Genomic DNA, 59,525 nt, shown 5'->3' with positions numbered 1-59,525 from the left:
ACACCACTGACTGTTCAGACAGACGCCGGCGCGCATCTGCACCAGAGCCACTTGCACAGTTTCGGATTTCCGCCCGGTTTGGCCGGGCAGCAATTTTTCAATCATCTGGGAAGCGCCCATCCTTTCCTCTTGCATCCCAGTCAATTCAATTTGGGAGGTGCGTTTTCCAATATGGCCGCCGGGATGGGGCCACTATTGGCAGCCGTGTCCTCCGGAGGAGTGACCAGCATGGACACGACCAGCATGGCGTCACCGTCGCAAAGTCTGGCTGGAGCGCCGGGAGTGCCTTTTCATCTGCAGCAACACGTCCTGGCATCTCAGGTAAATATAGTCTTGTCGTGACTACTCTTTCAGCTTTTTTTATTAGACGCTTTTGTGCTTGTAGTGTTTATACGCAGATAGCTAGCTTGTGTGATTTTTGTCGTTAACTTTGATAGGTCAAGGTGTGGCGGTACTTGTTCAACAGTGTTTTCCACCTAGATCATAAATCATGAGTAAATGCTTACGCTACTATGGTCTATAAAAACAGATAGCACTTTGACTGTTTCATTAAACCTGTATGTTTAGCTAATTTATGACTGGGTTAATTTTTTTTATAATACTTTATTTAAAAAAAAAAAAAAAAAAATTCTTGGTCATTACATATTTTCAAGCCCATGTGAAAAAAATTTCAAAATTTTGAGGGAAATGTGTTGTGTTAGATTAACGTTTTTGGAAGAGGGAGTGTTTGTTTTTGCTTGGGGGAAAAATCATAATTGTGGGATAATTTTGAAGGTCGATTTGGACCGTGATATTTTTTTCTCAATAAATTTGAGTATTTTGTCGTATGCCAAAGGAATGTCAACTTTTTTTAATCCTATTTTTGGTGTATGTGTGTATTTGTGTGTGTGTGTGTGTGTGTGTGTGTGTGTGTGTGTGTGTGTGTGTGTGTGTGTGTGTGTGTGTGTGTGGTTTTTTTTTTGGGGGGGGGCCTTCAAAGTTAAATCAGTTCAGTAACCTACTTCAGTAAAAATATATCAGTGTATCCTTTTGGGGCTGCTTCCTCGTGTAGAAATGAAGTGGACTTTTCTTGATTGTTTTTTTTTTTATAGAACTTTCTTTCTTTCTTCATTCTCTATACAGGGATTGGCGATGTCTCCCTTTGGAGGACTTTTCCCATATCCCTATACTTACATGGCAGCAGCAGCTGCAGCTTCTTCCGCAGCCACCTCCTCAGTCCATCGCCACCCGTTCCTTAACGCCGTACGCCCGCGGCTCCGGTACAGCCCTTATTCATTACCGAGTGTCCCGGACAGCACTTTGCTCACAACCGCCATTCCTCCCATCGACCTGAAGGGGGACGTCATGGCTTCCAGTCCCGTATCTGCAACTTTGGACTCCACGTCGGAGGTGACCAGCCGTTCCTCGACCATATCATCCGGCTCCGTGTCTCTTTCGCCAAAAACGGGCTCAGATAAAGATTCAAACAACGACTTGCAGAGCATCCAGCGCCTCGTGAGCGGACTCGATTCAAAGCAGGACAGAGCGCGAAGCGTCTCTCCATAATATTAATAATTATAATTATAATTATTATTAGTAGTAATAATAATAATAATACATGATCTGCATTGGGAATCATTAAAGGACATTGACGATACGGATCATGTACGACAACGACGCCCTTCTAGCGAAAGCGGGTTTACATAGGCTGCGGACCTATAGATAAAAATAACAATGAAAAAAGTTCGATTTAAAAATGCACTTTGGTAAAAGAAAATAAAAAAAATAACTTAGTTGTGTCCTCGTCTTGTTAAATTAAAACAATCTTTTTTTTCTCCTGATGTTTTGAATAGAGTACCGTAGAAGTATTGGAAATGAACAGCTTGGCAAGGAATATGTCACAAGTCGAATAAGCTGCTGCTGTCCTCTCGACGTTTTATGTCAAGTTGCTGGGGGTTGTCAATAGATTCATTTTAATATGCACTCTTAATAGATTCTTAGTTTATTGGATATCTCTTTATCTAATAAAAAAAGACTGCTGTGGTTTTTTTTTTAAATTAGTTATTATATAGTCTATTATTTGAAGCCTGTCGTTACTGCCAGATGAAAGCAGGCGCTCTGCATGTTTTTTTTGTTTTGTTTTGTTGTTGTTTTTTTTGGTTACCAAATACACACACCAACATCCAACATGAAAAATCACGAAGCAGTGCGTGCAATATTACGTAACGGGTTTACTTTCATCTCATGTGTAGACTGATGTACCCTAAATCATTCAGCAAACAGATGGGGGGGGGGGGGGGGGGGGGGGCGAGGGGACGACGACTGTAACCAAAAGTTCTGAATTTGCAATTAACCAATCAAACTCAACAGCCACATGTATATAAATAAATGGGTTATACCCTAAATGAATCAAACCATCTGATATTGTAGCTTACCCCGCGGTACACAAAAACAATCCAGCGTTAATATGAATTCGGGAAATGGGGACGCTTACTGACGGATGCGGTTCTAATGACTATGTAAATAGTGACATATACTGTAGCTACAAAGTATTTATGTAATTATTTCATATGAATATTGCGTGTAAATATGATGGAGTTGGTTTCTTCATAGGGGATCTGTTATTAATTTATTGTTGAAATACTGTGTAAAAAAATCGTTTGTGAAATATTTTCTTTGCTTATGACATTCACATTGACGTCCCTCTGACTATGGACTGTAATGAGCCCCTCAAAAGATCTGCACTGCTAGGTTCGTAGCAGACCCATGTGCCATTGTTCGATACTGTTCTCTGTGTTCAAGTGTTTCTGTTCAAATGCATTAAAGGCGACAGCGCATTGCGCCAGTGTCTTCATACCGATTATACATTTCTTTATTTTCTTTCTAACACAACTGGAACATGAAAAGTTTCAAAATTAAGTTTGTTGCCAGAAGTGTAGCGTGTGTGTGTGTGTGTGTTTTATTTTGAACAGTTGAACATCAGCAGTGTTTTCTTGAAAGTGTCAATAAAGAACTCAGAACAATCTAGATTTTAATTTGGTTGAAGAAAGCTCGAAAGAAGGAGACAAAACATTTGAGAAGCGTGTTATATACATGGTCATATATATATATATATATATATATATATATATATATATATATATATATATATATATATATATATATATATATATATATATATATATATATAAACTAATATCAAGTTATGAGCGCAGTACAGGAGGCTAATATAAATCCATTTAAGCTTTAAAATGCATCGGTTTTTGCTTGTGTAGTCTACAAACTATAAATACATCAATGGGTTTTAACAAATGCAATTAAATAAAGGTAGGAAGCTGTGCTTTTCCTTGTCTCTGGCTTGGTACCATCAAGGGTGCATGGTCTGTTCACTTGCTATGTATCTTTATCCTTGGAAAGTTCATGTGGTGTACTTTTAATATATTTAATCGTCTTTAAGGTCCTGTGTACCTTAAACAATTAAAAAAAAGTTTACAGGTTAAATATACAACCTATGAGTTGATGGTGATAAGTAAAGTACCTTTATTTCTGAGAGTGTATTATATCATGATGTGCAGGGTGATTAAAACGGTGTAGCACGAAAATATACTTCATATTATGCAAAAAGTGTAAACTGTAAAAAAAAAAAAAAAGTTCTGGGAGTGGTAAAAGTGAAAGCATCAGCACGGCTCAACCTGTCCTTGGCGGAATTCCTTCCTTGACGTTAAGCTGTAGGAGCCACTGGCTTTATGCAGGCCACCGTGGCACCAGCAACCTCAATGTTTATTTCCAATCTAGAAGAATGTAAAATAACGTGTTTGCCCATTCGCTTGCGACCGGAGTCACGGGTTTATCGAAGCACATATCTTTATTTGTATGTAGTATGGTTAATAAGTAACGTCGGTGGCGCTGGAAAATAGAGGTAAACATGAGGCGAACTATCTCAATTGCTCCTTCTATTGCTCACCTGGCGCCTTCGATATCTTAACCGATTTTATTACTCGACAGGCGACAGTGCGTCTGCCGGATAACGTTGGAAGGATGTTTTCCTGCTGAGGTCAGCTGCTTATCGCCACCCAGTGGCTACCAGGCAAAGTACATGTCAAAGAGCAAAACGATTACTCTGATTCGCGTGATATATAAATATAAGAATCGTTGGTTAACAGATAGCCTAGAAGCCTTTGATTGGAGGTGATGCTAAAACAACACTTGAAGATCCCATAAAGTGGATCATGAATCCACCTCATCCTGTTAGGATTGATATTTAAATCTTCTAAAGCAGTAGTCACCAATCCTCTTCTTTGAGATTTACCTTCCTGCAGGTTTCATCTCCACCCAAAATCTAACACCTGTTTTAGTCAATCAAGAAGTTCTTAAGGCAATGATTAGATGGTCGGGTGGGCACAATTATGGTTGGAGCTACCTGAAGTCTTCAGGAAGGTGGATCTCCAGGAACAGGGTTGGTGACCACTGTTCTAAGGGATGGCCTTGGTTCATTAGACACTTGCGTTTTCCATTGTACAAAACAGCAGCTTATACAGTAGAGCTGTTTGACATACCATGGAATCAAATTTCAGTTGGTTTGTTATACTGAAGTTACATTTGTTGCTCTGTTGTATTCATGAAAATAAATGCGCCTCGACCTCTGTGAGAGGTTACAATTTATAGATTAATAGTCGATTAATCGTTTGTCAGGGTTCAGTGGAAAAACTATTTCACTGTGTGTAATTTGCATAAGTTTTTCTTGAACATATACACAACCCAGCGAGACATGAAAAGTAAAAAGCAAAATACGGGTTTTTTTATTATTATTATTATTCTACTGGTTCTGACTCTGACTGATTTTATTATAGGCAATGTCACGACATCATTATTAAACTGCCAGTAAGGCCAAGTATGATAATCCGATTTGTAATAGTGTTTGAATGGTAATATCACCACCCAACATTTATAACGTCGCAATTATTTTATGGGACTGTTAACTACATTAAGTCATCGGTCATATCTTTGTAACCTGTGCTGGGGTCAAAGATTCTTAAAAAAAAAAAAAAAAAAAAAAAAAATGGTACGTGAAATCTATTGGAAGTAAGTATCCGGTGATCATTTACACACCAATCTGTTCACCTTTAATCCAACTTCTAAACGAATATAGACTTATATGGTGAAAATCCACAGAGTTGATGTAACGCCTACATGTTTAACAGTGGGACAGTTAAATAAAATTGCGGGGATTAATGCAATCGACATTCATGTGGATAGGATTCTATCCGTCTGAAATTGAATAACCTTACGGCAATATTAGAGAATCCGAACTGACACTGGAATACAATCATCTGACAAAGAGTCAAGTGACTACGAGTGTACTACTTTCACGTAGGCTACAGATTCATGTGTGCAAACGAGGTAGAGCTTTTTCATTTGGTTTGCGCGCCATCTAGTGGCTGTGGAATAGCTGGCTGAACTTTTCTTTTGTTTCTAAATAACAAAAAATGTATTTCTCAATAATCTCGATGTTACAGAAAACACCAATGCACCGCTAGAATTTATGTGTGTATACACATGCAGATTTTATGGCCTACTAAATACACTACTATATAGGTTATAAGTTACTCATTTCATTTTCTGGTGTTAGTTTCCAGTGGTTTGTTTTAGGCTCTTGACGATATAAGTTTTATCTGGAAATGTCTAGTAAAAGATCAGTCATTAATGTAATCTGGAGAACGTTACAGTACTACCCAATTGCCTCTAGCAAAATAACCAATGCTCCAACAGGCAGTCTATTTGATCAGTACTAACACCATTTTGTGTTCACACGACAGTGTTCTGTTTCCGTTAGTAAACTCTTGGGGAAAAACTAGCATGATCAAAAACAATTCTACATTTTTGTCGGTCGCTACACTAGACAATGCATTTCGGCATTTTGAGTCAGTTAGTATTTGTGTCTAACAGCAGACGAGTGTCTGAAGCGTTGGGTGAAAACTTAAAAATCACGATTGTGCGCAGTAACAGCAAAATGTTAGTACGTTTATATTTATGGGTAATCAGAATAAACACAAATATGCAGTTTACTGACTGTCCTACTGTTCTTAAGTGAACTCTGTTGGAAATACAGCTGCTCCAAAGTCTACTGTCCCTATTCATCATGTTTCTCGGACGCTGAAATACGTTTGTGCAGGGGCAAATTTTTTGACTGAGAGAAGAGGTACATCTGTCGTTTCTCTACATATTAAAAAAAAAAAAAGACTCTCTCTCTCTCTCTCTCTCTCTCTCTCGTTCTCTCTCTCTCTCTCTCTCTCTCTCTCTATATATATATATATATATATATATATATATATATATATATATAAAAAATATATATATATATATATATATATATATATATATATATATATATATATATGTACATATACATATATAACATATTATATGTGTGTGTGTGTGTGTGTGTGTGTGTGTGTGTGTGTGTGTATATATATATATATATATATATAGCTATGGAGCCAGGGTATGATTATAATACAATAACGGTGCACGACATACCTTTTAATGAACGTCAGCGTAGTTTTATTCCTCGGGCAGCTAATAACAGCAAACAATTCGTTCACAAAGTCAGATAACACTAATTCTAAAATATGTATTAAAAGTTGAAGACATGTTCATGTTCCGCGACAGGCTGTTTGTCTGTTTCGCTAAACATTTTGCCAGCAAGCCTTACTTTATTTGAAGGATGTAATTTGAAGAATGTCCCTGTAATTGATTCAGAATACAGAATATATGCATATGTCACTTAAAATATTGAAACGTTGGCGATACTGACTCAACATACGTTTACTAAGCAGTAGTGAGTACCAAAGCACGGTTAACCCTTTATCACTCATAGGAGATCCCCTTTAGGAGAAATGACCCCCGAGAAATGGTCACCGCCTCATCAGTACTTTTAAAGATTCACCATACTCTTAAAGAATAGACTTCTGAAAATGGTTTAACTTGCTTCTAGTCTGGACCAATGCCTATGTAACCCTCAAAAGAATCATAATATATTGTATAAAAATATATATTTTTAAATATATATTATATTATATTATATATGTTTTTTTTACTAATATAAGTTCATGGTCAGACTATTGTTTAAGGTGATAAACATCTTGGTCCACCCAGAAGACCACTCCACAATAAAAATAAATAAATAAATAAATAAATAAAAAGCTTCTTAATATGGCCTAACCTGTTTCCAACCAGATCCAAAGTCTTAAGCACACTTAACCCATTAAAATTCCAAGTCCAGTCTCACATACCTTACTCTCGTAAATAAATTACTTTCCTATTACTTTCACTGCAGTTACTGAATAATGTGCTTTAAAATGATTTGCTGGGACTTACTGAATCATAAAGAGCCATTAGTAAAAAATACATTGAATAAAGGGCCATTGTTAAGTACAGGTGGACAAGGGATTAAACACTTGAGGTTTGTAAAATTGAAACATTAGAATGTTCTTTAGTTTTTGATTTTCCTCTTCTGTCAATGTGCAGACATTCATTTATGTAATTATTTGATACACAATGTATTTGATATAATATATATATATATATATATATATATATATATATATATATATATATATATATATATATATATATATATATATATATATATATATAAACATATTGGGCCATCAAAATCTCACCACAATCTGAAAGAATCTGACTTCGTAAAAATCATAATTGTCTCCTGTCTGTTCTGACAAAATGTGATAAAAATTTTAGTAGCCCAAAAATGTTTTGACACCTCAAATACTAGTTTTAACATTGATTCATATAGGAAAATAAGGCATTTTATACAACATTATATGATGATTATATGATGGTTGAATAAAACATTTTTCCCAATTTGTACTAACAACAACAAACAAGGTCAAACAGTTGTGCAAGTTGTAAAAACTGGCTTGTTCAATGTAATGTAAAACATTCCACACGAATTCAAAGAAAAGAAAAGAAAAGAAAAGAAAAGAAAAGAAAAGAAAAGAAAAAAGATTAATAGTGGCCTCTACTGGTGGAATATTCCAGCTGCAATCATTTAAACTGGAAAGGCTAAACTAACTTCAGCCTTGTAGCTAGCTGATGTTGTTAGCCAAGTTTACCCTACCATACGCTTGTTTTTATTTCACATAACAATAGATATCCATGTTAATATATTATGGGTCCAACATTTGCCACACGTTAACATTGAAAATACAAATGATAAAGGGTTGCTGGTCTCTCAGCTGGTGTTTTCCTTCTCTCCTGTCTTTTGAGAATTATCATGTGCTTTGCGTTCTATCAGTTGCAGCAGCAAAACTTACCGTGTTATCATGTTCCAGTAGAAGAATTATACCAAAGTCAGAGTTCTAAAGGTAACCCAACTGTTCTGTTGTGTTATACCCTGCTTTGAAAACTGCTTAGATCGGTTTGAGGGTCTTAGCTGGTCTCTCCGGCTGGTTTAGTTTGTTGGTCAGATTGCCTCACAGCCTGAGCAGGCTAGTCAACAGGGTTTAGTTAGTCTCCCAGTGTAATAAACTGAGCTGTTGAAGCTGGCCTGATAGAATTAGCCTGTCAAGATAGAACCAACCTGTAAATGTCCAAAACCCATCTAATTGGTAGTATGAAATAACTCAATGAAATGTCCCAACTCATACAACCCATGGAGACATAGGATGAATGGAATGGGTTAAAGGCACAAATTCTGATGATAAACTACTTATCTTTATCCTTCCACATGTTAGAACAGCACTATAGCATTATAGTGTTTTAATTGGATCTTTTTTCCCCATGCACTACCAAACTAAAGACACCTTTTTAAAAAAAAAAAAATTACTTAGCTACATTTGACCTCTGCACCATTTAGCTATATTCCCAGATTCATCTTGATTCAATTTGTATAGTACTTTTAACAATAGATATCGTCACAAACAGCTTTACAGAAATCCAGATATAGATTCAGATCCCCAGTGAGCTAGCCAGAGGCAACAGTATAGAAAAGAACACGCCATGATATTACATGAGGAAGAAACCTTGAAAGGAACCAGACTCAAAAGGGAGCCCACCCTCTTCTGGGTGACACTGGATATTAGGATTATGTTCATTATACTATACAGTCATATAAAGAAAAGACAAAATGGTAGCTATAACAAAAACATGAGCTTGCTTTTCTGCATCCTGCATTATATGGCTTAGTTTAGTAATATACACTGTGTGTAAAGGAGCCATCAATGTAAATTACTTCCTGGTTATACTATGTTTAAAACTCCTAATACAAAAGTGTGAGAAAACTGAAGTATTTAATGACTGAGCATGGAGGCAAGCCATTACCTTGAAATATTTATGTGGTTTAATTTCGATTCCCAGGGAAATTAGTACATGAATTATAACTTTAAATTTGGCCCATAACTGGGTCTGCTCCTTAGGACCATGGTTTTCAACCTCTCGGGGTCCATGAAGCATAGCCAGTTGGTCCACTATTTATTTTGTTACGGTGGTGAAAATTACAGTACACCATTATCATAGTTATAGTTAGTAGGGTATTTGGCTGGTCACTTGAATTGAATGAGCTTAGTCCAAACCTCAATATCAAAAAATAAATAATGTTAAATAAAATCTAATGACTTTTCATATGTAAAGTTGAAAGAAAGGCTTTATGGCTACAATAAAGAACCTAGTTTCTGAACAGTTATGTTATGGATCAGTGGTTACCAACCCTGTTCCCAGAGATCTACCTTCCTGAAGACTTTAGCTCAAATCATAATCATGCCCACCTGATTATCTAATAATTGCCCTAAGAATTCTTGATCAACTAAATCAGGTGTTATTTTTTGATTGGAAATGAAACCTGAAGGAAGGTACATCTCAAGGAAAAGGGTTGGTGACCAATATTATGAACTATGTCCATTTAGGGTTGTGTTGGTTTTTTTGAAACAGATACAGAGATCTGCAGAAAGTACGAGAACTTTGCTATAATTATTTTTATATTGGAAATAGTGTCTTTAAACTGTTTTTTATTAAATGTATCATTTATGTTTTGTGTTTCAGTAGTCTGTTCCAGGCCCCAGGAAGTCCAGTCCATTTTGCTGTCGGTCCAATGGAATCCAGTCCTTGTTTTCTAAAGTTCTCTGGGCTTCATTCAAGTGTGCTACATCATCTTGGAAACCTTATTTATGAGTCTACCAAACTGGATAGAATAGCATTTTTCTGCTCACTTCCTGCCTCTGTTTTGTTTTTTGTGTGATTAGCGTACACTTGAAAGAACTGTTGGCTGTGGACCTGGTGTCTTTGCTCTTTTGGACATTGTTATACTAATTTCCTTTAGTACCACTGGGAGTAGCTTGTGCCTGCCAGTTTATGTTCGGGGTTCGGAGTTTTGTTTTTGTTTGGGTTTTTGTTTTTTTTGTTTTTTTTTTAATGTTTTTGGGTTAGATAGGTATGTGCTTTTTTCCTTTTGTTTGTTTTTAATTTTCAGTTGGTTCTGGAAAAGTAAGCCTGGGGTTTTATGTATTATTTTGGCCCGTGGACACATCTTAAGTTATACCGGTTATTGTAGTACAAATTCCTATTGGTCCGATACACATCTTTTTATTTGGATTCATTTTGTCTATGGGATTCTTCCTTCCCTTTTTAGCACATTTTATGAACAACTTCTGTTGTAGGTCATGTGTATAATTTGATCAAATGCCACTTTAGGGCTGTAGTCAAGACCACCATTGTCATGTCCAAGACCAGGACTAGCTGAGATAAAGTCAAGTCTAAGTCTTAAGAGGGTTAAGGACATGTTAAGATCGAGTCCAAATGAAGGCAAAATTGAGATGGGGAAAAACATCAAATCCTTTTCATGGCCAAGCCTTTACTTCAACTAGCTGCCTTCATTTGTGAATTGATTAGGCTATATTTTCTAAAAGAAGGCATTACTTCTTGACATGCTGTGCATGTGGAAAGAAAAAGCAACATGAATATTATTTTTCCGTACTCTTGGCCAAGACCAAAACCATATTTAGTGAGACCAAGTCCAAGTAAAAATGACAAGAAATTTGAGAAAAGTACAAGTCAATACAGAAAACATCTTGAGACTGGGTCTCAATATGGTGGTGGTTCAATGTTCTGTTTGAATATACTATAGATTAGCAGGTTATGCTGTAGTTTGTTTTTTAAATTCCATGTGTCTCTTTTAACCTCTAAGGGCTTATATCCTGCCCTGTTACATACAGTGTAGTGTGTTTCTGGAATTAAACAATAGTAAGGTTCTACCCTATCCAATGTGCAGTACAGTGCTAGAAATAAATAGGTTTTACTTGTGTGTAATAAAATACCTAAAGATAACAATATGTCTGACTAAAGTACATGACAAAAGATTTGAAACTTAACTTAAACTTGTCTGTGACACGCCACTTGGCAAAAGTGAACTGGGACGTGGGCCATCTGAAAATATTGTAATACTCTGAAATACCACCTGATGGAGACATTTGACTATTTTAAACAGGACGGGGTTTGCTAATATTGATTTCCCTTTGGACGTCATGCAGTTCCCAGCAAACACAGAACTTTTCCTTAACATTAGCATTTGGTTCCCCTTTCCTGCAAACTTCTGGGAACATCACTGTAACATTCTCTCATGGTCTCATAACAGGAATTTGGCCAAACAGGTATTATTTTTGTAACTACATACAAACATACATACATGTACTACAAAACCAAAAAACCTCAATCGGCTTTGCCTAAGCTATATTTTAGCAATATCACACAAGCAAGAGTGTAGTTAAACTAAATATCAGCATGATTTGTGAGTGCGATATTGCTTTTATACAATAGTTTCATAAATAAGAAATTAATATCGAGTAACATTTCAGACAATATGGCCAAAAAATTTGTTTATTTTTGCTCCATGAATGGAAGTAGATCTCAAAGAAGCCACATTCACTGATGGCCTGTTGGCTAGCTGGCTAGCTAGCACCCAATGATTTGTACATTCCCATTAAAGGTGCAATCAGTGAAATTGGCCTCCCTTCTTTCTTTTCGTCTTTATCTGACGACCTTTCATATTTCAAGTCAGATGTTATATTCATGAGCAATGTATCATTTGCCATGTCCACTAATTTCACTAACTCTACTGTAGTAACAGTTTCAGTGGGACTGTTGTTAGAATTGAAATTTTGAAATGTGAAATGTCCCAGTGTGGTTAAGCACTGAACATAAGCACTTTGAAATGACACTCCAATCAAATTAGTGGATGGGAACTAAATGTATAATAGACTATAACCTAGCAAAACCATCTTGCCTTACTTTACTGTTTATTGTTTTTCATTACCCCAGTAGATGCACTAGAGAACCTGTATGTCTGAATGAGTCCTTCGTTAATATAAAGATTCTTGGACTCAAACGCTGACTTGTTGAAATACAGGTTCATGAACGAAATTTGACTCCAGGAGAACAGAAGTTGCTTAATTATACACTGTATGGCCAAAAGTATGCAGACACCTGACCGTCACATCTAAATATGGTTCTTCCCCAAACTGTTGCCACAAAGTTAGAAGCATGTTGTCTAGAATGTCTTTGTATACTGTAGCATAAGGTTTTCCTTTACTGGGAGTAACCAAACCTATTTCAGCATAACAGTGCCCCTGTGAACAAAGCATGGCCCCTAAAGGCATGGTTTGCCAAAGTTGGTGTGAAAGAACTTGAATGGCCTACACAGAGCCCTGATGTCAACCCCACTGTACACCTTTGGGATTAATTGGAATGGCACTGCGTGCCAGGCATTTTCACCAGACATAACTAATGCTCTTGTGGCTGAATGAGCACAAATCGCCACAGCCATATTTCAAAATCTAGTGGAAAGCCTTCTCAGAAGAGTGGAAGATGTTATAGCAGCAAATGGGGGACCAACTCTGGAATGGGACATTCAACAAGCACATATGAGTGTAATGGTCAGGTGTCCACGTACAAATTATGCAATTCATGGAAAAACACTTACCTGAAAATGTGACCTAAATATGTCTACGTTTGATAGTTAAATGAAGTAGGTGCGTATACGTATTATGTATAGGTATGGCAATATATTGCTTTTTTTTTGCATGAAGTTTATGGAAAACTGTAGGCTAATATTACTTCCATAAAGTTCATGCAAAAATGACAATGAAAAGTAAAATCATTATTACATTACATATGTGTATATTGGCTTGTTTTTACTGTTCATGCTATTCATGTTTGGTTTGCTATTGTAAAACATGAAACAAATAAATCTGAATTCTCTTGTTTCCCTTGTCATTTAGGCTTTTCTCTCCTTGCTGCTTTCCTTCCAAAATCTTGTCTTCTTTGCACACATGATCAAAACTTTTATCATACATCTTAAACGCTAAAATCAGATATCTATTTTAAAAAGTCAAAGTAGTTATCCTCACCTCTGATTTATGAACTCTGGGAAGACAGGTGGGAGGTTGTTAACACTGCTCTGAAATACTCACATGTCAAGTTGACATGTTAATAAGTGCACGTTTAAAGCCAATAGTCATACCAAAAGAATGGGGTCTTCCATTTTCAAACCTCCACACAGACCAACTTGGGTCAACGCCAGGGGAAAACTAAAGACTATGAGCCACAACAAAGACAAAACTAGATATGCACTGCTTTTTAAAATAGCTTTTAAACATAGAATACTTCACAAACACAATGGAAAGCACAAAGGGTTTCAACAGATCGGATAGACAAGTAGCAAGCAACAATTATAACTAATCCACCATCATGGTAACTGAAAAAGTTTAAAATAGAGCCACAAAATAGGACATGAACACAGAACATTGGATATGAGCAAGGACAGAATCTGGGCCGACAGCACATCGCCCCCAGTTGCTTTTTGACCCAGAAGAGACTACTGAGAGGTGGAGCTTGCTTTAAGATCCAGTCTGGGACCAGGGATAGACACGGGGAAAGAAGCAGAGGATGATTTAAAAGAACAAACAAGACATAAATGGTGGACTGCATAGAGTACAGAGGCTAAGACAGACATAGTAGTTAAATATGTGCTATGATTTTGAACAGGCGCAGAGGTTAAACTGCAAATAAAGGTCACATCCACAGATCCATCAACAACAATAAGGCAGGAGTCCACAGAGAGGCTGAGGCTCATGGATATGACTGGCCCATACTGGCAGAACCACCAGGGCCACCTGGAGGTGCGATTATATATATGCAGACAGAGGATCTGAACAGGAAGCAAAGATCATAGAGCTTTCTGAAAGCATGTCACTGTCAGCAAGCAGAGAATCCACAGGGCCAACAAGACATGCAGCAATCCTCTAGAGGGCACACAGGCAGGGCGTCCCATGGACTTATTGGACTGGGACTATGGGCTCAACAAGTTTGCAGGATGACTCAGGAACCAAAAAGAAGATGGGCAGATCAGGGAACATGTATGTCAATAGAACTGGCCTGTGGCTTATAGAACTCACACACTGGCAATGCAGAGATTTAGCCAGCTGTTCAAGAAAGTCATATTTTATTACACTGCAATGCATTTACAGTGTTCATTTATTAATCCTTATTAAATTACTGGGTGGTTTAAATGACACTATTATTTTGTTTATGTTTTGGGAAATAGCACCCACAATCAGGATTAAAGCAACACACACACACACACACACACACACACACACACACACACACATCTTGTTTTTTTGTTTGTTTGTTTGTTTGTTTGTTTGTTTGTTTTTTTAAGTTTGTAACCTTAAAATCACAAATCCAAATTTTTTTTTACATTTTCAAAAATCCAGCACAAAACAAAGTGTACATACATATAAGATATTTAAGTAAATAAGATATTTTTTATGATCAAATGCAGAAAGAAAAAAAAGAAACTGAATAAACAAAAATATATGTAACATAAAAGTCACATTTTATATGTGACGTAATCAATTACTTACAATGATTTTGCCTCAGAGACCACCACAGAACTGATGGTATTGGACCAAAGAGAGGCCATAAATATTGAGTGACACACATCTACAGTAAGGCAATACAGTTCAGAGCGGTCTGAACCTACAGAGTAGGTGAGGCAGACAACACACAGATCCTCATTGCTCTTGGACCACCCCTGACCAAAACCTCCAGTTTATAATTGATTACAATTGCTTTCTTCATTTCTGTTCACAGTGACACTAAATAGTAAAATCTGAGTAGGTATGAAAAATAAATTAATTATTTTTCTCCTTATAATTATTCTTCTTCTATGGTCATTAGCCTATGGCTGCCCATACAATGCTTCATATGCTTTTTATGAACTTTGGCACAATGATGGAAGACAGTCTCAGCAGTTTCTCACTTACACAGCAATCTTGATGTATACCTCTCAAAAACTCTAGCACCACCATCAGGGCAAAATTGGACATCAGTCAACAACAATAAAGCCACAACACAAAATTTCCTCTAGTATTTGGGTTCAAGTCAAATTGAACAGATACCATCACATCAATATCTGCCATATTGGACTGCTTTCAAAAACAGTTTTTTGCTTCTCCAAATACAAATCAACAAATGTTGTCCAATCATCACCTTATTTGAATCACATCATTATGACAAATACCCCAACAAGGACCAAGGTAGTCCGTGAAGATTGATCTATATTCACATCTAGGGGGCACTACAATCCACAGATTAGTAAATCTGCTCATAACTTTTGAAATACTCACCATCACAGCATAATTCCTTCTGATGATTCCCTGGAAGGTGCTCACAATGTAGCGAAACCCTGATTTGATACACAGAAAGACAGTCATTTTTAGTTTAAACAAAAAAAAAATTCACTCTTCTCTTTTGGATTTTGTCCACCCATTATGAAATTTGGCTCACAGCATCATGACACTAATCCAAACAAAGCTTATTTCTCAATTCTTTGAGATGTCAAATGGTTTGTCCATAATGTGCAAATTAATTTAATGGTGAAGTCACCAAATGGGGTGTGAGGCCATATATTTAGCACAAATTGATGTTAACAATCAAGTTTTGTGCTAATTTGCAACTTGGAATGGTTACTGAAAAAAGGATGTGATGCAGTATTTCAGCAAATTTAGTATATCTCCTTGGGAATAAGTGCTGACAGTTGCAGTGGCTTTTGGTATTTCTTTCTTTGTTGCTAAGTGTGGGATCAGAAAGCACCTGTCCCTTTTGTCACTGCTTGCAGCTATATTTATACCTATAATTTGCTTATCAGAGAGCTGTTGTTTATATGTTGCTCATATGTTCCTCATAGTGCCCATGCAACTTAAGAGTTGCTGAACCTATTACAACTTATGTCCAGTGGAGGGCACTACAACACAACAGGACAGCTGTGGATTGTCTTTCAATGATGTTTTAAATTGTCATAATTTAATTAACCCACTGAATTGTGATCAATATCAGAATGAATGCACTGTTACAACACATCATGATTCTTGCAAAGACTAACTACACCTCTAAATACAAAAGATATCCTAATCCAGAATGTGTCAAAACATATTGTGGCTATTTTAATGGTTATCATTTTTGAGGCCTACATGACCCATGGACTTTTACATGTATGTGTACATGTCTACATGGCATATATGTGTGAAGGTGTTGGGGAGAGAGTGTGTTGGTTTGATGAAGCCATTGGTGGGATGCTTGTGGAAATGAACCTGGGGAGCAGGGGGGGGGGGGGGGGGGGGGGTGCGGTTAGCAAGAGACCAGGAAAGCGGAATGTTGGTCCGTGTGATGTGATTGTTAGCAGAAATGTGTCAGCCCAGGCCCACCAACCCCAGAGCCCTTGGCCCCAGACAGGCTGTGGAGTTGTGAGTGAGGCGTGAGGTATGGGGGACGACGCTGCTGAGCACTGTGCTCTAGTGAAGACCCCAGATACCTTATCAGCCGTGCCTTTAGTGGAACAAGCAAAAAGGGGACATTTGGCCCTACTGGATGACCATGTGTGGCCATTTCAGGTTCCAATAAGAGCCTGGCCTTTGCTTCAATACCAGATGTGTTTCCTCATTAGGGATGTAGATCTACATCTTGATTTGTGTGAAGCTGCATTGTTGAATAACCCACTATGCATATAATAGTAAATGTGTACTGGATATCAATATTGCACCAAAAAACTATATTTATATGTTAAATATCATTTATGTTTAATTGGCATCTCTAGATTGGAAATTCCAGATAATGGCTCAATTACATAAGGAGTGTCCACTGAATTTGAGAAAGGAAGCCCAATGACTAATCTAGAACATGCTCCAATGCAAGAGCTTCTTCAAACATGGTTTTAATATGAATGTACTTTTATTCTCATATGCATGCCTGATCTATTTAGCCATGTTCGTTAGGATAGAAAAAAGCATAAACAATATCCAGATCTGCACTCATCCTCTTAAATATGTAATATACATGAGTACTGAGTGTTGATGTTGACTTAAAAGTCAAATCCCATAGCTCTCTCCATTAGGAACATACATCTCTCATATATGGAAGATCTATTAGGTGCTGTGATATTTCTTCCCTTCACTGATGATGCAAAACAAGCTCAAAATGTATTTTACTCTAGATTCTCAGTAGAGCACACAGACACATGCAAGCATATATATATATATATATATATATATATATATATATATATATATATATATATATATATATATATATACATAATGTATGTATATATAATGTATATATGAGCGAGAATTTCAACATTATGCACAAGAGACATAACAATTTCATGGAAACTGAACCAGCGGTGGGTCTCTTTGGCCTGTTTTTCATTTGTTTGCTCACACTGCTTTCTTCCTCATGGAAGCCAATCTGGGCAAGTTAATGTGTGCACCATCCAACTTACAACCAACTGCCACCTTAACCCTCTCTTATTACCCAAACATGTGCGCCCTCATTATGCCCACCATATGATTAGGCTTCACATACTGGTCTTGTCAGCACCTCGGAAGTAGTAACTTTCATTCCATCATGCTTAGATGAGTATTTGCTAAAGCGACTCACTCTTTAAACTTTTTTTTTATTTCTTTCTCCAGATATGTGTATTTGCCTTAGTCCCTACCACAAGTGACTCAGAGCCAAGTGAAGGGGATTTACTCTCATTTGTATTTCAGTTTAAGCAATCTAATATGCTCAAATATGAGTAATTGGACTGGAATCCTATGGCTGACATATATGACACAAAATGGAGTCGAGTATTTTAAGAAAATGAATTTGCTATTATGAAACTGTCATTCAAATGCTAGAAAGGGTGTGTGTGTGTGTGTGTGTGTGTGTGTGTGTGTGTGTGTGTGTGTGTGTGTGTGTATATATATATATATATATATATATATATATATATATATATAAACAGATGTTGCAACAGATGTGCCTATAGCTAATGGTAAAACAAGTTAATTTTGAATAAAGTATAGTTTTAAATATTATTCTTTTAATGTAAGAGATTTCACAGTTTTTCATGAAGTTCTTAAAACAGTGGAATCGCATTCACACGTATCTTTCGTTCAAGTAAAAAAATATATATAGTTTATAATTTTAAGTTCATCTGTTTTGTTTTAGGTCAAATCGGACACATTAATCATAAAGGAATAATAGAGTATATTTTTCCTTCTCAAAAAAAAAAAATACGAATTCATTCTTACCATTATTCAGATGGTTTTTATTTCAGCAGCTTTTGCGGTGAACTCTTTAATTCCAATATGATGTGCTGGCTAACTAACAGTAATTATGCTAGCTTCCTGATTTAGGCTATGGATAACAATTATTATGAACCTTATTAGTTTCCAAGATCTTTAATCAGTTTCTACTAATTACTAAAACATATATCAATATTCCTGAGACCGACTGATTTTTCCATCCATGGTGTATTCCCGCATTGCGCACAGTATTCCCGGGATAGACTCTGGATCCACCGCGACCCTGACCAGGAAAAAGCGTTTACTGAAGATGAATGAATGAATGTATGAACGAATGAATGAATGAAGCAGCAGTCTACATTAGGTTAGCGAAATCCAAACTACAGAAAGTAGATTATTTACAGAGTTTCAAAACGTTGAAGAAGAAATAAGGGCAGCTTAATGGTCTTTCTTACGCATCTATGACGTTTGGGTTTGTTTGTTTGTTTGTTTGCATGCATTCTTAGGAAATAAGGGGTTATTTAAGGATTCTATAAGGGCTCATTGGATAATCAAGTATTCATAGCTTAGAAAAGTTCATATATAAAACATCCCTGAATGGCAAAACGATTTTTAGGCTCTACATTAAGCCTTTTAAGTTTTTACTAGAAGCCTTAAGGGTTCTACATTTTCCAAGAGTTTAAAAGTAACACACACTCACATATTAGTAAGAACACACTTAGCAGAAGCTGCCATGCGGTGGTGCCATTCGGCATACGTCACAAAATGACGTGTTAAAAACTACTACAAAAATAATTACAGTCTGTTAGAAACTGTATTGATTCTCTAACATGAATCTGACATTTTGATAAAGCAGCTCTGACCTCATATGATACAGAATCTTACGGTCCTATCAAATCAGCCTTAATCAGTGATCAACAGCAACTTGGGCCTAATCAAAGTAAGTGAGTTTAAATTAAAGTATGATGCTGATTGGATTTGTTTCGTCACTAGTTGTTGGTATGACGTTGCATAGCTATTTCTTTTTGCTGATTAGAAGTCTGTTCCGGGAGTATCGTGAGGAGAAAGCGTTTATTGAAGATGAATGAATGAATGTATGAACTAATGAATGAATGAAGCAGCAGTCTACATTAGGTTAGCGAAATTCAAACTGAAGAAAGTAGATTATTTTTCAAAAAGGTGAAGAAGAGATATTGGCAGCTTAATGGTGTTTTACAAGACTTTATTAATATAGACCTCTATGACTTTCAACGTTTGTTTGTTTGTTTGTTTGTTTGTTTGTTTGTTTGTCTAGCATGTATCAAGGCAAACCTATAATGCATAACGGATTGTTTCTGTTTTCTTTGCCAATCGTAAAAAAAAATCGTTACAAAAAATTATTTATACACCACAATTTCTAAAATGGTTTGTTTTTTGGTTCACGGCTTTAATTTGCAATATGTGTGCATTTTCTTAAAATATTTAGAGACAGTTATTACTTACTGACCAATATGTTTCCCGTTCAATGCAGATCTTATTATATCTTGATTATTATATATCATATCTATGATTATGATAACTTATATATGATAACTACAGCCACATCTGTATACAGTAGGTTTATATTATTTATTATTAAAATATTCATAAAGATAAAAATATATATTTGCAAGCTAAAATATTCAGTTTATGATTTAATTAATTAACTTTTTTTGTGTTGATAACAAAGTTTATTAGACCAGTAATTAAATTGAGCTATCACTAGTACGTCTCCGATCACCACTAGTCGCAACTGTATGTCAATAGATAAATGACCTTATTTAGTATTCGTATTAGAACGCCTCATTCTTTGCATAATATGATAAAACAACATTTGTAGAGTAGTAGATCTAGTAGAGTATTAAATCGCTAAATTGGAAAAAAAAAAAGCTTATCCAAATTCTAAGAAAAGTGAATAAATGATCTATGTATTTGCATATATGTTATATATTTAAAAATAAAAAAATACAATAACGTGCACCTTTAACAACAACATTTACAACTATGCATATACTTTCATTTATATATATATATATATATATATATATATATATATATATATATATATATATATATATATATATATATATATATATATATATACACTGCAAGCTGAATTTCTGAACACCTTTTAATTCTGAGAAAATGATTAAAACGTTCATGCAACATAGTGTTAAATGGACAACGCGGGTTTGAGATTCTCCTGTAAGATGATTTTTCAAGTGTACAAGTCTACTGTAGCATAATTATTAAATATATGCTTTTATGATGAGAACTAATCCATCGCCATTTTACCAGACAAAATGTGTGCCAAAAGTCCTACATAATGTAAATGTCTTTCTGTATTAGTGTCTTTATTACTTTTTTTTTTTTAAATATAAATGTAAATTATGTTCGACTGTGGTCCCCGCCACATATTGGCCAACATGTGCCATTTTAACGCGTTACCTACCTAATTGAAATTCATGCCAAAATAAACAAATATTATACACATCGGCTGTCTGCTTTTGACTATTGTCTGCTCGGAAATCTGAATATAACATAGAATCTAACAGTTCACTAAAGCTTGTGGTATATGGTTTCTTTTAAACTTTTTGTGGCACCTGTTGACATTGACATGGTAATCTGTCGGGCAGGAATTTTATTTCTGACAAGTACAAGCGTATTAAAATTAGACTGATAATTCAAATGCGCACTAATGACTGCCTGTTACGCTGGTCTGCTCTTGCTTCCTGTGTGCATGCACTCTTAGGAAATAAGAGGTTCTTTAAGGATTCTATAAGGGTTATAATAATCATATAAACTTTTTAGCTTAGAAAAGTTCATATATAAAACATTTCTGAAAGGGTAAACAATTGTTGGGCTCTACATAAAACCTTTTAAGATGTACAAGAATCCTTAAGAGTTCTACATTTTCCAAGAGTTTAAAATGTAACACACTCACACACACACACACACACACACACACACACACACACACACACACACACACACACACATATTAGTAAGAACACGCTTAGCAAAAGCTGCCATGCGGTGGTGCCATTCGGCATACGTCACAAAATGACGTGTTAAATGCTACTACAAAAATAATTAACAGTCTGTTAGACAGTACGTTCTGACATGTTGATAAAGCAGCTCTAAACTCATGTGATACAGAATCTTACGGTCCTATCAAAACAGCCTTAATCAGTGATCAACAGCAACATGGGCCAATCAAAGTAAGTGAATTTAAATTAATGTATGATGCTGATTGGATTTGTTTAGTTACTAGTTGTTGTTATGACATTACATAGTTGTTTATTTTTGCTGATTAGAAGCCTGTTCCGAGAGTATCGTAACTAGAAGGGCCGATTGTGTCAAAAAGTGTGTGTCTGTGTGTGTGTGTGTGTGTGTGTGCGTGTGCGCGCGCGCGTGTGTGTGTGTGTGTCTGTGTGTGTGTGTGTACGCGAGCGCATGTGTGTGTTGGATGTGGTGGACAACATTTCCAGCTGCTAATTAGGCAGAGTTAGGCAAAGAAAAAGAAAAAAAGATCATTAAATATATATATATATTTCACCAAATGCGTGCCGCAATGACAGTACATTAACATCCATTTGCCCGAACTTTGTGTGCTATAGGCTGATGTATATCTGATCCCCAGCTATTTGCTACTGTAGTTTGAATAAATTATTATTATTATTATTATTATTATTATTATTATTATTATTATTATTATTACTACTACTACTACTACTACTACTACTGCTGCTGCTGCTGCTGCTGCTACTACTACTACCAAGTATGAAAACTTTTTTTTTTGCTAGATTGCTAAACGGAAAATAAGCTTAGAGCCTGTATCAGTATTTTGTGTGACACAGTGCTTTTAGCACAGTGATAAACATCTGATAAACGCAACTTTCGGACAGGATTCTTGAAAGTACAACTACTGAATGACTGTATTACTCTGCATATCAAGTCATGTAGTCAAGGTTTTTAATCGACATTCCATCAATAAAATAACATTATAGTCCCATACACGACAGCAGTGAAAAGCTGAAAAGCAGGGTTTTGTTGAGATTATTATTATTATTATTATTATTATTATTATTATTATTATTATTATTATTATTATTGAGTAAAACAAAATAAACGGCACAAATGCACTCTGTGTGATAGAATTTTGTAATTATATGTTTAATAATATAAGGTCAACAACAAGCTGGATCATTTGCAAGCACATCAGCTGTAACGGTTAGTATATAGCCTAAGTGATAATAATCCATTGGTTTCACTTTAAACTGTTACACTGACACATCATGTTCCTGGCGTTTCCTGTTCTCATTTGTCACCGACTAGTTTGTGGTGACTTGAATTTCTCAGTGCATGCTCAGGTTGCAAGTGGTATTCACCAGTGTTAGAGCGGTTTCGCGGCGTATTGTTTAAATTCCATCTTAAACACTATGTCCTCAAATACTGAGACACGCTGACCTGTTCGGATTAGCTTTGTCATAAAATGTTTTGGTTGTTGTGTGGAAGGATGCTCATAAAATAAGGCCAATGCCCTTGGTTTGCCCTTGGTTCTGCATTATATAGCTTATTATACATATATAGTACAGTATAGTGTGTGTGTGTGTGTGTGTGTGTGTGTGTGTGTGTGTGTGTGTGTGTGTGTGTGTGTGTGTATATATATATATATATATATATATATATATATATATATATATATATATATATGTGTGTGTGTGTGTGTGTGTGTGTGTGTGTGTGTGTGTGTGTGTGTGTGTGTGTGTGTGTGCAATATAATATACTATATATAGCCTAGTAGTTTTTAATTGTAGTCTACTATTACTAGGCTATAACTACTTCCTAGACCCACAACTCAGTTATACTGACTCAGTTATACTGACGTCCCACCCATCTGAGAGCTTAAGATTGACTTGGCTGAGTCAAAATGTATCAGTAATTACATTTGTATTATATATAAGTCCAGTTGTTGTGTATGATTATCAAGACCAGTACAAACTCCCACTTGATAGCCAACTGGGCCGTCAGTTGCGCGCCTTCTCGTCTACCTTAGAAGAAGATTTTATTTATTTATTTGTTGTAAGGATGGGGGAGGAGAGTGAGAGAGAGAGGGGGGTGGTGGGGTGGAGAGACTGAGGACAGCTAAAGCAGGGGCGGACCAATACCATTACAGCACAGCGTGTCCACGGGGCTTCCGTTTTCCACAACGTCTCACTCGCTGACCAGTTGAAAGCAGGCGGAGAGGAGGAGTGCAAGGGAGAGAGAGAGAGAGGAAGGCGGTGACAGAAGTGGCCTCCTAGACTCCTAGACGTGATGGTATTCCTTAGCCGATGGTATCGGCTAAACTAGGCTCGCGGAAAAGAGGGTACCTCGGTGTGAACGTCAGCGCGTGGTCTTCTCCATCATCCCCATATTTTGGAAGGAAGCTTAAGCCTCAGTCTGCCGAGATCGTGGAAATAAAGGAAAGGAAATCCATGGGTTCGCAGAGTAGCGGTTCGTGAGCTTGGGATATATATGTCGCATTAAAAAAAATCAAACAGCGTCACGGAAAATCACGGAATTCCGCACCAATCTGTGTATAAGGTAACATGATTTCCAAAACTGTTCTGTTCTTTCTGGTTCTCTTAAACCATTGCTGTAGTGAACCATAAACACATTAAGGCCCCCTGTAATAATCTGTATGCACTAGTGATTTACTCATAGTGTGCTAGATTTTTTAAAATTGTACGAAATTTGACAATCTTTTGCTTCACTTGTAATTTAAGCAGACCGTCATTAATCAAGCACCGTTTCACTTACAACTGAAATGGCCTACAAAGCCGAAAGCATTGCAGTACCTTAATCAAATTCTTCCCTGAGGTTTTATGGGACTATAGTTCGTTTGTTTAGTGTGTATTGTGTAGTGTATAGTAACTATCATTAGTGGAGGTGGTAGTAGTGGTTTTAGTAGGTGGTATATCCGTGTTAGTAGCTTATTAGTAGTAGTAGTAGTAGTAGTGTTATTGTTATTGTTATTATTATAAGGCTATTATGTTTACTGATTAAATTTATTTTCAAAAATAAAGCTAACTACACATTATTTTCTAAATCTTTCTTTCTTTCATTTATTTATTGGAAAGAGTGGAATACTGGTCTAATATACAATTTAACATGGGCTTACTATAGAGACAAATACCTGTACAAATTAAATAGCTCGCTGCTGAATTTCATCTTAAATATAATGTAGTGTGTTCATAGGATTTCGAGATTTGGCCCTCGAGAGTGAATTTTTTTTTGTTTGTTTATTATTATTATTATTATTATTATTATTATTATTATTATTATTATTAGCAGCAGCAGCAGCAGCAGCAGTAGTAGTAGTAGTAGTAGTAGTAGTAGTATCACTGTGAATTTATAAGACCACTTGGTTAACTTGTATAGTTTTTTAATATACCTTTGCTTGTATACTTTGTTTTTGTCACAACGCTTTTTTTTAGTTTCGAGAGTTTTCTGTATGCGTTGTACTGTATATTAAAATCCAAAAACGTTGATGTCACTAAAAGTTGTATCCATAATTTAATTTTATTTATTTATTTTTTTTAATGTCATCTAGGCTTTAGGGTAGAAAGCAGTAGGGAAATAGGCCTTCTGACATGGCTGACAACGAAGAAGGTTCTGGGCTCCAAAAATCTCCAAATGATCCCGATTCAAAGGATATAAACGAGAGTAAAGCGGAGAAACAAAATGGAAGCTCCAGCAAATCTCCATCATCTCAGACAACTTATATTCAACAGGTTGGGATTGCTTGTGTGTGTGTGTGTGTGTGTGTGTGTGTGTGTGTGTGTGTGTGTGTGTGTGTGTGTGTGTGTGTGTGTATGTGTGTGTGTGTGTGTATGTGTGTGCATGTGTGTGTGTGTGTGTGTGTGTGTGTGTGTGTGTGTACAATTCACTGATTAGAGGCTTAGAAATCAGCAAGGATGTATTTAAATAAGACGTGTGCAAATGGAGAGGTTGGATAATATAATAATTCTTTATTATTTTTTTACAGAGTAAAAATACAGTGTGAAAATAATACCTACAGTGATGTTCTTTTACAACGTTCAGTTGTTCCTATATGGATTCAGTATTAGATTTTACTGTGTATACCTGCAGGCCCAAACTACAGCTACGATAACAAATCTAATGGATTATTCACAATACTTCACTTTCATAAGTAATAGCTAGTATAGACGTTAACTGAATAATAATAATAATAATAATAATAATAATAATAATAATAATAATAATAATAATAATAACAACAACAAAGAAGTCAAATCTGACATTTAGCCAGTAAGAAACTCTTCCAATTATGCAGCAGAAAAATACGGAAATGTGTAATAAGTACAAAAGCATTTTTATTTTATTTCATTTTACTTTATTTTTTATTCATCAATGTTTGTAATTGTTTTTTGGGAGGCTTAAAGCTGACGTGGCTGGGTTTTTTTTTTTTAAACCTACTCATTTTCATTTCTTTAACACTATGCACATCTATACCCATTTCCTTAAGCTATATGTATATTTAAGCTTAATATTTTCTGTTTATTCCTAGCTCTATATTTTTTTTTTAACACAAGTGGCATAATATTATTCTAACATTCTAAATTACATTTCATTGTATTGCCCCAGTGCAAAATATATACTTTTCTCAGTTCCCTCAGAGAAAAAAAAAACGTCTGTGGGAAACTGTGAGTTTTCTTGATGCTTATTTTAATCTTGCGCAACTCCAGTCTTTTGTTATTCTCCGCATGTGGTGTTCAATGGCTCCAGCAGATGACGGTGCTATATTTGTTCATGCTCCATTTTGAACTGTGTCCTCTTGCAGGGAATGGAGGGAATAAAAGTTTACTTACACGAACGTGAATTGTGGATGAAATTCCACGAAGTAGGAACGGAAATGATCATCACCAAAGCAGGGAGGTAGGTCGCTTTAGGTTCAGCCTGTTTTTCCACAATAACTAACATTTTGTCCCAAACTATACACAAAACATAGAGCAGTCTTTTACATCACCATTTTAGCCGTATGTCAGTGATGTCTCAAAATATAACGAGTTGTGATTCCGACTGAAAACGAATAAAATTCGGACTCATGTAATTAATTTCTCTTCTTTTGAGCTTTCCTCCATGCGATCACTTTTTTTGTCTCGAGTGGATTTTCAGTGTTTGTACAATGTCCGAGTGCTTTCTGTATATTATTGTATATAGTATTACTCTGTGGTTTACATAACCCTAATCCCAGTTTCTCCCCTTATGTGCTCACACCATCATTTTGTTGACCAAAGATATTATAGGATTAATATGTGACGCTTTGAAGTGCACTTTTTCTAGTTTTAATTTCTATTTTGCTGCAACGGCATTTTTCTTTGTAACATTTAGAGGCTTGTGTTTGTAGCAAAATCAAAGTAACTGACTGCAAAACCTGCATTGGAACAACTCTTACTGTACTATAGCCTAGTGTAAGAAGAAACTTTAAAAAAATAACTAGAATTGTCGGATTTTGTTGCCTTTATAAATTCCGTTTGGAGTGAGGTTTTACGCGTGAACGTATAACATGAAATAAAAGAGCAATCTATAAGAACTGTGTGAACCTATGTATTTTATTATTTATCATAGTAACAGTCACAAAAACTTTTGCGATGTCTGTGTGAGCGAGACAGACATCTCCTGCACACATAGCTGCAAAAGGCGGCTTTTATATTCAGATCGTTTTTCCTCACTCTTTTTTAAACGTATTTGCCATCCTTCCCACATCATTCAAACAACTCCCGAAGGCCTATAGCCCTCTGGACTCCAATCGGCCTTGCAACACCATAAACAGGCTCAGGCATGGATGCATGGGCTTTCTGCATGCATTCTCCTAGTTCACATGCTAATAAGAGGAAAAGGATAAATTTAGTTGCACATTTCATGAAGTTCTGGAACAGAATTGCTGCTTATTAGCAGACTTTAGGCTCAATGCACCACCACAGCTACAAAACAAAATTTGCAACAGTCCAGTTCTTTTATGGTGACTATATATTTTTATCCTTTTTGAGCGTTTTATGTTACAGAATGTCTGAGTCATAAACGAGTAACAAACTGATGCGTGGGCTGAAATGACTAGCCTGATGCAAATGAATGTTTCATAAAATGCTATAGAAAATAATATTAATAATAACAAAAACAGCAGCAGCATCAACATTATTATTATTATTATTATTATTATTATTATTATTATTATTATTATTATTATTATTATTATTATTAAATGTCGATTAAATGAATAAACAAAGCTTATGCATAGATGCTATGTTTGAATTATTATTTAATTTACATCAGGTGAATGCCTATTGTTGATCAATTATACTATACTGTCTCAAGAATAAAAATAAAACGATCTTGAACTCGGACTACCCCGACAGAGGGAAATCCCATTTTGCCCATTGTTTTTAATCATTCCAGGCCTATTTTCAATGCCATAATGTTCCTATTTTCGTCAACAGGCGAATGTTCCCAAGCTTCAAAGTGAAGGTCACCGGACTGAACCCCAAAACGAAATATATTCTTCTGATGGATGTCGTGCCAGCGGACGACCACCGCTATAAATTCGCCGATAATAAATGGTTCGTAGGACACCTCTGAAAGTTATTCATGCACGATTGAGTTAACTGTAGGACTGCTGTATATTTACACAGAATTGTTTTCGCTCTATAGAGGAGGCTAGCAGAATATTTTGGGAAGTTTCGGGAAGCCGGAGCCACATTCAAGCCAAGAAATGAAAGTTTTCGGGCTTGCCAATTTTGTCCTCGACTAATGCTTAGTATTCAGAGGCTGCCTGCTTCGTAAGAGGGGAAAATGCAAGCATTTCTCGCTTCTCTTGTTTCAACCACATTTGGTTATTCCATGAAACACCCCGTTAACCTCTTACTGACTCCTTGCACGACATATACAGAATGCTAACAGAAGTGTACATCCCAAATGTAGGTGTATTTCTTGCAGTGTGCTTTATCTGAATCTTGGTGATGTATTGGTTTTGGATTGAACACGTATACAAATCAATAAATACAGCCATCGGGCCAACAGATCAATATTAATAGTGTTAGTCTAACGATGATAAGAAATCTTTGTTGAGAGACATTTTCCCCAGAAACTGGAAACCTGGTTTTAAGTCAGTTTGTCAAACCTAGATGGACTCCCATGTGTGTGCATAGTGAGTATAGACAAAAATTTTGTTTTGGCAAGAGATGTGACTGCCAAACAAGTGAAATGGTTTACATTTTTGTCAAAAACAAAACTGGGCAATATATTATGAAAAGACTTCTTTAAACACTCTGTGTACCTTTCTCTCTCTCTCTCTCTCTCTCTCTCTCTCTCTCTCTCTCTCTCTCTCTCTCTCTCTCTCTCTCTCTGCTTCCAGAAAAGACGCCGAATTTAGATTTGTTTGAGGGGCTCTTTTCTGGATCAGCGGTTTTAAATCTAAGGTTATTCAGTGAAGATGACCACATGTCAATATCGCTGATAATTATCCCTTCTGTGCAAGCACTGGAACTAATGTCGCTCTCAGTCAGCTACTCTTTTATCTGTTTCAGCTCTTTACGCACCCGCACCAAACGGGTCTTTTAAAAAAAATAACAGAAGGGAGAAATTTGTGTCAGAATGCCACTGCACAGGCTAATGAGTCATGCAAAACAAGAGTGTCAATTAGATTACATTTGGAGGGAAAAAATCCTAACCCGTTTTCAGAGTGGGCATGAATTCCAGCACACCTGCTAACCTTTGCGAAGGACTCTTATTATTATTATTATTATTATTATTATTATTATTATTATTATTATTATTATTATTATCAAGAAACACTAGAAACACAAACACTACCGGTGAATCCCATTACGATTCAAATATAAACTATAAAATGGAAGATATTTTAACAAACCTCTTGCTGCGTTTTTGCGTAATTCTGTCCCCCACCACTGCGTAGCCTACTAGGTCTACTTTTGTATGGATTTTAGACTTAAATGGAAATGTTATGAAAACTATATGGTACAGATGTCTGATTATGTTATGATATTTTTGGCGTGTGTTCTAGGTCAGTGACAGGAAAGGCAGAACCCGCAATGCCCGGCAGGCTCTATGTGCATCCTGACTCTCCAGCCACAGGCGCGCACTGGATGCGACAGCTCGTCTCCTTCCAGAAACTCAAACTCACCAACAACCACCTCGATCCTTTTGGACATGTAAGTAAACGTTTATTTTCCCAATTACATTTATTTCTTTGCTTTTCTACTTTATTTATAAAATAGCTAGTTGAGGTTTAAACACGTCTCTTGTTGCGTTACGTATATGTAAATATTACGCGTTTCAGCCCGACTATACTCCAAGTCCATCAGGGCTGGACTTGGACTTGCATGAGCATGCATAAAACTCGCATTGTGGAAGTTTTAAGACCTTTTTTTAAGTGCAATTAGGTAGCCTTGCTTTTGGAGCCAACTGCAAGCATCGGAACTCTAGAAGAAGGTGAATACGACTCTTAGCAGGCGTCACTGACACATGCCAGAGCAGAGGCTGTAACAATAAGCGGCAATCATAATTAAACGAAACTGTGATGTAGGCAACGCACTTTTAATGTACTAGAAACAACGCATTATAAATTGAGTCTGTTTTTGGCTTTAAATGATATAGCACGTGCTTTTTTATTTCTTGGAGATACTGTCGGTAAGATACTTGACCTGAAATGAAGTTTTGAGTTTCTACTCCTTGAAATAATCTAAACGTGATCTAAAATAGATTCCTGATTAACTCCTTTGAAATATTTTTTACAAGGGTGCCACACGAATCATTCTGTAGCCTTAATATGAATCAGCTCTGCAGGCTAATTTGGTTACTTGTACCGTTTAAACCTACATCAAGATTGCCAATTTTTTTCAGTTATTCAGTATTTTTTTCCAGCATGATGTAGTGTGTGGGCTTATTCATAGCCCAGCACCTGCATGTTGGGATGTGAGCATAATTAACAATTTGGGGGGTTTTCTACAGTTATGCCATTTCACCAGCCTCATGATTGTACCGTGTGCTTTATTTTGTGCTAAAAAATGTATTTTAGCACAAAATTACGCTCGATCAGAAACATTTTGTTTTGAAACATCTTATTGAAACGTCTTATTGTTTAGACGTTTGGGCCTATTTAAAATTGTGCTGCTTAATTATTATTTATTTATTTATTTATTTTCAAAAAAAGTTACACTGTAAAGATGCGGCTCGTCCCATGTCACTATTTAGTGCTGATCACAAGTTTTCCATTGGCTTGCGTGTAAGTTCATCATGCTTCTTTTCTTGCCAAACCCAAGCTGGCAAAATGAAATTGGACTCCAGATGGAATGTGAGCAGTGTTGTAAATTTTTTGACCAGAATGCAGTTTTGATTGGTTGCAGTGGTTCTTGGCCTTTTTCTTCCTTTTTATCCTGAAAGAGCAACCTGGGATTTATAAATGAAGTATGCTTTCCCGACCAAAATAACAATCTATCGACTTGTTGTTCCAGGTGCTTGAAATCATTTCTGACCTGTCAATAATTACTGAACTTAGTGATGGCAGCTGAATAGGCAGCGTAATGGACTGGATCCATTAATGAAATACATAAAATTGGCTTATGTTTTAGGTGTCTTAATTAGGCTCATAAATAATAAATCTTCACATCAAGACTTAATGGAAAACAACAATTATTGATGATAGAGCTGATCACATTAATAAAATGGGCTAGTTATCCATGGAGAGCATAGTTGCTCTGAGTTGTCCAAGTTAAAACTGTCTGCTTTTGTCTCCCCTAATCCACTTTGATCATTTTTAGTACCAAACACCATTCCACATTCTTTCTAGAAATATTTGAGTCACAGGGTGGAGTTTGGATATCAGTGCTGCAAACTGTTTATGTTATAATGATAGTGCAAGATGAGTGATGGACAAAGGTATACAAAACTTGTTAATCTGGACGGTTTCAAAATCCCTGTGTTGTCAGGGACATGAAAGAGAGGGGCAAGCAATCAGAGCCCTCTGTGATCCCTTGCTATCATAAAAAAAAAACTATCAGGGCAAATGAAGACACACAGCAACAGGGCACCACACTCACACTAATGCTGTACTCCTAGTGGGTGGTCCCGCCACAAGTATACTAGAAAAAACTGTCTTATGCCTGATCGCAATTCAGATTCAAACACTTAATGTAATGTAGTTCTGTAGTAAAGCTTTGTGAGCTTTATGCTCTTACATCACAAGAGTGATGTGAGTGTTCTTGCTCAGTCCTTTTGTACCTGACAACCTATGTTGTATATTAGAAGATAGGGCGGTATATTTTATCTAACTCTATAAACATCCCATACGGTCTATGATTGGGGGACTAGCCTGGTGTTGAATGCAGCATTTAAAGAGTAGATGTTCTTTAGCTTTGTAATCAGTTGCTGCTGCTATCAATCATTGAGCTAAGTGCATATAGAAAAGTAAAAGTTGCATATCAAAGAGGGTATTCTAACAATGTAATTAAGCTAGCATTTAGATTGGAAAATTAATGCCAGGACAGTGAATGTGTCCAAGTGTAATATTTGCCAAATATTCTCAAACCTTTTGCAGCCAAAATTCCGGACCCCCTCAGCCCATAAATGTTTCATGATTTATTCAAATATTAGGTATGTTGTTCAAATACACAATGTAATATTCTGGTTATTTCTTGGATCTTTTTATTCTTGAACAAGTCCAAATTGACATTGTTCATAATTGTTACTTTTCACATATTAGGTTTTGGATTAAACCCCTATACATTCAAGTGACCAATCAAGTAGGTTAATAACTAGACAAACCCAGTAATAAATAAACTTTCATAATAGTGGACTGTGATTTCCATGACTGCAAATAATAATCATCATCATCATCATCATCATCATCATCATCATCATTATTCAGAAGTTTGGCTACAGTTTACAGTTTTCTAGTTATGGGCAAACAGATAAAATATAGTTTAGTATGTCTTTCTATTTTTTACCTGGATATGTGTATATATAGTGTGTAATTATTTAAGGCACAAAAAGATGCATGAAACATGCATCTCTACGTAAAAGTGGCCATTAGAAGGCATTATTAGATTCTTCACGGGTGATGCCCAGGCTTCTTGAGTGTGTCAGTACAATTAGGCTTAGCTCTATGGATAACAGAGCCTTCAGCTTCGAGTCGAGGGCTCAAGTTCAACTGAGTGAGCAGCGTCTCGGTGTCGCCAGGCCATGTCGCAAAACAACGCCGAGTGCTTTACTCCCTACAGGTCACAGGAGGTCAAACAAAAAAGACAAATGAAGACCAAGGTGTTCGGATATTGCAGTCAGGGAATGCAAAAAAAAAAAAACATTAGTTCACGTTTGTGCTTTGGATTAACGCGTTGACTGCTAACTTATGCCAAAAGGTTTATTAGTTTTTGACATCGAATAATATTTATTCCACCTTCTAAAAACTGCTATAACATGTTTTTTGTTGTTGTTGTTGTTGTCATTTTCCCTCCATTTTAGATCATTTTGAACTCTATGCATAAATACCAACCGAGGATCCACATTGTAAAGGCGGATGAAAATAACGGGTTCGGCTCCAAAAACACCGCTTTCTGCACTCATGTGTTCCCCGAAACATCGTTCATTGCGGTCACGTCTTACCAGAACCACAAGGTAAGTTGAGGAGATGATGTGTGCGCAGTTCGAGAAATAACGTTTTGCCACATTCTTCACTATTTTGCCTTTGGTTGGCTTGGATTAAACATTGCATTAATAAAAACAGTAAATTAAATGTGCATGAAGTATTAGGTCGTATTTCAGGATTGGAGATTACGCAAAATGTGACTGGGTTGAATATTGGTCAAGTCCAAGATCATTAGGCTAAAACTATACTTACATAATGCTACGTTATTCATGCAAGAAATAATCTCATCCTAATATCTATTCAGTGACATTTAAGCGTTTTTTTTTTCTATTAAAATGCTTCATGCACTGTTTTATGCACTGACTGTTTTATATCTTGTTCATTCAAGAAATACTAAGAGGCTTTCTCGTTGTTTCATAAATAAGCTTAATTTCTAATTTATAAGTCTTCTTGCTGACGAATTAGTTTTTTGTTTTTTTTTCACAGCAGGTTTTGTTACACGTTTTAGGCTCCACATTTCATTCAAAGCATTAAGCATAGTCTTAATAGTTTTCTACTCACTGGTGTATTTAAGATGTTTGTCTTTAATTAAAAAAAATAAAAGCAGCATATTCTGATTATATGTGAGCTTTACTGTGTAATATTCGAATAGTTCAGAGATGTCGATGCGTGACTATATGTGTACTATAGACATTAAGAAATTCCTGCCTGCCAATACATTTTAGGAGAAAGAGGTGTTTGTGTGCATGTTGTAGCATGGTCGGCTATAACAATGGAACTTTTTCTTCATAGATGAGAGTTTTAAGGTTTCTAAAGGCTTCAAAGACAACACAAATCTATGCAAGCTGTTCAAAATTTTTCTCGAAATTTTTGTGGGATAACTGGATAGTTTCAGCTTGGTTTACATCCCTGCCAAATTTGTATACCCTAACCTAGGCTACAGATAATAGAAATCTGTTGCACGTGAACATTCTTAGTTTGCCTATACCACTGCTCATAAGATTTGTTTTAATAAAAGTAACGCTCCGTTTTTTCTAATAATAATGCCCCCTGTTGTCTGTTAACTAACAATACAACCATATAAGGGCTTAATGTCATTAAAGTCTATGTTGATGAACGGTGCTTTATTATAATTTGTATACTGCCACTTTCCAAACCCTCCTGCATTTAACGGTAGTTCCAGCTGAAATAATAACCAGTTTAACTGACGTTCAAAAGAAACCATGCAGAGTGAAGCAGGTTAGCAACTTGTCAGTTTATCCGGAAATTTTGATTTCTCGTGCGAAATCGACGAAGTTGTTCAGTCCTATACGGAAAATGTAATGGAATTTAATAGATCCCACAGAAATAAAAACAGATTTAACATGTAAAAAAAAAAAGAAGAAGAAAATTTTCTCATTCTTTCTTTCTTTCTTTCTTTCTTTCTTTCTTTCTTTCTTTCTTTTCTTTCTTTCTTTCTTTATGTTTGCTTGTTTGTTTGTTTACACTAACTCAATAGAAATGAATTATTTTAAGAACTGTGACTCTGGCATCTTCAGTTTTGATAAAGTAGTTTCATGGACATACAGTCTAAAAAATTCTGATTCAAAAAGCAACCCTGATTCAGTGAGCGAGGCGTTGAGCTGGCGCTGATTTTTCATTTTATTTTTTCTTATTTTTTGTCATAGTTTTCTTTTGAAGCGTTCACTCTTTCATTTACAGTTAAAAAATATGTTTATGTATTAACACGGAACTAACTTTAACAATTTTACCAACATTTATTTCTACACAAAATGTGCGATCATAGGTCTACTTAAACAAGTTTAATGTAGCGAGCAGTGGTATTTAAATTATGTATGTTTATATATATATATATATATATATATATATATATATATATATATATATATATATATATATATATATATATATATAGCGTTTATAGTGTGATATATTGTGTGATATATTGTGATATTGTGTTGTATTGTGCTATTTATTGTTTTATGTTGGGGTGTGGTAGTGTAGTGCTGTGAACTGTGAACTACGTGGCATTTTGGATACATAGCCTAAATATATGGTGTGTGTGTGTGTGTATGTATATATATATATATATATATATATATATATATATATATATATATATATATATATAGAGAGAGAGAGAGAGAGAGAGAGAGAGAGAGAGAGAGAGAGAGAGAGAAAGATATATGCTGTTAATTCTAACAACAATCATAATCTTACTTTACCACCAGAATTTTAACAAAATTATATTACATAGCACTGTAATGTTTTTTTGTTGTTGTTTTTTCTTTAACCTACAGAGAATCAATTCAATTGTCTTTATTTTTTCCAAGAAACGGCATTTACTCAGTTACTCAAAAATTACTCTAAATCGCATACTACGTTCTTCATGTGTTCAGTGGTTTTTCTTTCATGAGTAAATACATTAAATCATTTCTGTTTTGCGAAAGTTGTCATGATGTATTTTTTGACGCCGCTGTCTCCCCACAAAATGGTAAAATTAATCGTCCTTATGTAAAGTAGTATGTACACCAAAGTACCAGTAGGCCATATGATAACAGCATGTAGCACTGAATAGTTATCAGTCAATAGTTATAGGCCAAGATACCTTCTGCTCATTTATCACAATTCTGAACATTTGCAACCAGTTTTGATTCTGACAATTTATACAATGTTTATTTTGACATTGTGCAAACAAGAATGGTGATTTTGATGTTTTTGGTGTTCAGCAAAATTTTAAAACTTGATATGCTGTAGCTGGGGTCAGTAGTCAATAGGCCTACTGCTGTAGGCATGCAGCTAAGTAGATTATTGTGATCCATGACTGTCGATCAGATGCACTTAATGAGATCTGTGCAATACTGCCTAATAGGCCACTTGTTACACTACAGCCTTGTGTGTTGTTTGACTTGGTTCTAAGTACATTTCAATTCTCTCCGATATGTTTCCAGACTTCCTTTAGTCGGGATTTAAATAAACATTCCTGAAGTGTCTGTTTCACATCCTTGTTGTAAGGACGTTTAGTGTCAGGTGCTAGTGCGCACAGTGAGGAATATGGCAGTGGGAGGCGACGACTGGTAATGATGTGTGAGCCAATCAAAACTCAGTACCCCTCAGAAGCGGAAATCCTTACAAGTGGCCCTCAGCGCACGAGACACAATGATTATATTCAGTGAGTGCACTGGCGACTTCTAGAGAATTCTACCTGGGATTTTGTATAGCTATAAAATATTCCCTAAATTCATATTTACTCTATAGTTCTCAGGACGCCCAAACTTATATTAGAATATTAAATGATTCATTTATTCACTGATTCGTTCAATGATTCGTTCATTTATTTATCTATGTAAATGTCGCTCATTGCATGAATGTGCATGGGAAGATTATTGGAAATTACAAGTTGCTAGAATTACAAAGAACCAGAAAATACTACTAAACTATACATGTTTTTCTTTGTCGCTGGGGTGGTACTCTCAAAGTTACATTTCTTGTCTTTAATATGTTTGTATATCTTTCATTTGGAAATGTGGACATCTTTAAAATGATTTAAAGTGCATATATATTTTTTTTTTTAGGTTGTAAAGATTTATAGGTAAACTATATGCACCTTTCCAGGTATACTAAAGTTACAATTACACTTTAAAATTAATAATAAAGTATAGGCTAAATAATAAATAATTAAATACGTAAACTCTTTTGAAGAAAATCCGAGAATAAAACTATTACTCCACAATCCTCTGGTTTTTAAATATAGCCCGTTTAAAATATGCAAAATATGAATTCTTTTTTTTTTCTTTTTTTTTGCGCAATTTGCGCAAAATAACTCCCTTTAACTGACTTTAAGCATAGCGTAAACAAAATACCATACTTAAAGAAGATGTCTATCTGCCAAGTTTTAAGAGTGTTTACGAGAGACTCAGAAAAATGAGTCGCAACATGAAGATCTTTTACGGGGTCTCAAGTGAGAGCCAACACGCAGTTAAAGTTCCCGTCTTGTTGGGAAACACACCACACCACCAACAACTAACCTGCCAAGGAAAGCCTGGATTATTGCTTAGGAGATACGCGAAACCCATGAGCTGGACAGCCTGCACTCTTAAAACGCCTCTTTCTTCTAATCTTGACATTTTATAATGTATTTCTGAAACGCACAGCTCATCAGGTTTAGCGGGGGTCATATTTTGCAGCATGCGATGCAAGCTCTCTCTCTCTCTCTCTCTCTCTCTCTCTCTCTCTCTCTGTTTAATTGTATACACTGATTATGGGCAAGTAATCAAAGATGCATTGGAATATGATGGGTTGTACAATGCATTTGTTGTGTTAGATTTAAAATGTATTAAAATTGTACTATAATGGTTCTAAGTTCTATAAGATGATGATGATGATGATGATGATTAATAATGAATTTAATTTTTGGTTTGGTGATATGAAAATGGACACTGATTATGTAAGCTCAATTAACTGAACTATAGTTTGATCACTTAGCAGGACACACTTACATGGTTTTACTTATAGTGTATAGGAGGAAAAACTGTAGACAGACATCAGCTTTGTTTTATTACATTGTCCACAGCTGGGAAACACCAAGTGCTATATATATATATATATATATATATATATATATATATATATATATATATATATATATATATATATAATTGCTCTTTTGATAAAGGTGACAGGAAAATTACTTTTCTTTCATTTCTTCCCTCCACATTAGAGATTTAGTATATTCCTCCATCAAACAACAGCATATCTTTGATTAAGTTTTGCAAGTATTTTTTTTTTCTTTTGTAATGACTGGAGGGGAAATCTGTAACTGGTGTGCTCATTGTTTTGTAGATTACTCAGCTAAAGATTGAGAACAATCCTTTTGCAAAGGGCTTTCGTGGCAGTGATGATATGGAACTGCACCGCATGTCGAGAATGCAGAGGTATGTAAAGATAAGGTTCTCTCAAGTAAAGGATCTGTAAAGTGTAATATATAATTTTTTTAATGCAAACAGTTACTTTAGCTTGTCTGAGCTGTCCTAACAATTTATGTGACTTGTGCTGAACTAACCGATGTGTTCTAACCTTGTCCAACGGTATTACTGCATTCAACAAACAAAATTGCATTAAAAACATTGACTGGTAGTAAATTGGTCTCCTATTCAATCTTTTAGTGTTTCCCCAGTGCAAACAATTAATTTATTTGAGTACTCTCCCACTAGATATAGGTGCCATAAATACACAATGTATTTAAGGGTCATCCCCAACAAGAGGCTTGATTGACGTTATGAGATAAGCTGAACCTTAAAGGAAGAGTCAACAATCTCACAAGCTCCATAATTATCACCAAGAAGAGCTGTGCTAATCAATGCACATGCACAACAAGGAGAACCAGCCTATTAGATACAAGCCAGAAGTGCTCATTTGCAGAAAAGTAGTTTCTCTGTCTCCTGTCTCCCCAATGGGGAGGTTGTGATGTAAGTGTAGCTCTTGAAGGAGGACAAGCCGATTTATCTTGGCCTTGAAACCACAGCAATATCTCAGCTTCATGCAATGCCTTTGCGTTTCGTGCATATTCTGAACAATTGTCTGTGGTGGTGCTGCAGTTGGTCCTTTGGAAGCGAAGCCCACATGGCTTTTCCTCTTATTCACTCCAGATGACTGATGTATAGCATGCGTCCCTACAGTGTGGAAAAACACGTTTTCAAAGGAGAAAATCTGGTCTATGAATCACGGCAGCCAACAAAGGCGGTGTCCACTCTAAAATGAGATTTTGTGATACATAAGGAAAAAATATGACTGGCCTTTCCTCAATGCAGTTAACATTATCTGCCATTCTTTTTTTTTTTTTTTTTTTTTTTGGCAGAGCAAAAACATGCTTATTAAGCATTTTTTTTCTATAGGCTCATGGGATATTATTCTGTTGAGTTTCAAAATAATTTTAAGATATCAACCAATAATCAAAGGCAGAAGAATAATCAATAATATTCAATAGTCATCGAATAGCTCCGCTTTAGTGTCCTATAATTAGCATACAAGAGCATGGCGTTATCACAACAGCAAGTGTGACACATTCCAATAATGCCAGAGAGGAATGGACAATGTGAATGGAATTTAAAGTTACAAAAATGTTTCATAATAGTCATTAAGGAAATATCATAGACATCATTATCAAAATAGCAAATGTGAAATGGACACCACGTTTGTCCTTTATCATCATGCATTGGTCAAAGGTCTTATTGCCCTTTCTGTCCTCAAGCGCTTCCTTATCTGAAACAAAGCAGATCTCAGCTTAGGACTTGAGCCAAGCAAAAAATGTCCATGCACTCTTGGGTGGGGGGTATAGGGAGAAATCTAGAACCTTTGAATGTCATTCAACATGTGTTTTCAAAGAAATCTTTAGGGTTCTACACTTTCCAGCAACTTCAATAGGATCACCTGTACCTCTGCTCATTCAGTCAGCCAGCAGCACAATGCATAAAATCATGCAGATACAGGTCAAGAGATTCAATTTATCTATCAAACATCAGACTGGGGGAAAAATAATGTCAGTGAATTTGACCATTGTGCATTCTGAGATTCTTTTCTGCTCACCATGGTGTAAAGAATGCTTATTTGAGCCATTACTTGAATTCCTGTCAGCTCGAAACCATTCTCGCCATTCTCTTCTGACCTCTCGTATCAGCAAGGCATTTCCATCAACAGAACTGGTGCTCACTGGATGTTTTTTTTTATTGTTTTTTTTTTATTGTAGTTGTTGTTGTTGTTTGTTTTTTGCATTGTATGTAAATTCTAGAGACTGTTGTGAGTAAAATAAAATCCCAAGAGATCCACAGTTTCTGTAAAACTCAGACCAGTCCATCTGGCACCAACAACCATGCTACAGTCAAGCACACTAAGACCTTAGATTTTTAGGTTTTAGATTTTTCTGCTTTCAGATGTGTAGTGTGAACATTAACTGAAGCTCTTGACTTGTATCTGCCACATGACTGACTAATTGGATAACTGACTGAATGAACACGCGTACAAGTATTCCTGTTAAAGTGGCTGGGGAGTGTATTTAGGATGGTACTCCTATGAGGTTTCCTCTCAGAGGTGGTTCCTCAGAACCTTTAAATATCCAAAAGAACCTTTAAGGAACCACTTTTTCTTGCTCAAAACTGCAGAAAACAATAACAGATGAAGCAGAGCAAATGAGCACTCCTTATGAATTTTAACATCAATGGATCAAATTTTTTTCAACCAATAGATCAGAACCAATGGCTCAGAGTCGTGCAGAAATGGTTAGTTACCATATTTTCATGGTCTTGGAGTGAATAAGTATGTATAAGAATGTATCAATCATGACTAATACCTATAATTCAGGAAATCCTTGTCTCCTACAACAGCACTAAGGAGTATCCAGTGGTTCCCCGAAGCACAGTAAGACAAAGAGTGGGCTCCAGTCACAGTCCCTTTAGCGGTGACATTCAGGGGATGCCTACACCCAGCAGCATGAGCTCTCAGTACTCGTGTGAGAATGGAGTGACCAGCACCTCCCAGGATCTCCTGCCTCAGTCCAGCTCCTACCCATTACCCCATGAACACAGCCAAGACTATCACTGCATCAAGAGAAAAGGTGGGCAGACTGGTGTTTACACTTCTTTTAACATGATGGTTTCATGTCTATTTCTGTTGCCCCACTACAGTCAACTCCAGAATTATTGGCGCCCTTCATAAAAATGATCAACAATAAATATAACATGACTTCCACATGCAGTGAGTGATATTCAGAGATAAAATGTATAGTCTAAACACTTTATCGTGTTTAAAGGGGGTTTTTTTTATCAGCAATCCCAAAATTAATATTTTCTGAAGCTTTGCCAGTACTAATGATGTTGGAGAACAATTATAGATGGATGTGGACAGCTTGGCCAAGCAGAATATCTCAAACTCTTTTTTGGTTTTTAATTCTATCATGGTTATTTTGTGTGCAAGGTTAATTTCATATAATTTTTACCCAATTTCATGAAGGGTGCCACTAATTTTGGAGTTTTAATTCTGTAAGTCTTTAAAGGTCATTGAAGTTGAACATCTATTAATAATGAAAAGGTCAAATCAACCCAATTTCATGCCACATGAAATTGGGTTGGGAGACAAGAGCGCTATATTGGTCATCTTGTCTGGGTGGAAGGAATGGCATTTCTCTCTCCCCCTCCCAATCACAATGACACTAGCCAATCATGGGCATGTGTGAGCTCATGTATGCAGAATTAGGCAGATAGAGCTTTTGTCCGAATGTGTTACCCTGGCCTGTGATGCAGCATGAGAAGCAGTTTGAAAAGATGTGATTGGCTGGCTTCATGCGTCTCACTTGGTAGCAGTTGAGCTGGCTGGTGTGAGGGAATTGGCAAAGTGACCAATCAACCCATTTTTGTCCAAAATTCTAACCCCACCCCTTTAAAATGTAAAAAGTTACCAGAATGTTTAATTATTATTGGCTATGATGTTAATTCAATGGTTGCATAACTATCATAAAAATACAATATTTCATTAGTATATCCTTTGAAATGAAATGTTGTTATTATACCATACAACACCATATAATACAGTACCATATTAGCCATGGCAGTAACTCGTCCTCTCAATACCTCTGTTTTCAGTTGAGGATGACTGTCACACAGATCACTCCTACAAGAAGGCCTACATGGAGAGCTCGTCTAGCGAAGATGACCATTACTACCACCCAGTCAGCTACTCTCAAACGCTGGGCCTTTCCACTGCCCCTTATCGGACTGAGTCTGGACAACGGCAGGCGTGCATGTACGCCAGTGCTTCACAAGCCAGTGAGGCTGTTCCGAGTCTTGAAGACATCAGCTGCAACACCTGGGCCAGCGTCTCCCCTTATAGCAGTTGTTCCATGCAACCTATGGAACGGTTGCCCTACCAGCACTTCTCTGCCCACTTCACCTCCAGCCCTCTAGTGTCCAGGTTGAGTGGAGTGGCCGGCCACGCCTCACCACAACTGGGTGATGCCCACTCTATGTATCAGGGCTCGATTCCCCACCAGACTCTCGGCCGTCAGTGTAGCCCTGGAGCAGGAATCCAGTCACCCAGCGCTAGCCTGCAGGGGAATGAGTACTTGTACACTCACGGTATTCCTCGCACCCTATCGCCCCACCAGTATCACGCTGTCCACAGTGTAAGCATCATGCCTGAATGGAATGAGGGCAGCTAACTGGATTCTCATACACTACATACAATGTTAGAGTTGCACACACAAAGGCATAAGTGTATATTTATATTTCGAAGCTCTTCACCACACCAGCAGTCATGTGATTTTGTCATCGATTTTGGACACAGATGCTATAACTGACTGCTTGGATAGATGATAAGTTGGTTTAAATAGCAATGCGTGAGCAGTCTAGTGTGAATGTTGTAGTACAAGGCAGGAAAACAGATTTATTCATACTATGGGAAGGTTTTTTTTTTTACCATGTTCTGTAAATTGTATATTGTATTCTGTAAATCAGAGCTGAAGTTATACCACGTCATTACGGTTCATTTTTAATAAGAGGATGTACTTGGGACTGCCCCGATTTTATATACTTTTTAATAACAAAACAGAAATAGAAAAGTCCATTTTTATAGTATTTTTCCTCTTGATGTTTGTGTTATGTTTTGCTTTTGTACTCTGAAATCCAAGAGAAGTCCTTGATGTAGTGTTTAGTCCACATTCCACCAGTTCCACCATTTTTACAAGTCTCAAAAGCTGCACACATCAGTGCACACATTCATGCCAAATTCACAAATTCTGTTTGGAGTACTGATATTTAGTGGGTGCAGATAAATGCACTAAGTACTTTTACAAATTCAAAGTTATGGTACAAATTTGTATGAGGTATAAATTGAGTACTATGTTCAAGTAGCTGCTGCGAAAAATATTTAAACAGTTTAAATAACAGATATTTCATATAGCAAAAGCATATCTTCTAGGCATAGAGAGATGCCATGTACAATATGCCGTACTCTGTGATCTCCATTTAATGGATTAGTTAATTATTTTTTTAATAGCACTATTATAGCTAATGCTAGCTGTCATTGACCAGTTGGTCCCTTCTAACAAAGTTGTAAGCTAGCTTATGGAAGAGAGCAGGCATAATCATAAAAAAAAAAGAAAAAGAAAAACGGTAGAAATCATTTTCAAATGTCTCATCATTCAATATTTGGAGCTACACGCACCCAACAGTGAAGACGATACAGATGTCAAAATGACATTTCAAAAATAATCTTCACATTATTAAACAAAAAAATAAATAAAATAAAAACATAACAGTTAATTAAAGTTGAATGCCCATAGGGAATAATGGTGCACAGTCACTACATTTCTTCCTGTTAATAGTATTTATTTTTCATTATTATGAAGCCTATCAGTGTTTTATCTGCCATATTTGTTTGTTTGTCTTCTCTAGTATGTAAGTTTAACTTCGATTCTTCTTTTTTCTTTAGGAAAAAAAACAGACTGGTTTAGAAATTCTGACACCTACTGATAGGTGACAGAAGGCCAATTTCAAGAAACAGTATAAAAAGAATTTGTAAATAAAAATACAAATGTAAATAGAAAACAGAATGGTAATAAATATAAATGGTGTACTTTGAATTTGCCGTTTAATTTGCACATTATAACCAAAGATATATCTGTTCTATGCTATGATTTGGAAGCATAACATGCAGATTTATTCATTTAAATGCTATAAAAATCATTACACTACTAAAAAAAAAAAAAGTATAAAAAATTAGCTGAAGGGTTGCAACACTACAAATACACTATAATGACACTTGCTCTCACCATCATAATATATTTCAGGGTCTGCTTTTTGACCTTATCATAATATTGCTAGTTTAAATTATGATTAACCCTAACTGGAAAATCCTGTGATTATACAGGATGAGTTTTTTTGGTTTGAACTGGTTTGTTTTCACAGTTTCCTACCTTACCCACAATGCCATTTGACTACCCACTGATAGTAGGGCCAGTGTGAATTCATCTCCACTCAAAGAGATCGATGCAGCAGTGCTTTACTCCTTTAGTCTCTTTACTCCAGCTCTCTCTTCACATCATCTGTACACTCTGCTAAACAGATCAGCTTCCAAAACTTCAACCTTTCGTTCTAATACAGCTATCAACACCATCATTTTTATCGTTATCATCTGGTAGACTGCTAATTAGCCAAGCAGAGTGTCTGCCTCAGCTCTATCATATAGCTCCAACAAAGTCTGGAACTTTGAGTACAACATTTGTATTAAGGTCTGCACTATTTCTACTTTTGGAATTTTGAGAGCCCTCCAATGATTACCTTCAACATGCCATGTGATTGTAGAACAGAAAGTGCAAACAGCATTCCTGGTCATGTGACATGGCTTTTTTTTATTATGTCAAAGTTAAAGCCCTCTTTTTCCAGCTCCAAAAGAAAATAGTAGTTTTGTATTATTGCCTATCAAAAAATTGGAGATAAATCAATTATTGCCATATGGAAACACCATGCAGAAAAGGGTTCAAATGACATTGAATGATACTGGAAAATGGTGACTGAGTAAAGAAGCCCTTTCTCTATTGTAAGTACTTTAGCAATGTCCCCCTGTGACATCATAGCGGCAGCACAACCTGTAAGTTCTCACAGGAACACCATAAATACAGCAACAACTAACAAATAACCACCAGAATCACCACACACATCACAAATAGTTCAATATAAACATACTTAATGTGTTTCTGGGTGGATGTTTCTTTTAAGGTCTGTATTCAGTGATTGGGTAGGTAATTGAGAGAAATGGGAAGATTTCCACCGGGCTGCCATTGGTCATTGTTTGGTGAAAGAGTCCTTGAAAGAATACAAACCCAATTCCAAAAAAGTTGGGACGCTGTGTAAAAATGTAAATAGATGTAAATAAAAACAGAATGCAATGATTTTCATATTTCATAAACCCACATCATTAACAATAGAACATAAAAAACATATCAAATGTTTAAACTGAGTAAATGTACCATTTGAAGAAAGAAATAAGGTCATTTTGAATTTCATAACCGCAACACGTCTCAAAAATGTTGGGACGGGCCAACAAAAGGCTGGAAAAGTAATTGTTACTAAAAAGAAGCAGCTGGAGGTTAATTGGCAACAGGTCAGTAACATTTTATATGCTTTTTGTGTTCTACTGTGAATAACATATGGGTTTATGAGATTTGCAAATCATTGCATTCTGTTTTTATTTACATTTATTTACATTTTACACAGCGTCAAAACTTTTTTTGGAATTTGGGTTGTACAATAATATTGTAAATGGATTATCAGCTTCTGCTTTCAATGCCTCATGATCATTCAAACTGCTAATGACATGATCCTAGGAATTATCCAATTTTGATCCAGTGATCTATAATAAAGCTCCTCATTATAGATCAGTGATTTGATCCAACATACCAATTTCAATGTTTTTTTCTTTTGCCCAATAATACAACATTAATCAATTCTATCAATATTGAAGACATAATAATGGGTAAAAAAAAACAAAAAAACAAACAAAAAAAAAACATAGCTTTAATAATATTAATAAACCGTACTAGAAAATTAACAAGTTCTATTCCAAGCTACTCACAAGCTTGGCAACATCTATAACATTCTGACTGACCAATATATGATTAATTTAGGCAGGGCTTGGCTAGAACTGAGGTTTGAAAAACAGTAACGGCATGTAAAATAAATAAATAAATAAATAAATAAAATAAAATAAATAATGAAGAACAGAAAAGCTCTGGAGTATACAAATCCAAATGTACCAAACTTACTGATTATTACTACTACCACTACCACCAATACTACTACTAGTATTAACACCACCATGATTACCACTTCTACTACTACTACTATCAACCACCACCACTACCATTTCTGCTACTACTACTATCAACCACTACCACTAGCATTTCTACTACTGTATGGTCAGGCAGAGAATATATTTTATATTTCAGAATGTAGATACTCATGCAGTCATATACACAATACATATATGGACCAAACTCTATTCATGAACAATATGACACAGCCTTGAACATTTAATTCAGGTTTTCACAAAGACTGCGAAGCCGTCATTTTATCTAAGCTTAAACAAAGTGAAGAATGACAGCAGTGAAAGCAGAACTGCAGAAAAACCCTTTTTCCCTTTTTGCTTTTTGCCCTCCCTCCTTCTGGGCAGGGCTTCGGCCAAATGTGATGACCTTCCTTACATATGCCTTTGATCTGATAGATGGAGCCTCTCTGGACTACCTGCTCCTACGCTGCCATCCTTATCCATTGCTGAAATCCTTGACGTCGTCCCCCCACAAGCCAAAGAAATTCATTAACCCTGTAGCCCCGGCCCTGCTGCTTAATGTCTGATTTATCGCTATGTCCACCCCACACATCATTCAATCAGCCCAACATTTGTGTGTAAGACAAGACAGATTACAGCAAAGATTAAAAAAAAAAAAGATGCTTTAAGCCAGGGTCAATTTTCAAAGCAAGTTTTCTAATAGATTGGTTCAAATGGCTGGATCAACAGTCACGATTTTACATGTACAGGTTCTAAATACAGTATTCTTGGCCTAGTTAATTATATATGACAAAAACAATTAATGTGATAACAGTAACACTCAGTTTATTCGTAATTTATGACAGTACACCATTATTATAAATACTGTACTGTGTTATTGGAAATATAGTTTTACCGGATATATAATCACAACAAAATGTACACAATTCTTATAAAACGGACTCACATATACCTTGCTTTAAATATTCCAAAAAAGATAACCACACTGATTTCTTATTCTTCAAAAACAAATGAGAGCAATAGTAATCTCTAACATCCTGACTTTTTCTATGTAATTTTCTCATTAAACTGTGTGGATTTTTTATTTTTTTTTTCATTTTGTTTAAGATTTAAGCACCGCTGTTACACACACAATATCATACATGGAACAAGCCATACATTTTGCAAAGACGTCCAGAGTAAGCTTGGAGTAATGATAAGCCATGGCCCTTCTCAACCTAGAATTTGAAAAGAAAACAAATCATTGCCGGGGTGCCTTGAATGAGTAAAGAGAAACAGAAAGAACAAGAGCATTCCAAAGGGGAGGGAAAAATGAGAGGGGGGGGATTACTTTATTAAGATGCACTGAAATGCAGCCAGTCGGTGATGGATGACTAGTTCAAAAAGGAAGAGTCTGGAGGAGACAAATCTATCTGCCATAGCAGTCGTGCTGCTTCTTTGAAAATGTGCTTGGACCCAACTGTTGCAGACAAAACCCTATTATTTGAATGTAGCATGTTTCTAACTTCCTGATATCTCTAGCATCTCACACAGATGTACCAGATATATTTGCGTTCTTGGTTTGCAATTGTGCTCTCACGTTAATATTATAATAATCAGTGTTAGGTAAATTACTCAGAAAAAAGTAATCCACTACAGATTACTAATTACTACTTTAAACTTGCAATCTGATTACATTACATTACACTGCATGTAAAAAGCAATCAGACTACTAATTACTACTTACTTTCAAAACCTTTGAAACCTACAAAAATGCACTACAAAAAAGTTGGATTTATCATAAAACCTGCCTCGGTTGTTGTCACTGTTTGTAGGACTACCAGAAGAATAAAATATCAAACTTTTCTAACTAGGCTAGTTTGGTGTCGCTAGCCAAGGGGAGGCACATCTAAGCTATGGGTTTAGCTGCTACAGTACCATGCAGAGTACATTATCTTTCCTTATGCACTGCTAACATCATGTTCACGTAAACTGGAACTCATATAGACATTTAAATCCTTCTTTTTCCTGCTCAGCATCAGAAGATGTTACTGTTTCAGTTTCAACCCCTTTACTGGTTTAAAAAAAAAAAAAGGCATATATCCATTTTTCCTCACACTGACTGAGTGAGCTAGCGCTCCGCAGAATTGAGAGCTGTTGGCCAATAAGACACGAGTGTTTCCACAAACTTATTTGTAAACGCTGTCTGATTGGTCTCGCCTCTGTTCACTGAAGATAAAAAATTACAACACTGTTGTGTTCTTTTACTAACATTCAGTTACGTCTTGACAAACCGCTCCAAGTGGAGAATCACTCGGGGCTAAAGAAAAATCTCCGGGGCTGCTACCCTGAATGCCCAGGCCAGGTTACTCCCCTGACAGCCACGCAAAACTTGATTTATTTTTAAAACGCATTTTACTTAATATTGTTTTCTTAACAATAAATTTGTAATGCAAGTAACGTAATTTTATCGACATTATTGACATTACATTATTGTCTTATCAGAAAAAGCCATTAGAGTACAGCAAGGTGTTATACCCAACTCTTCTAATAATACATTAGTTCATAAATCTTTCATTCTCAGTTAGCCGAATATAGGTGGGATATTTGTCAATATTGTAATACCTACAATTATAAAAGCTCACCAACATTCATCTAGACTACAGTATGTATCTGAGCGAACATGGGGCACTGAATTAAGCCAAACCTCTAGCAGACAGCACATTTTCTGGTTCATGTAAAGATGTCCGGCATATCAACAGAGACATATATCATGCGGATGACATGCAGCATCTGTGTCAAGCACTGGGTTTTGCCGTGCTTAGATGGGAACAGAGGCTCTCCGCCGATTCTCACATTCAGTCTTTCAGCACTTAGTACAGGCCTGGAGCTGGAGGAATAGAGGTACTGAGAGCGTGAGGAACATAGCTGTTGAGCTAGGGAGGCTTGCAAAGGCTGTCAGAGCTAAAAGGAACTGATATGAAGGGACGTTCTTTAGATTTGATAAGAATATTTAAACCTAAGGTCAAATCTAGATGCAAAAAAAATGCATTTGTACAATGCAACGCAAATGATGCATAACAAACCAATTCTTACGAAACCCTGATAACCCATACAGAAGGAAAGCTGAAGATTAATTCAGTTTGCTGATCAGCTTTCATCATCATCTTAGCAATCACAATGCACCAACGTTCACCATTAATCACAAACTCATTTCATCATGGAGTTTCTTGCAATATGATTCATGAGGTCAGAGCAGCGACGGTGAAGAATAACAGCATTGATGTAAAATGCAGTCATATCAGATTTTAATGTGTATCAGAGCGTCTCCATTCGTCCTTGTCATTGGAGGGCTGGATGGGCCAGTAAAGGTTGCAAAGCTTAATCTAGCCGTGGGCCTGGAAAATGGCTTCCAGCTGTCTAATCATTAGAGCTGATAAGGCACCCCATTCCCTCCACCTTTATGCGGCTTGTGGGAAAAGGTAAGCGCTCTTTCGGGTGCTCTGGTACACCCAGATAGCTCTTTCACCTGCATTTAGGCTCCATATGGAAAACATTTATGTTCTTTCCTTACTTCGATGGTGACTGGGTATTACGTAGAGAGTCTGTGTCATTTCAGACTTTCTCATTATTTGCTGACAGCATCACTCTCACTCGCTATTCTCTCATCACACATTATTATACATTTTTTTGTGATATACTACATATAAAATGATCATGATGCGACCTCTTTGGTTATTCTGCTATAGGATACATGAACGAACTATGAGAAGTCTGTACAATATTTCTTACAAAAGAATTCCACACTATGATTTGCCTCAGAATTCAACATGTTGTTCTTTCTGAATAATTCTGAGCCAGCGACCCTTAGGAAAACATCACATACATTTTACCTGTGAATATGTGAATAATCTGAGATCACATGAAAATGGTGTGAGAGTGCATTTCAACATGTTATGCCCTGAAATGGCACATGTGATATCATGTGAAAAATAGATATGATAATTAACAGATAAATCAGATGAATTCACTTGAATCACTTGAAAATGAATGAATCGTGTAAAAATCGCATGTGAAAATAAATAAATCATGTGTGAAAAAAAATCATGTGGAAATCAATGATCCATGTGGAAAAATGGTTATTTTTACACGATTCATTTATTATAATGTGATTTTCACATGTTGAAAAAAACGAATCCGTTAAATAAAAAATCGTGATGAATGAAGCACGTAGAAATAACATAAAGAAAGTGAATCAGAAGTCAAATTCAACTGTCAAATTCAGCAAATAAAACTGTGAAATATTTCAAATGCGTAACATGTCAAGGCAAGGCAGCCAATTTGACTGAAACATTAAATCTCCCTGTAATTTTGTTGCACATCCCCAAATGTTAAAAAAATAATCACTGGTATCCTTCATACCAAGAGTACTCCTCATCAAATCAGAGGATATTGACATCCTGACCATTCCTAAACTTGCTTGTTGTTCCAATTTATCATCTCTAGACTAAGCGGAACAAACTACACCAGAATGAAGTGGGATAGAGCTGCTGGCAATTGGTGGTTATTGGAGATGTGAGGCAGTAGTAATGTGGTCACAAGACCACACGTTTTTTGGGGGTGCAGCTGAGAACTGGAAGACATGACAGGAAACCAGTATGCAGCCCATAAGATCAATATACTTCTGATGACCCACAGAGTCCTCAGAGAGCATGAACCGTCAACACAACAGGTCAATGAGTCTAGCCTTATCACCATGGGGTAACACTCTTACCAACGAATAACACTAGAATGACTAATTCCTATTCTCAGTGTAATTTTACAATTTGCTTTCCAAGCTTTTTGTAGTAATTATGATGACAATAGACACACTTGATGTAAAAATAGCTACTAATCTTTATGTATTACAGGCAATTAGAAATGTTCCACCTGAAACCAGTTGTTTTTTTTAAATATATAATATATTTGCACTCAGACAAATGTGATGGTTTTACTGGATTTCATTCAATCTATCTCATAGAAGTGATGTGTAAGGAGTAAAACATGACAGGGTATGCTGTTAGAGGAAAATAATCGACACCAGCGTTGTATGATGTAGTTATCTCCCTGAAGTTGATTATTTTCCAATAACCGCATGTCCTGAAGAGTTTTATTTCTCTCATACCACAGCAGGGTTTGAATGAAATTAATGATATTAATGAATGACATGTCGTGTTACATTTAATGTTGTGGAACAACATTTCACTCACCGGCCTATATATATATATTTTTTCATCTTTCTTGAAGTTAATAAGACAAAAGCTTATCATGTACCGTGAATCCGGTAAGTGTAAAATCCTCTGTGCTAGAAAGCACTACACTGGAGACTCCTTCTGTAAATGTTAAACAAACATCTCCTTACAGAAAACATCACCATATCACTGCTCACATGTTTTTCTTTGTTAAATCTGTTAGCTGTTACTAAAGAAGCGCTAACTTAGAACAAGTGCATTAATATAAACCTTTCGTTTGAATTTTAGCTGGCACCCTAACCCTTTATCACATTTTCTCATGCTCCTAAAAATGCATTATGAAGATATTGCAGAATTCTTTACTAAAGGTAAGAAAAAGAGAAGAATGGTTAAAACCCTGATTTTAGACAGCCACTGTTATTGCCGAATCTGAAAACGTCTTTACTAAAGCCTAGATTTAACTGAATGTTGCTCTGTTCTTCATTAACATATTGCTCTCATAGGCTTTATTTTCCATCTTCTGTTCAGTATACTGCATATTACAAGCAAAATCTTCATCTGACAATTTTATTTGGAAATTCTGTCCATTTCCAAGCTATAAGGAATAAATTACAGACACAGTAGACTAAACCTTTATACTACTCTTAATATTAAAGCACCACTGCCAACTACAATGCCATTTTTTCTCAAACAAAAGGTAAACCTTGCAATGTATTAAGAAAACCCCAAGCCTGGCAACTCTATCTGCTCGCTTTATGAATACCAGTCTGAGATCGATACAAGCATATCCCTCGATACTGTTCATGCTGGTTTTGTTCAGAGGTATCGATCTCCCTAAATGCAGGGGGTCTGGAAAGGTCAGTTTCTGGGTTGTCTGAATGCCTCGGCACACCACAGCAAGACAGCAAGGAGCTTCTCAATAAACTAATGTGTGATTTGGTGCTCTCAATAAAATTTCTTTCCACTACACACTAAAGCCATGACCCGGGGCTGTTGGACGCAGACGGGATAGTGACTCAACTCAGCCGAAAACAGCACTCTATGATTCCAACACTCAATATCACTCTTATCTGACTGCCTCGATCCATATAACTTAAAATCTTTGGGGCTTTTTTTTTCATGTATGTGCCATCTGGGTTAGAGAAGTGTATGTTGGCATTTATACAGAGTGACATGTTCATAGAGAGTGTGTGCGAGACGTTAAGTGGAATAGCTACAACATAGAGGTTGTAGGTTGTACATTTTGGATGAAGAACAGAAAGTTTCACTTTAAAAAGGCAGAAATATCTATTAACCCCTCAAACTCCTCATTCGTCTTAAAGCGTATTTATTAAGTCAATTATTCAGTCAAACTAAATTAGAACGGGGAAAGTAATTCTGGATCAATCAATGGGTCCTGCGAGTTTGATTGATTAGGGTTAAGAAGAATTCAGACAGTGTGTTTTGATACAAATTAGTATCTTTTATGCACATCCTGACCTTATACAATTTAAAATAGCATACTGAAATGCAGTTAATTAATTACCAAGCATACAGTATGATGACATTATCCAAAGATATGTGATGATTCCATAATTGGAGTTGCCATTTGTGTCCTACTGATATTACAATTTATACAAATATATATGAAAAAGTAAGACATTTTAAACACAGGCAAAGTGTTTAACGTTGTAATGTTCCCAACAAAGTTACAAATATGTGATTTAAAACATTGATAAAAGCATGTATGCCTGTTCCAGCCCACTATAATTACACTTTAACTTGATATACTGTAACTTCATTCAAATTCTTCTAAAAGCATATTATTTCGGCATTAATGTCTGAATCCATTTAACATCACAAACTCTCAAACTCTCATTCTCAAAAATGATCCATCAAATATAGTTTATGAAAAAATCTACATTTTAGTTCATCACTCAACCCTGTTACTTGAGAACATATTCATCCCATTTGGAATATATTTACAAATATAAATCACATGTTCAACAGGAAGTTGCATCACCTGAATTTATTAAAGATCATGGGAAGAAGAAAAGTAAGTTCTCTTATTGTTTTTTTCTTATTTTTTATATATTTTGATATTGACTAAAGAGGTCATTTTGAAAGTACAAACACCTTACCCAAATTATGAACAGAAAGTAAATGATTAATTATAAATACATATATATATATATATATAATGTAAAATACATTTTAAACATTTAAACATTGCCCTTAAAGTCCTCATGCCATTAGCATGAATACTAGTGTACGTGATGGATTCAGTGGAAGACTGATACACAATGAAGGAAAATGGAGAAGGAGTGACTTCCAAGAGCTTCATTTTTATTGAATACAATCACATGTACTCTATACAATTCTCTCTCTCTCTCTCTCTCTCTCTCTCTCTCTCTCTCTCTCTCTCTTTCTCTCTATGAAAATTTCCCGGATTTCTCAGAGTCTGGTCATTCCTTCCATCCATCCATTTATCGTTTAGGTTGTGGGGAAGCCTCAAGCCTATCCCAGGGAACTCGAGGCACAAGGCATGGGACATTTCAGGGCATAATCTCACACACATTCACAGACTACGGACAATTTGGAAATGCCAGTCAGGCTACAGAACACATCTTTGGACTGGGGAAGAAACCAGAGTACCCGGAAGAAACCCCTGAAGCACGGGGAGAACACATAAACGTGCTAACCACTAAGCCACCATGCCCCCCTTAGAGTCCAATCATATTACAGAAACTTACATACAAAATCACTTAGCTTACATTGTTAGGGCTTTTGTGCTACTTAAAAAAAAACAAATAATAAAAAATAATTAAATATTCAACCACACCACTCCACTCCATTTGGTGCATCTTAAACTAGTTAAATTTTCAACATTTTGTGTTTATTTGTCTAACTCTACACTTAAAAACCCTCAATTTTTTGTAAGTTGTAACTTTTTATAACTTCAGCCGCTTTAACACATTTTTGATTGGATGTTTTCTTGATTCTGTGTAAGAAATGTTGAATTGTTAAGTGTTACGAGGGCCAACTGGCATCATAGTCCTGTATTTGCTAGTTGGACAAGTGTGCCTAAAGGTATTTGAGTTAATAACAACACAGAAGGATTCATTCCTTACTATGGAAACTCGTTTTTCATTCCAGAAGATTTTTAATCAAAGCAGTGTTTGGATATACATTGACATAATGACTGTCAGTTCATACTCACCTTTGAGTTTGGGGGGCTGACTGTGTGTGTGTGTGTGTGTGTGTGTGTGTGTGTGTGTGTGTGTGTGTGTGTGTGTGTGTAGAAGCAGAGTTATTCGCCATATGCTGGTGGTCCTGCACCAACTTCACTTTACAAACAAACTAGGCACTCCATGGCTCCAGCCTCAGTTCAATGTTAAATAAATATACCTGGACTATCAAAAGAGCTCTCGGGATGAGCGTATAATCTCTCACCCGACTTGTCAACCTCTCACAAGCTAGATAAATTTGTGTTTTCTGTTTGCATTTCCAATTAAGTGCAGCAGATGGGTTGGCAGAGAGGCCCTCTCACATGTCCAGCTGACAGGGTATTTGTCTCTCTTCTCTGATGCACACATGTGAACAGAACACACCATCAGTCATAGTGATGGACACTGACAGCGTGCATAACATAGTCTACCACAGAGGAGCGTCACGTTCATTTTTTGGATTTTAGGTTTTCCTTTTAAAGGATGCACATACATTTCTTTTACAACTTCTTAAAAGTCTTACTATTTTGGGGGAATTATTTTTGGGTAAGACATTTTGTTGTTGTTGTTGTTCTTGATGTTGCTTAATAATGCACTTGTAAAAGGTTTGTTCGCTATGCATTAATCTTTAAGATCTTTACTGATACATAATTGGAGATCTGTTATGTAAAAATGACTAGTAACTGCATTGTTAGCTGTGATAATGAACAATAAACACATTAAGTAATTATCTAATCTTCTATAGCTAAGGAATAATGCCATGGTGCTCAGATACATCTTAAACTTCATGGGGATCAATTATTATTTATTTATTTATTTTGTCTATAGCATATATTATGACTTTCATTCATGTATTTCAATTAGGTTATAGTTTAGATTCTTTAGGGTTTCAATTATTAAGCAGTTTTATACTTTAGCTTTTGCACACAAAAAATGGAGATAATAGTACATCCAATAATTGTTCATTTTAATATTTCTTTAATTGACATATAGGCTAATTTATTTGTTTAGTATCCCACAATTCACCTGCTCAATTTTTTGTGTAACAAGGTTTTAACAAACTGTTTATTGTGCATTATTACAACTTATAATGCAGTTATTAATCATTTTTCTATAGCAGTTATGGATCAGTACAGGTCTTTAAGAATAATGCATAGTGAATAAACCTTTTATAAGTGTGTAATCTGAGCTTTATTAAGTAAATACCAAGACATTAATTTTAGTGGGGTTACAAACTTTTGCACTCAATTGTAACTATGGCTACTTTTATATATTCAATCAAAGTTTTAAACTATGAATCATGTCGCAAATGAGCTCATTCACAAGGCGTTAAGATCTGAGTGCCAATTAAGAGTTAAGATTTTTTTAAGAAATAGATTTTAATTAAACAGTCTGAAGGTCTGTCATGTCTGCTTGACGTAGACAAGACTGCAGCGTGGGTGACAATACAAACAGGGAAGAGGACTCAGCGTCTGAGCTCTTCATACCAGAAGCCCTATCATGATTGATTGCCAGTGGAGGCCAGTCACATGCTGATTGTACGACACTGCTGAAGGTCTACAGGACTACACACTGACACACAGACTTAATCGTCCTGCCAATCATGTCTTCACTATCCACAGGCAGAGGACATGATTGGTTAATAGGAGTGCTGCTGCAGTTCAGATGATAAGACTCATTCAGCAATCTGGGTTAGTCTGCGTCTCAAAGATGACATGGAGCATGTGATATCAATTTCTTATCAGATTTGATGCAACAAGAATTCTGTGCAAATAGTTTTATTTAAAAATCTACAATAGGACCGTTTTAGCATATAAATAAATTACACTATACATCTGTTATCTGATTAAGGTTTTGTTTTGTTAAACTTAAGGTAAGACACTACAGGTGAAATAAAGTATATTTAAAAAAACAGTAGATATAATGATTAATTTTTGGCAGTTGATAGTTGATGTTATTACAAGCATTTTTTGTATAGTGACGTTTTCCAAAAATGTACGTTTATTTATTCAAATAAAGCTTCATCTAATTATATATGCAGAAATATGCATACTTAATCAAACAAATAATCTAGTCTTTTGATGCTAAAGTATTTATTTTGCGGCGAAGACAGTATCAAGAACAATGCTTTTACAAAAAAAATTTTTTGCAAAAACATTACTTTATTGTTTAAATAATTTTTTATATTTATTTACAACTATATATTTTTCAACCTAAAATTTAATGTAAACCCGACAATAAACATCTTGGGGAAATTGCTCTGTAATCTCCTTCAAAAAAATGATAGATGTCATTTAAAATTGAAAAGAAAAGGATGTTCTGAATATTTAATAATAACAATAATAACAATAATAATAATAATAATAATAATAATAATAATAATAATAATAATAATAATAATAATACAATTCTGTGGAAAATAATTTTAAAAAGACTATGTGGTTTAATGTGTTTCCACTCAAGTTAGTGTTTTTTTAAGGGTTAATAATAGGAAATTGAAATGTACATCAAAAATGATTAGGAACACGATAAAGCACAATAGTTTCTAGAGTTTACACAGCATGATAACAAAAACAAAAAATATCCAGTAGTTTGTTCTGCAGGGGGAAATTCATCGTTGATCAGAGAGGTCACAGGACAATGGCCAGAGTGCTTTGAGCTGACAAGGAAGGGTATAGGAATTCAAATAATCACTATTACAAGCAGAAAACTTTGAGGAAAATGGGCTGCAACAGCCAAGACCAAGAACAACAGCCACTGTGGAAGAAATCCAGAAAAAAAAAGGCTGGACGCTCTAGACATGATGACAAAAGATGACTACAGGAAATGTTTCCAGGAATAGCAGAAATGCTGGGACAAGTGCTTCACAAAGACAGTACTTTGAAGGGGATTTAAAGAGAAATTCTGTAAGTTTTATAACACTAGTTTTTCTTTTTTTCTTTTTAAGTTTCAGATAATGCAGTGGTTGTGATTGTACAAAAATAGTGAAAATAGTTTTGATCATTTTATTACTACAGCTTTTCAGAAGATGTAAAAAAAAAATAATTATTGACGTGACCAAAATTGACGTTCTACCTGTAGTGTCTTACCTTAAATAGTCAATTTAAAGAGAACGACAAACTCAAAGGTCATTTAAAAATGATTACACGGCTGAAACGGTTTTATGAACACGATTATCCTCTCACTGGCCTATAGTTAAAAGACCTGAAACCAAACACACATGTGATGTGGTTTAGAAGCACGGCACCGTGGACTTTTTAACCCTAAAATAGTTCAAGGACTCTCGATATATAACATATCAAGAGTGTGTATACAAACAGGTTGGCTGGCCTCAAAGTGCTACGCTGAAGAAAGGAAACTTGGCCTCAGCTACAGAGAAGATGGATGAGAGTGTGACAGCTTTCTCTTCTCTCTTCCATCTCTATGGGAGGCTCATGTTGGGCCCTGTGTGTGTGTGTAGCTGGGAGAGAGTGAGAGAAGGGGGAAAAGAGAGAGATGGGAAGACAGCGAGTCTGTGTGTGTGTCTATGCTAGCACTATGTAAACTCACGGCGAGAGATCCCAGGCTAGGGGAAGATAAAGACTTCTCACTAGAATGTAAACACTTTGTGAAGTGGTGAGGGGGGCAGCTGCAGTCACACACAGACACTTTGAAAAGAGCCTGCCGTGGGTCAAGGTTAAGCGGCATACACTTTAGGGGCTGCTTTCCCTCTTAACCCCCCTGAGAGGTAGAGCAGTCATGTAACAATGAGAACGCAAAAGATAAACATCTTGTGAAGGCCCGTAGCTGGGCGATGTTCGTGAGGTCGAAGAAGCAGCCCCGATGGCCATTCATAGACAATTTTGTACGCCCAACGAGTGTAGAGATTCAGGCCAAATTTGTGAAATTTTCAGATTTTAATTTGAAAGACTGAAACCAACAGCTATTCATTACAACTTGTAGGCAGAGATTACTGTGTGACTCATTCATTCATTTTCAGGAACAGCTTATCCTGGTCAGGGTTGACCGAGCCGTTCATTAATGTAAGCAATCACTAACTCAAACATGACCCGAGACAGAGGAGGGACCCGCTCATGAACTAAATGATTCATTAAGTCAAAGAGGGCAGTAGTTGCATAGACACACACACACAATTGCAAAAACATCCATTTAGTCATTCATTCTCAGTGATGTGACAAATAAAGGCTTCTTCTTCTTCTTCTTCATCCTGGTCAGGGTTGAGGTGGATCCGGACCCTATCCCCGGAACACTGTGTGAAGCAGGAATACACTATGGGTGGGATGCCAGTACATCACAGGATGCCATACACTCTCATTCACAACTATGAACAATTTAATGTAGCCAATCCACCTATGTACTAGTATGTTTTTGGGTGGAAATTGGAGAACTTTGAGGAAACTCGTGCGGAAACGTGGTGCACATGCACAGAAACTTCACACAGTGAGTAACCCAAGCTCAAAATCGAACCATGCTGGCATGAGTGATCAATGAAACGTCAAAATGTCCAAACAAAGTAGCTTAGTGGGTAGAGAAATGCACTGTACCTTAGAGAACTGATAGTGAAACATTTGTAATGGTATTTGAGATAGAAAGTTTACACGGTTCTTTGGGTGTTTATGGGACTTAGCTTCCTAAAATGGCCCTAATCAGACTCTTTTCAGACAGGGAAATCTGTTATAGGAAACCATAAAAAGCTTCCATCGAGAGAAAACTCTGTAATAGTACTGGATTTGATTGTCCAATAAGGGGAACCAACCAAGGGAACCATTTACAAAGGCACACCATTGGTACATACAGTACATTGTGCAGGTGGCCAAACCCAGCAGTTTCCAATAATCTACCAAACAGAACCAGAAAACAGATTGAAACACTCACCATTTTTAAAATTCTGTATGATCAAAAGAAGCATAGGGGAGGAGCATGGGTGGTTCAGACATCGCACTTGACTGATGCATTTATAAAAAAAAAT

The 59,525-nt window shown here is 36.1% G+C and overlaps 2 protein-coding genes across 4 annotated transcripts in view; both read left to right on the top strand.

Moving 5' to 3' along the window:
* Positions 1-2,030, top strand: part of tbx3a (T-box transcription factor 3a) — a 7,861-nt gene extending 5,831 nt beyond the window's left edge. For both annotated transcript variants that reach the window (XM_017460723.3, XM_017460724.3), the window contains exons 6-7: positions 1-321; positions 1,123-2,030. The exon at positions 1-321 is cut by the window's left edge and continues 320 nt beyond it. In XM_017460723.3, coding sequence (XP_017316212.1) covers positions 1-321; positions 1,123-1,545 — 744 coding nt within the window. In that variant the 3' untranslated portion in view covers positions 1,546-2,030. The remainder of the gene's footprint in view (positions 322-1,122) is intronic.
* A 19,692-nt stretch (positions 2,031-21,722) lies between these two features.
* On the top strand, positions 21,723-43,936 carry tbx5a (T-box transcription factor 5a). Of its 2 annotated transcripts, none has more exons than XM_017459469.3 (9): positions 21,723-21,859; positions 25,237-25,417; positions 26,488-26,582; positions 28,145-28,264; positions 29,728-29,875; positions 33,183-33,335; positions 38,149-38,240; positions 40,686-40,915; positions 41,940-43,936. In XM_017459469.3, exons 2-9 carry the CDS (start codon positions 25,277-25,279, stop codon positions 42,512-42,514), a joined length of 1,554 nt encoding a protein of 517 aa, XP_017314958.1. In that variant the 5' UTR covers positions 21,723-21,859; positions 25,237-25,276; the 3' UTR covers positions 42,515-43,936. The 2 variants fall into 2 exon arrangements, with proteins under 2 accessions (XP_017314958.1, XP_017314957.1); XM_017459468.3 differs by lacking the exon at positions 21,723-21,859 and adding an exon at positions 23,813-24,227.
* Positions 43,937-59,525: the final 15,589 nt, after the last annotated feature.

This window comes from Ictalurus punctatus, chromosome 28 (assembly GCF_001660625.3).
Source record: "Ictalurus punctatus breed USDA103 chromosome 28, Coco_2.0, whole genome shotgun sequence".
Lineage (NCBI taxonomy): Eukaryota > Metazoa > Chordata > Actinopteri > Siluriformes > Ictaluridae > Ictalurus > Ictalurus punctatus.
This window is presented reverse-complemented; position numbering and strand designations above follow the sequence as displayed.

What these genes read in the sequence shown, in the direction of transcription:
- tbx5a (XM_017459469.3), top strand. Translation starts at nt 25,277, where the DNA reads ATGGCTGACAACGAAGAAGGTTCTGGGCTCCAAAAATCTCCAAATGAT. An exon ending in AAATTCGCCGATAATAAATG is followed by an intron (nt 28,265 to 29,727) that starts GTTCGTAGGACA and finishes CGTGTGTTCTAG; the next exon opens with GTCAGTGACAGGAAAGGCAG. An exon ending in TCACTGCATCAAGAGAAAAG is followed by an intron (nt 40,916 to 41,939) that starts GTGGGCAGACTG and finishes CTCTGTTTTCAG; the next exon opens with TTGAGGATGACTGTCACACA.